This window comes from Zea mays, chromosome 3, assembly GCF_902167145.1.
Source record: "Zea mays cultivar B73 chromosome 3, Zm-B73-REFERENCE-NAM-5.0, whole genome shotgun sequence".
Classification (NCBI taxonomy): Eukaryota; Viridiplantae; Streptophyta; class Magnoliopsida; order Poales; family Poaceae; genus Zea; species Zea mays.
Window position 1 is genome coordinate 21756223 of NC_050098.1, and position 72089 is coordinate 21828311.

The following is a 72089-nucleotide window of genomic DNA, read 5'->3' on the forward strand; positions in this document are numbered from 1 at the left end:
AGCTTGTGGCGCCCTCGGGCGTCCTGTCGTAGGCGAAGCACCAAGTCTCCCACCTAGAAGCCTCGGGACCGAACGCTTCGAGCGTGGTAGCGCCGCAACGACTACTGGTACCATGCCGAATGTAGTAGGGCGACGTCCCGAGCCTCCTCGAGTTGGTCCAGCGAGTCTTCTCGGCTGGTCTGGTTGCTTCGGTCGTCGTACGCCTTAGTCCTCGGGGACCCGTATTCTAAGTCCGTGGGGAGGACGGCCTCGGCCCCATAGACTAGAAAGATCGGCGTAAAACCCGTGGCACGGCTCGGCGTCGTCCTCAGACTCTAGACTACCGAGGGTAGCTCTTTCATCCACCGCTTGCCGAACTTGTTGAGGTCGTTGTAGATCCTTGGTTTGAGCCCCTGCAGAATCATACTGTTAGCACGCTCCACCTGCCCATTCGTCATGGGATGAGCTACGGCGGCCTAGTCCACACGGATGTGGTGGTCGTCGCAGAAGTCCAGGAACTTTTTTCCGGTGAACTGCGTGCCATTGTCGGTGATGATTGAGTTTGGAACCCCGAACCGATGGATGATGTTGGTGAAGAATGCCACCGCCTGCTCGGACATGATGCTGTTTAGGGTCGGACCTCGATCCACTTGGAGAATTTGTCGATAGCGACCAGCAGGTGCGTGAAGCCCCAGAGTGCCTTCTGCAAGGGACCGACGAGGTCTAGACCCCACACAGCAAATGGCTAGGTGATGGGTATCGTCTGCAAGGCCTGAGCGGGTAGATGCGTCTGCTTTGCATAGAATTGACACCCCCGGTAGGAGCGCACAATCCTAGTGGCGTCGGCCACCGCGGTTGGCCAGTAGAAACCTTGTCGGAAGGCATTCCCCACGAGGGCTCGAGGTGCTGCATGGTGGCCGCAAGCCCCCGAGTGTATTTCTTGCAACAGCTCTTGTCCTTGGGAGATAGATATGCATCGTTGGAGGATGCCCGAGGGGCTGCGGTGATAGAGCTCTTTTTCATCACCCAGCAAGACGAATGACTTGGCGTGCCGAGCCAGCCGCCGAGCTTTGGTCTTGTCGATTGGAAGCTCTCCTCGGAGGAGATATTCCAGGTACGGGGTCTGCCAGTTCGGATCTGGCGTGACCCCATTCTGTTCCTCTTCGACGGGCAAGGCCTCTTCCTCGATGGCCGAGGGTGCCTCGGGTGCGGCCGAGGGTACCTCGGGCTCGGCCGAGGGTACCTCGGGCTGGGCCGAGGCTTCCTCAGGCTTGGGTGCGTCATCGATCTTGACGGATGGTTGATGTAGGTCTCTAGAGAAGACGTCCGGGGGAACCGTCGTTCGCCCCGAGGCTATTTTCGCCAGCTCGTCCGCAGTCTCGTTGTACCGTCGGGCGATGTGGTTGAGCTCCAGCCCGTGGAACTTGTTTTCTAGGCGCCAGACTTCGTCGCAGTAAGCTTCCATCCTCCGGTCACGGCAGTGGGAGTTCTTCATGACTTGGTCAATGACAAGCTGCGAGTCGCCTCGAGCGTCGAGGCGTCGGACCCCTAGCTCGACGGCGATGCGTAGCCTGTTAACCAGTGCTTCATACTTGGCCACGTTGTTTGATGCCGGAAAATGGAGGCGAATGACGTAGCGGAGATGCTTTCAGAGGGGTGAAACGAAGAGCAGTCCAGCGCCCGCTCCTGTTTTCATGAGTGACCCATCGAAGTACATGGTCCAGAGCTCAGGCTAGATTGGAGTTGTCGGTAACTGGGTGTCAGTCCACTTAGCCAGGAAGTCTACCAAGACCTGGGATTTTATGGCCTTCCGAGGAGCGAATGATAGCATTTCGCCCATAAGCTCCACCGCCCACTTTGCTATCCTACCCGAGGCCTCGCGGCACTGGATGATCTCCCCTAGGGGGAAGGATGACACCACAGTTACCGGATGAGACTCGAAGTAGTGTCGCAACTTTCGCCGTGTCAGGATCACTGCGTAGAGCAGCTTCTGGATCTGTGGGTAGCGAGCTTTGGTCTCGAAAAGCACTTCGCTGATGAAGTAGACTGGCCTCTGGACGGGCAGTGCATGCCCTTCTTCTTGTCTCTCGACTACGATCGCGGCGCTGACCACCTGAGTAGTCGCGACTACGTAGATCAAGAGGGCTTCTCCTGCAGCGGGGGGCACCAGGATGGGTGTGTTGGTAAGGAGCGCCTTAAGGTTTCCGAGGGCTTCCTCGGCCTCGGGGGTCCAAGTGAAGCACTCGGCCTTTCTTAAGAGGCGGTACAGAGGCAAGCCTTTCTCGCCAAGGCGTGAGATGAAGCGGCTCAGAGCCGCAAGGCATCCCATGACCCTCTGTACTCCCTTCAAATCTTTGATCGGTCCCATGTTGGTGATGTTAGAAATATGCCCTAGAGATAATCATAGAGATGAGCATATTTCTTTGTATCCATGATATATATATTGCTTAATTGAATATCCATGGAAGGCACCTTGTATTGATTAGCAATTATGTGAATTGTTTGTGAGATTCTTTACTTATATGGTTATTCTAAATGATGTCCCTAGTCAGAGTCGATGACTAGCACATGTATTAGTTGATGACTACATTTCACAAGTCATGAACATGGAGATGTTAAACTAATAATGTGGGCGCATGTATGACATGAGGCTGGACCGACCCAACGTGAGATATTGTAATATAGTTCTCTTCTTGCAACATGAATACTGTATCCTTAGACCTGAGATTGTCGCATGTTCTCAAGATGTGAATTGACTTACTTAGGGACTATCAAACGCTATCCCGTAACTGGGTAGTTATAAAGGTAGTTTTGGGTTTGTCAGGAAGCATGCTATGAGGCATGGTCAGTCAAGATGGAATTTGTCCCTCTCTTTGTGAGAGAGATATCTCTGGGCCCCTCGAGTGATTGGATCAAGAAATGCATGGCCGTGCTAGGGTTAAGAGTTAACCATTGAAAGGATCCCAATTCACAGTATCGAGAAAGAGAGGTCAGCTTAGAGCCAGACCAAATATCGTGAGACAAAGGGAACAGCATGTACGTAATGTCGCAATGGTTCGTCTAATATGATCTTTACGTACACATAGGAGTTGACATGTCTTGCTAGAGGCCGCTGTCAATTATTGGGCCAAGTAAGAGTACTCGGGCTATGTCTATTTGTACGTGAACCTATAGGGTCACACACTTAAGGGGAAGGAAGCCTAATTCGGATTAGATCCGAAATTAGACTGGGCTTTAGGGTTAATGATGGGCCTCGGCGTCAGAAGCCCACCATAACGCCTATATAATGAGGGGCGGGGGCGCGGTTAAGCATAACCTAATTCGCCTCCAGCGAACTAACAGCCGCCGCCCACCTCTCGCCCTCGCCAAGCCGCCGTCGCGAACCTAGCAGTTCGGTACGCGGCGCTTCCTCCCTGTACGTGTGGATACCTCGGAGGTGCTACATCTGGAGCACTTGGGCGAACCGTGCGAGGACGTGAAGGACGCCGGCGACTGCACGGCACTGCTCGACGCGTTCGTCTACATCGAGACGTCTTCCGCTGCTCTGCGCGTCTAGTGGTAATTCCATGACCTATAACCGCAGTAGTTCTTGGTTTTATGGGGATGAAAATTTTTGTTTTGCGCTAGCGTAGCCTCCCCGTAATCCTACAGTGGTATCAAAGCAGGTTCTGCGTAGTTTTAGGTCTGGATCTAGGTTCATGAGATGGATCTACTTGATGCACGGTTTGATTAGATCAATTGGTTATAAAGGGTTGAAGTCGATTACATCGGATATGACTGGAGAGATCAGTTCGTCCTTCTCTGTTATGTGCGCGACTTGCCCCTACCGGCTGGAATCACCATCGGGGCTAACTGCGTACACAACTAGCAGATTGATGTAACAGATCAATGTCATGAGTGTAATCTTCTTCGGGTCAAAAGTCTCGGATTTGGGTTGATTTGATCAACCGCATGAGATTTCCAGTGGAATTTCCATACATACGATGCATGGGACCGCCGTGGCTATCTGCTGTAGTGGCGAACATATAGAAACGTGTTTGTCTAACCTGTTTTTGCAGGACATGTGATCGGTATGGCTATTATGTGTATGTGATGCATGTTAATAAATTATTCATGACCTGCGTGTCGTGACCAGGGCAATACGGCTGGAGCCACATGTATTGTCCAAATTTAATGTAATGACCTGCGTGTCAACATGTGATGATCCAAAGCGTATATGTAATTTGTTTACCAGCATACGTTAGATAGGTCTTGAAGGACTCATCACCTGGAGGATGGCATATCTATATCATGGAGATGGAGATCATCGTGATGGACAGATTATTGGAGATGGGGATCACCATGTGACAGCAAGCCATACCGAATCACAACTGTTGTGTGAATGCCATTCTTATTGTTTTACTTGTTTATATTGCATATATGTCTTTGCGTGCGATGTTATAAGTAGGACGATCCCTCATAAATGTTTAAGCTTTAATGCCTCTCCAAACCTTGCACTATCATAAGTCTTGTACAATTGGTGGTGGGTCTATGAAATTAGGGTGCCACCAGTTTTCCTTGACTAGATAGGTTTGTATCGGATACGAACTGCAGAAAGGGTTGGTTAACTTAAACAAAGTCAGCTTAATGGTTAAGGACTTTGAGGCATAAGGTTGGGAGCCGAGACATAGAGATGTCACCCAACAACAGGAGTCATATATATGATATGATTAGCAAGGAGTTGCTTACCGATCTACCTTGTCTTCTAGCGGTGATGCTAAAGCTCACTAGTAGACTTGTTAGTTGTGGGTTCTGAATCACTAAGTATCAATCGAGGGATATTGATTTTAGTGGGAGTAGACTATTAAATGTTTAATATGATTTACTCTGTCATGGATATTTTTGTCTTAGTATTTTGCATTATTTTGTTGTAGATGGCACCTAGCACACCAACATTTACTTTGCGATCAATTCTTGAAAAGGATAAGTTAAATGGAACAAACTATACGGATTGGATCCGTAACCTGAGAATTGTTCTCAGGGCTGAAAAAAAGGAAGACGTTCTAGACACCCCACTGCCAGAGGATCCTGGTGAAAATGCAACTGCTGCAGCTAAAACCGCTTACAAGAAAGCAATGGATGCTAATCTTGAAGTGAGTTGCCTAATGCTTGCTTGCATGGAGCCTGAGCTCCAGATGCAGTTTGAGACAAACCATGAGGTGTACGATATGATCGTGGCGCTCAAGGATATGTTCCAGACTCAGGCTAGGACTGAAAGGTTCAATGTGTCCAAAGCCTTTCTGGAATGCAAGCTAGCAGAAGGCGCAGCAGTTGGGCCACACGTAATCAAAATGGTTGGTTACAGTCAGAGATTGGAGAAGCTAGGCTTCCCAATAAGCCAAGAGTTGGCCACTGACTTCATTTTGGCATCTCTTCCGCCCAGCTATGGAAACTTCATCACGAACTACCATATGCATGGGGCGGAGAGGGGCCTCAATGAACTATGTGGCATGCTGAAAACAGCAGAGGGGGACATAAAGAAAAGCGCTGGCAGCAGCGGCCATGTGATGGCGGTCCAAAACAAACCCAACTTTAAGAAGAAGGGTAAATCTCAAAAGAAGAAGGGCAAGGCAAAGGATACAGTATCCAAGCCAAATCAAAAGCCCAAGGCTGGACCAGCTGCAGATGCAGAGTGCTTTTATTGCAAAGAACTTGGTCACTGGAAAAGGAATTACAAGCAGTACTTGGCCTCTATTAAGGATCGCGGCGGTAAGGGTACAGCCGCAGCAGGTACACTTGCTATTCACATTACAGAAATTTTTCTTGCTGATTCTTATATTAATTCTTGGGTATTTGATACCGGATCGGTTGCCCATATTTGCAATTCGATGCAGGGAATGATAAGAAGTAGAAGCGTGAAAAGAGGAGAAGTTGATTTCCGGGTAGGCAATAATGCAAGAGTTGCTGCGTTGACCGTCGGGACGATGCAACTCCACCTCCCATCAGGATTTATTTTGGAGTTAAATAATTGTTATCTAGTTCCTAGTATGAGTCGAAACATTATGTCTCCTTCATGTTTGATGAAGGATGGTTATTCATTTGCGAGTGAAAACAATGGTTGTGTGATCTCTAAGAATGGTATGTTTGTGGCTTTTGCATCCATTATGAATGGGTTATTCATTTTAAATCTTGATGATGCACCTATCTGTAATATTAGTGCTAAAAGGCCTCGGCCTAATGATTTAAGTCCTACCTACATGTGGCACTGTCGTTTGGGTCATATAAGTGAGAATCGCATGAAGAAGCTTCATTCTGATGGGCTTTTAACTTCGTTTGATTTTGAATCATACGAGACATGTGAAGCTTGCTTACTTGGTAAGATGACCAAGGCGCCCTTCACGGGTTAGCGGAGAGGACGTTAGATTTATTGGAACTCATACATACTGATGTGTGCGGACCAATGAGTACGACAGCTAGGGGAGGATTCCAATACTTCATAACCTTCACTGATGATTTTAGTAGATATGGGTATGTCTACTTAATGAAACACAAGTCTGAATCCTTAGAAAAGTTCAAAGAGTTTCAGAATGAAGTAGAAAATCAGCGTGGCAAGAAAATTAAAGCACTGCGATCAGATCGTGGTGGTGAATATTTGAGTCATGAGTTTAGCAATCATCTAAAGAGTTGTGGAATTGTTCCACAGCTTACGCCGCCTGGAACGCCTCAGAGGAATGGCGTGTCTGAGCGACGTAATCGGACTTTATTGGATATGGTTCGATCAATGATGAGCCAGTCGGACCTACCTTTGTCGTTTTGGGGATACGCTCTAGAAACAGCAGCTTTCACACTAAATAGGGTACCGTCTAAGTCCGTAGTTAAGACACCATATGAGATGTGGACTGGGAAGACTCCCAGCTTGTCTTTTCTGAAGATTTGGGGTTGTGAGGTTTACGTCAAGCGACTACAGTCGGATAAACTCACTCCAAAATCGGACAAGTGCATGTTCGTGGGATATCCAAAGGAAACTTTGGGATATTACTTTTACCACCGGTCAGAGGGCAAAGTGTTTGTCGCCCGGAACGGTGTGTTCTTAGAGAAAGAGTTTCTCAAAAGAGAGAAAAGTAAACAAAAGGTGTATCTTGAAGAAGTTCAGGATGAGCCAGTGGGACAAGATTCAACAAGCGATGCTAATGTAGCAGAACAAGTTGAGACGTCTATGGCAAGAGAAACACCACCACAACCACGAAGGTCAGCAAGGCTTCGCGAGGCACGAGGAGAAGTGCTATTGTTGGGCAATGGGGAAGTGTTGTTGTTAGACAACGACGAACCTGCAACATATTCAGAAGCGATGATGGACCCAGATTCCGAGAAATGGCATGTCTCCATGAGATCCGAGATAGATTCCATGGGAGAAAATCAAGTTTGGAACTTGGTTGACCCGCCTGATGGTGTTAGACCTATAGAATGCAAATGGATCTATAAGAAGAAGAAAGACATGGATGGAAATGTTCACATCTATAAGGCTCGACTTGTTGCAAAGGGTTTTCGACAAGTTCAAGGAGTTGACTATGACGAGACATTCTCGCCAGTAGCGATGCTTAAATCTATTCGGATCATTCTAGCTATTGCCGCATATTTCGATTATGAGATTTGGCAGATGGATGTCAAAACAGCTTTCCTTAATGGAAACCTAGATGAGGACGTGTATATGATACAGCCCGAGGGTTTTGTCGATCCGATCAATGCTGGAAAGATATGCAAACTTCAGAAATCCATTTATGGGTTGAAGCAAGCATCTCGGAGTTGGAACATTCGTTTTGATGAAGTGATCAAAGGGCTTGGTTTTCATCAGAATGAAGAAGAAGCTTGTGTTTACAAGAAGGAAAGTGGGAGCGCTGTTGTATTTCTGATCTTGTATGTGGATGACATATTATTGATTGGGAATGACATTCCTATGCTGGAGTCCGTCAAGGCTTCACTGAAAAAGAGTTTTTCTATGAAGGACTTAGGGGAAGCAGCATATATTTTGGGCATAAGGATCTATAGAGATAGGTCAAAGAGGCTTATAGGATTAAGTCAAGATACGTACATTGACAAGGTTTTGAAACGGTTCAACATGGAACAGTCCAAGAAAGGTTTCATACCTATGTCACATGGTAAACACCTTAGCCAGATGCAATGTCCTGCGACGGCTAATGAGCGAGAGCGCATGAGTAAGGTACCATACGCCTCAGCGATTGGATCAATCATGTATGCCATGATAAGTACACGCCCAGATGTTTCATACGCTATAAGTGCTACGAGTAGATACCAGGCTGATCCAGGTGAGGATCACTGGACAGCAGTAAAAGGCATTCTTAAGTACTTAAGAAGGACTAAAGATATGTTCCTGGTATATGGGGGTAAGGAGGAGCTCGTTGTAACTGGTTACACCGATGCTAGCTTCCAAACTGACCCAGACGAGTTAAAATCGCAATCAGGTTTTGTGTTCACAATAAATGGTGGTGCTGTTAGTTGGAAGAGTTCCAAACAGGAGACTGTGACTGATTCTACAACAGAAGCCGAGTACATTGCAGCTTCTGAATCTGCGAAGGAAGGTGTTTGGATAAGAAAGTTCCTCATCGAGCTTGGTGTGTTTCCTAATGCATCTAGCCCATTGAACCTCTACTGTGACAACAATGGGGCTATTGCGCAAGCTAAGGAGCCAAGGAACCACCAGAAAAACAAACACGTACTGCGGAAGTTTCACCTCATACGGGAATTCATTAGGCGGGGTGAGATAAAGATATGCAAAATACATACGGACTTGAATGTTGCTGATCCTTTGACAAAACCTCTTCCACAACCTAAGCATGAGGCACACGTGAGATCTATGGGTATTAGATATCTTCTAGATTAACTCTAGTGCAAGTGGGAGACTGTTAGAAATATGCCCTAGAGATAATCATAGAGATGAGCATATTTCTTTGTATCCATGATATATATATTGCTTAATTGAATATCCATGGAAGGCACCTTGTATTGATTAGCAATTATGTGAATTGTTTGTGAGATTCTTTACTTATATGGTTATTCTAAATGATGTCCCTAGTCAGAGTCGATGACTAGCACATGTATTAGTTGATGACTACATTTCACAAGTCATGAACATGGAGATGTTAAACTAATAATGTGGGCGCATGTATGACATGAGGCTGGACCGACCCAACGTGAGATATTGTAATATAGTTCTCTTCTTGCAACATGAATACTGTATCCTTAGACCTGAGATTGTCGCATGTTCTCAAGATGTGAATTGACTTACTTAGGGACTATCAAACGCTATCCCGTAACTGGGTAGTTATAAAGGTAGTTTTGGGTTTGTCAGGAAGCATGCTATGAGGCATGGTCAGTCAAGATGGAATTTGTCCCTCTCTTTGTGAGAGAGATATCTCTGGGCCCCTCGAGTGATTGGATCAAGAAATGCATGGCCGTGCTAGGGTTAAGAGTTAACCATTGAAAGGATCCCAATTCACAGTATCGAGAAAGAGAGGTCAGCTTAGAGCCAGACCAAATATCGTGAGACAAAGGGAACAGCATGTACGTAATGTCGCAATGGTTCGTCTGATATGATCTTTACGTACACATAGGAGTTGACATGTCTTGCTAGAGGCCGCTGTCAATTATTGGGCCAAGTAAGAGTACTCGGGCTATGTCTATTTGTACGTGAACCTATAGGGTCACACACTTAAGGGGAAGGAAGCCTAATTCGGATTAGATCCGAAATTAGACTGGGCTTTAGGGTTAATGATGGGCCTCGGCGTCAGAAGCCCACCATAACGCCTATATAATGAGGGGCGGGGGCGCGGTTAAGCATAACCTAATTCGCCTCCAGCGAACTAACAGCCGCCGCCCACCTCTCGCCCTCGCCAAGCCGCCGTCGCGAACCTAGCAGTTCGGTACGCGGCGCTTCCTCCCTGTACGTGTGGATACCTCGGAGGTGCTACATCTGGAGCACTTGGGCGAACCGTGCGAGGACGTGAAGGACGCCGGCGACTGCACGGCACTGCTCGACGCGTTCATCTACATCGAGACGTCTTCCGCTGCTCTGCGCGTCTAGTGGTAATTCCATGACCTATAACCGCAATAGTTCTTGGTTTTATGGGGATGAAAATTTTTGTTTTGCGCTAGCGTAGCCTCCCCGTAATCCTACAGGTGATGGCCGCGATTTTCTCCGGGTTGGCCTCGATGCCCCGCTCGGAGACGATGAATCCAAGGAGCATGCCTCGGGGGACTCCGAAGACACACTTCTTGGGATTGAGTTTCACGCCTTTCGCTCTCAGACACTTGAATGTCGTTTCAAGGTCAGAGAGGAGGTCGGAGGCTCTCTTCATCTTGACAACGATGTCATCGACGTAAGCCTCGACCGTTCTGCCGATGTGTTCTCCGAACACGTGGTTCATGCACCTCTGGTAAGTGGCGCCTGCATTCCTCAACCCAAATGGCATTGTAGTGTAACAGTACATGCCAAAAAGTGTGATGAAAGAAGTCGCGAGCTGGTCGGACTTTTTCATCTTGATTTGGTGATAGCCTGAGTAGGCATCGAGGAATGACAGAGTTTCGCACCCAGCAGTGGAGTCCACGATTTGATCGATGCGAGGTAGAGGGTAGGGAACTTTCGGACATGCTTTGTTTAGACCAGTGTAGTCTACACACATCCTCCATTTCCCATCCTTCTTCCTTACAAGAATAACCAGCTAACCATTCGGGATGGAATACCTCTTTGATGAACCCTGCCGCGAGTAGCTTGTGGATCTCCTCGCCTATGGCCCTGCGCTTTTCTTCGTCGAAACAGCGCAGGGTTTGCTTCACGGGTCGGGATCCAGCTCTAATGTCCAGTGAGTGCTCGGCGACATCCCTCGGTATGCCGGGCATGTCCGAGGGACTCCACGCAAAGACTTCGGCGTTTGCGCGGAGAAAGTCGACGAGCACTGCTTCCTATTTGGGGTCAAGCTCGGAGCCGATCCAAACTTGCTTGCTGGCGTCATTGCTAGGGTCGAGAGAGACGGACTTGACCGCCTCGACTGGTTCGAAGTTGCTGGCGTGCCGCTTCGCATCGGGCGCCTCCTTGGAGAGGCGTTCCAGGTCGGCGATGAGGGCCTCGGACTCGGCGAGGGCCTCGGCGTACTCCACGCACTCCACGTCGCATTCGTACGCGTGGCGGTACATGGATCCGACGGTGATGATTCCATTCGGGCCCGGCATCTTGAGCTTGAGGTAGGTGTAGTTGGGGACGGCCATGAACTTGGCGTAGCATGGTCTTCCCAACACCGCATGATAGGTTCCTCGGAACCCGACGACCTCAAAGGTGAGAGCTTCCTTTCGGAAGTTAGAGGGAGTTCCGAAGCAGACGGGTAAGTCGATTCGTCTGAGGGGTAGGATTCGCTTCCCGGGCGCGATCCCGTGGAAGGGTGCCGCACCGGCCCGGACTTCGGACCAATCAACCCCTAAGAGTTCCAGGGTCTCGGCGTAGATGATGTTAAGGCTGCTGCCTCCGTCCATGAGGACCTTGGAGAGCCTAACATTGCCGATGATCGGATCGACGACGAGCGGGTACCTTCCTGGGCTTGGCACGAAGTCGGGGTGGTCGCCTTGGTCGAAGGTCATAGGCTTGTCGGACCAGTCTAGGTAGACTGGCGCCGCCACCTTCACCAAGCAGACTTCCCCGTGCTCCTGCTTGTGGTGCTGAGCCGAGGCGTTCGCCGCCTGCCCGCCGTAGATCATGAAGCAGTTATGGATTTCCGGGAATCCCTGTTCCTTGCTGCCCTCCTTCTTGTCGTTGTCATGGCCCTTGCCACCCTCCGCCGGGGGCCGGCCTTATGGAAGTAGCATCGAAGCATGACACATTCTTTGAGGGTGTGCTTGACGGGTCCCTGGTGATAGGGGCACGACTCTTTGAGCATCTTGTCGAATGCGCCGGCCCCTCCAGGAGGTTTCCGAGGGTTTCTGTGCTCGGCCGCAGCGACAAGATTCGCGTCTGCGGCGTCGCGCTTCGCTCGCGACTTGTTTTTAGCCTTCTTCTTCGTGCCCCGCTGGGCGGACGCCTCAGGGGCGTCTGTCTTCAGCTCCCCCTGAGGCTGCTTGTCCTTTCGGAAGATGGCTTCGACGGCCTCTTGACCCGAGGCGAACTTGGTGGCGACGTCCATCAGTTCGCTCGCACGGGTGGGAGTCTTGCGCCCTAGTTTGCTCACCAGGTCTCGGCAAGTGGTGCCGGCAAGGAAAGCCCCGATGACATCCGAGTCGGTAACGTTGGGTAGCTCGGTGCGCTGCTTCGAAAACCACCGGATGTACTCTCGGAGGGACTCCCCTGGCTGCTGGCGGCAGCTTCGGAGGTCCCACAAGTTCCCAGTGCGCACTTACGTGCCTTGGAAGTTCCCCGCAAAAGCTCTGACCAGATCGTCCCAGTCGAAGATCTGCGCAGGAGGCAGATGCTCGAGCCAAGTTCGGGCGGCGTCGGAGAGGAAAAGGGGTAGATTACGGATGATGAGGTTGTCATCATCTGCCCCTCCTAACTGGCATGCCAGTCGGTAGTCTGCGAGCCACAACTCCGGCCTTGTCTCCCCCGAGTACTTGGTGATAGTAGTCGGGGCTCGGAAACGGGCAGGGAACGGTGCTCGCCGTATGGCCCAGCTGAAGACTCGCAGACCAGGCGGTTCGGGCGAAGGACTGCGATCCTCCTCACTGTTGCAGCGTCCCCCGCGCCTAGGATGGTAGCCTCGGCGCACCTTCTCGTCGAGGCGGGCTCGATGGTCGAGATGGTGGTGCTCGTTGCCGAGGCGTTCCCGGGTGGCGGGCGCCTCGTCCCGTGTACGCTCGGGATGAACCGAGGCTTCCCGAATGCGCCGGGAGGACACCGCGTGATGCTCCGAGGGGTCAGCTCGCCTGCGGAAGGTGGAGCTCTCGGCTCGTCGAACCGCAGCGCCTTCTAGGAGATTCCTGAGTTCGCCCTGGATACGCCGTCCCTCGGTGGTGGATGGCTCTGGCATGGCTTGAAGCAGCATCGCCGCTGCAGCTAGGTCCTGGCCGGACCCGCTGACTGCCGGGGGCAGCGCTGCCTTGGCATTGTCGACGATGCGGCGCCGGATGTCTTGGGCCCGATGACAGGCTTCTCTGGCGAGTGATCAGCCTGCCCACTCCTATTCGATGTTCTGTCGAAGATGTACAAGCCGGCCTGCTTCCCCATCGACCCGGGCCTGCATCTCACGGATTTGCTTGAGCTGTATGTCCTGACCCCCCGCAGGGACTGGGACGACAGCTAGCTCCCACGGGATGTCAACGCGAGACGAGGGCCCAGGGGGATCGTCAACCTCTGGCATACCGAGGTGGTTGCCTTCGTTGTGATCTCTCCCAGATCGACATGGAAACATTCACGACTTGGGCTGTAACCCTCATCGTCAAGGTCATGGCCATCATCAGAACAACCAGAGAGGCAGTAGTCACATGCGGACATGAAGCCTCGCATGGCATCAGGGTCATTGAGGGCAGAGAAATCCCAACCGGAGTCGGGGTCGTCCTCTTCCTCAGAACCCGCCGGTCCGAAGGTTGAGACGGCTGTCAGTCGGTCCCAGGTCGACCACATGTGGTACCCCGGAAGGTTTGGATACGCCTTTACGAAGGCGCTCACCATAGCGAGGTCGCTAGGTGGATCGAAACTGAACCGAAAAGGTACGGGGTGGAAAACGGACGGTACCTCTTGGTCGATGGACGGTGGTGAAGTCGTGTCGGGGGCGGAGCACACCGTCATCTCAGGTACGAGGGTAACGCCCAGCAGATCCTTTGTGAGGGTGCCGGCGTCATCAGTCCGCTTGGGGCTGACACGTCGCGGGGAAGTGACACCCGCCGTCGCCTCAGGTGCGAGGGCAATGTCTGACATGTCCCCTAGGGGAGTGCCGGCATCGTCAGCTCGCTCTGGTGCGACAGCCGACAAGGTGCCGCCTCCTGCGTGGCCATGGTTGCCTCGTCTCCGCCTCCTCCGTCGAGGAGGGTGGCGGGAACGACCGGAGTGCTCCTCTTCTGCCGCGGGGAGATGCTGTCGTAGAGCTCGCCGCCGCCGGGCGAGTCGGAGACCGTCGTTGTCGTCACGCCGCGGGGGGAGGAGTACCATGTCGTAGCTACCGTCGAGGGACATGAACTCGAGACTCCCGAAGCGGAGCACCGTCCCGGGCTAGAGAGGTTGCTGAAGACTCCCCATCTGAAACTCAACGGGAAGGTGTTCGTTAACACGCAGCAGGCCCCTACCTGGCGCGCCAACTGTCGGTGTTTCGACCCCGGGGGGTCCCTGGACCGACGAGTGAATTGTCGCTGTGTGTCCCTGCCCAGATGGGTTGGCGCGGGATGGAACACAAGATGTGGGACAAGCCTTGTATTATCCTGCACCAGGGGTGCCGCTCGCAGTAGGGGTTACAAGCGTGTCGCGTGAGAGAGAGGGACACAGAGCTCGTCCGCCGCCTCCCTCGCGTGAACCTCCCTCAGGGTGGCCCTGGACTTCCCTTTTATAGAGGCAAGGAGAGAGTCTAGGTGTACAATGGGGGGCATAGCTATGCGCTAACGTATCCGGCACTGGAGTGCCTAAGCCCTGTGTACATGCCAACGTGGCCGTTGGGGGAGAGCTTGGGCGCTGTACATGTGATGGTGTGGCCGCCGGAGGAGCGCCTGAGTCCTGTAGGAGCACAGCTGGCAGCGCGGCGAGGACCCTGCTGACGTCTCCTTGCTGTCGTAAGGGGCTGAGAGCCACCGGCGTCATGGCGCACGCGGGGCACCATCATTACCCGTCGCCGGGGTAAGCCAGATGGGACGCTGGTCTTATTCCTTGTAGCCTGAGCAAGCTAGGAATAGGGAAATGATGCATCCCCTATTAGCGCGGTCAGTCCAAGCCCAGGGTCGGTCGAGGGGGAGACTTCTCTTGAGGCCGAGGCCGGGGTCGGGCGAGGACGCGATTCCTCCCGAGACCGGGGTCGAGGCCGAGTCCGGGGGTCGGACGAGGCGGAGACCTCCTCCCGAGGCCGGAGCTTGAGGTCGGACGAGGCGGAGACCTCCTCCTGAGGCCAGAGCGTGAGGTCGGGCGAGGCGGAGGTTCCTGTTGCGCCCGAGGCTTGAACTCAGTGGTTGATCGTGACTTGTTGTCAGTCGTTGCCGGGGTGGCTGACACGGCAGTCGGAGCGGAGCGAGCGGCGCTGTTTTCCTGTCATATCGGACAGTAAAGAAGAGGGGCGAAGTGACTGCGGTCACTTCGGCCTGGTCGATTGAGGCACGTGTGTCAGGATACGGCGTCAGGCATCCCCTGCATTTAATGCGCCTGCGAAGCGGTCGGTTGGTGAGGCGGTATGGCCAAGGTTGCTTCACAACGAAGCCTGCCCGAGCCAGGCCTCGAGAGAGCCGAGGGGGCGCCTGCCGTCTGAGGAGGTCCTCGGGCGAGGCGTGAATTCGTCTGGGACCACTGTTCCGACCTGAGGCTGGGCTCGGGTGAGATCGCGTCCTTCGGGTAGACGGAGTCTTGGTTTGAACCGTACCCGTCAGTTGGTCTGAGGGTATTTACCAGCCATGATTAGGAACGTTGGGGGTACCCCTAATTATGGTACCCGACAGTTTGGTTTCTAGGAACTAATATTTAGTCACTCCACTAAATTATTAAAAATGAAAATTAAAATAAAGTTTTAGTTTCTATATTTAACAATTTAGATACTAAAATAGAATAAAATAGAGAAACTAAAAATTAATTCATGGAAACCAAACACTACTTTAGTCAATCCACTTTCCATGTTCGTTTGATCCCAAAATCATAGGGATTGAGGGGGATTGGAAGGAATTGGAGAGGATTTTGACTATTTTGACTTGTAGAGGATTTAATCCCCTCAATCCATATGTATTGGCACAAAACGAACAGGGCCTTAGTCACACTGTTTGCTTCTTTAGGAACTAAATGTGACTAAAGTTTAGTATCCGAAACCAAACGGAGCCTAATATTATTCTACTGCCTGCCCTGAACGGGATGGAACTAAAATACACGCTCTCCCACATCTCCGCTTTGCTTGCACTGCAAAATTAACATGTGGCTTCTCCCTGCAAAAGTTAATTAGTTGCGTCCAATAACCTTTTTGTCCACTATCAGTAGGACTGTAAAAGCTATGTTGGCAGCAATTTATGGGTCGCACGTTGACCCTAAGCGTGAGGGACAACAGGCATAGCTTGTCATGCTTGTTGTAGTGTGCTTGTCGGGCCAACATATTCGCTATAGCGAAACGTTATGAGCCAGGAGATGCTCACTTTCGAGTTTGTTTTTGGCTCTTCTGTCCAATGCTAAGATTGACTACCTGATTGTGCCGTAAAAAATATGCAGAGGCTAACAGATTTGACCTCGTAGGCCCCGTAGTTTCACCTTGCATGCCCCTGTTTTTTATGAGGCAATTGCTTTCAGTGATTTTAGGACTCGGTTGCATTCGATTCTCATGCTCCTAGTCTAGATACTTCTCTTGTATATAGATGTGGCAATCACGGACAATAATAGTAGAATAAGAGTTCTGGCAATTCACCGTTCGACTCAACATACTGGTAGCAGAATCTTGTGAATAATATAATGTGCATCTAGCTGGAAAATTATCGACCGAGAGAACCTATGATTGCTTGCAGTAGTTCCTTCTGAGAGCACAAGCAATTGCAAGACCACCAGCAAGGGCACTTGCCGCAAGGATAGCTGGGGAGCTCCTTGAATGCACATATGCCACCGCCCAACGCAACATGAAATGCACTCCACAGCTTTCCTTAAAGTTCTCCAATGAGAAGTCCTGCATATATTCGAGTTGTTAAATCTTACAAATTTTCGGAAGTGTGAATGGTAGCCTTGGTGTCCAGTCTACATATTTATCGGTTATTACAAGACTTCGTTCCCCATCATTGAATTGTTCAGTGTCATGCACATAATAAAACAACAAATGGTGAACGGGCCAGCTTAAATGAAATCACAACGCAGTGAATTAGAAGATCCTTTTCTCGTACTTGCCATCAAACTCTAGAGATAAAATCATCACAACTTCGACTGAACATTTCCAAAGAGAAATCCTGCATGATGACCCCCCAAATATTTGATTAAACTAAATAATGCTGCACGATAATCCCCAAATATTTGATTAAACTAAGTAATTGGCAGTACAATTGAATAATCAGTTTTAGCAACAAGGCATAGGCCAAATAAGGAAAAAGAAAACTCGCCCTTGGAAAGACCTCTGAGACATTACAGTTAGGGCTAGACGGCTAGTTTGAAAAACTTAAATTCTCTTAAGATAGAATTTTCTCAAATCGTAGGGTCGAGAAAAGGCTCCAAAAATTAGCTGCATACGAGGCAACTTTAGCACGTGTATCTCTGCATACAGTTACAGAGGGGCCCTTTTCTGTGCAAACCAGGGCTTGAAAACCTCGCCAGCAGCCTCCCAACCAAAGGTCATAAGGCTATCTCCAACGGTCTTCATATATAAAAAAAACTTGGCCGGTGTTAGCAGCGCGAGCAACAGCTCCATAGAGAAGACTCCAGCAGAGCCAAGAACCAGTCGGCGTCCGCACAAGCCCAATCCCAAGTTCGTGGGCCGCGACTGGGTCGCCTGATGGGCCGACCTTGTAATAGGAGTATTAGAGTGAGAGAGGGTAACAGAGGAGACCAGGGAGGAATCTACGCTGTCACTATTGTTCTTCTTCCTCTCCAAGCTATCTGCTCCTCCCCCAAACTCTGTCTCTCGGATTGTTCGCTGCTTGTCCACTGCTATTGCTAACAATTGGTATCGGAGACACCGGTCTCGGGTCTGGCGTCTGCTCATTACACGCGCCGCGCCAAACAGTCTGGGGTCATGGAGCCAAATCTGAAGCTCACGATCGACGAACAATCGAAGCTCCTTCGCGACATCAGCGACCGCCTCACTGCGCAGGATGCGCGTTGGCGTGCCTTGGAGACCTCGGTTGCTCGCAATTCCTCTTCTATCCAACATCTCGAGACGACGATGGCGGCTGCGTCTTCGTCCAGTCTGCGCTCCGAGGTGGACGCTCGCGTCGCGGCGACTGTCGAGCGCCTGGATGCGGTGGAAGCGGCGGCGGCGACTCGTGTGGGAGCGCTCGAGTCCGCGACCGCAGCCTTCGAGTCCTGGAAACCGCACATGGAGGCTTCAATCGACGACATCAAGTATTCCGTGGATCTGCTCCGCGGCGACCTCGCCAAGCTGCAGCCCCGTTCTCCTGCGCCGCCGCCGCCTCGGCCGTTCGTCCATCCAGCGGGTGTTCTCGGCCCTCTACCACCGGTTGGAGGTCGCCCACCTACCACCAATGGCAAGACCGACAGCCCAATTGGGCACCGCGTTGATAACAACCGTCGGGAGTCTGGCTTTGGGCGTGTCTACGCTCAAACCCACCTCCCGCCCAATGGTACGCCTGAGTTTCTCTTCCATCCTCCATTTCACCATCTCGATCATAGTGGCCAGCGACCATATGGCATGCACCCAACTTCTGAACTAGGTCAATTACCTCGTGTTAATTTTCCTAGTTTCGATGGCGAAAACCCTAAATTGTGGCAGTCTCGTTGTGAGGATTATTTCTCTATGTATGAAGTTCACCCTAGAGTTTGGATTAAGGTCGCTACCATGCAATTCTCGGGTGCAGCCGCTCGGTGGTTACAGTCCATAGAGCCTAAACTATCTCACATTTCCTGGCCTGAATTTGGGTTCATGTTACGTGAGCGATTTGGGAAGGACCAACATGCATTTCTTATCCGTCAGTTGTTTCGTATTAAACAACAGACCACTGTCATTGAGTATGTAGACCAATTTGCTCAGTTAGTTGATCAGCTCAATAGTTATCAGGAAATGTCTGACCCATTGTATTATACTATGCGATTCATTGATGGTTTACGCCATGATATTAAAGCAACTGTTATGATTCAACGGCCCAAGGATTTGGATACTGCCTATGTTCTTGCTCAATTGCAGGACGAAATGGTCCAAGCCTCTCGGACAACGGACTACAAGAAAGTTGACTCTGGAACATACAACAAGCCTTATAGCAGTGGGCCTTTACCTTTGCCTCCTCCTCCCAAGTCGGTACCAGGGCGTCCATCCGAGTTTAAAGCCCAAAGTGCAGGACAATCTTCAGTTCCGGGGGATCGTTTGTCATCAGTCTATGCATACCGCAAGGCCAAGGGTCTCTGCTACAAATGTGGTTCTCCGTATGCCCGAGGCCACCAATGTCCTGAGTCTGTGCAGTTGCATCTTGTGGAAGAGCTCTGGCATCAGTTTCCAGTTCCAGCGGATGATACTCAATCAGTTTCTTCTAAGTCTGAGTCCCTTCATTGTCTACATTTGTATGGCTCTACAGTTGATAAAGTGGCACATCCCAAGTCCATCAGATTTGTGGGCGAACTTGGTGGTCATTCAGTGCTTATTCTGTTGGATTCTGGCAGTTCTATTTCATTTGTGAGCTCTGCTATAGCTTATCAGTTACCAACACCACCGGTACCTTGCCCTTCGTTTTGCGTCCAAGTGGCCAATGGTTCTAAACTTTCATGTTCCTCCCAGATTGTGGATGCTGTATGGTCCGTTCAAGGGTGTCAATTTGTCACAACTCTCAAAGTATTGGACCTCCAACCCTATGACATGGTAATTGGCATGGATTGGCTATCCCTTCATAGTCCAATGATGGTTCATTGGGCCGATCGTTGGCTCTCAATTACAGTGGGCTCTTCCTTGGTCAAACTTTATGGCGTGCAAGCTTCAGGTAGCCACGGTGCACTGGTTCAGCTATGCAGTCTCTCGGATCTGCCAGATAAAGAACAGTCCCTGATTCAGTCTCTACCTCCAGAGTTACAAGCGCTGCTGGACAAATATTCTTCTGTGTTTGCATCTCCTTCTGGGCTGCCACCTGTTCAGGACTGCGATCATCAGATTCCATTGCTTCCTGGTGCACGTCCGATCCAAATGCGACCTTACCGGTACGCGCCTGCTCTCAAGTCGGAAATTGAGCAACAAGTCGATGATATGCTTAAAAATGGTCTTATTCAGCACAGTAAAAGTCCTTTTGCCTCTTCAGTGATTTTGGTTAAGAAAAAGGATAGTACATATCGCTTTTGCGTCGATTATCGCTATCTCAATGCACTGACCGTTAAGTCCAAGTACCCAGTTCCCGTAGTGGATGAACTTCTAGATGAATTGGCGGGCGCTGCTTGGTTTTCAACATTAGACCTTCGGGCCGGCTTTCATCAGATACGAATGGATCCCCAGGACCAACATAAAACAGCCTTTCAAACACATCACGGCCATTTTGAATTTTGTGTGATGGCCTTCGGACTCACGGGTGCTCCAGCAACCTTTCAAGGTGCTATGAACAGTACTCTCAAGCCCTTGCTGCGCAAATGTGTTTTGGTCTTTTTTGATGATATACTAGTTTACAGTGATACGTGGGACAATCATCTTCTTCACGTGGAGTCGGTCCTGCAGTTGCTCACACAGGATCAGTGGCAAGTGAAACTGACCAAGTGCTCCTTTGCCAAACAAGAGATTTCTTATTTGGGCCATGTTATTAGCCAGGCAGGTGTCTCAACTGATCCCAGGAAGATTGATGCTGTAACTTCATGGCCACAGCCCACCAGTTGCAAAGAGCTGCGGGGATTTCTCGGGTTGGCAGGTTATTATCGCAAGTTTGTGAGAAACTTCGGCGTTATTGCTAAACCTCTTACCAATCTGTTGAAAAAGCATGCTGTTTTTGTCTGGACAGAGGAACATTCCATTGCTTTTTCCCTGTTGAAGACAGCTCTGTCCTCAGCTCCAGTCCTGGCGCTGCCTGATTTTGCTCGCCAATTTGCTATTGAAACTGATGCTTCTGGAGCAGGAGTGGGTGCAGTGCTGCTCCAAGACAACCATCCATTGGCTTTTGTCAGTAAGTCTTTAGGCATCAAGAATAGAGGGCTTTCAGCTTACGAGAAGGAATATCTTGCCATTCTCTTGGCTGTTGATCATTGGAGATCTTATTTGCAGCATGGAACCTTTTTAATTTTCACGGACCATAAGAGTTTGGTTCATCTTAATGAGCAACAATTGAAGACACCTTGGCAGCAGCGAGTGTTCACCAAGCTATTGGGCTTGCAATATCAAGTTGTCTATAAGCAAGGTTCAGCTAATCGCGCAGCTGATGCACTGTCGCGCCGTCCTCATCCAGATCAAGGCCTTCATGCTATTTCTGTCAGCACTCCTCAATGGTTATCAGACATTGCAGAGAGTTATATGCAGACTCCTCAAGATAAACAATTGCTTACTGAGCTGTCTGTCAATACTCCTTCTGGACATTATCAGTTGACGGATGGTTTAATCAAATATAAGGGCCGCATATGGTTGGGACACAATATTGATCTTCATAACAAAGTAATGGCGTCATTACACAACAGTGCCATCGGTGGACATTCTGGGTTTCCTGTGACATATCGCCGGATTAAGCAGTTGTTCGCTTGGCCAACTATGAAAACTGCTATCCGTCAGTTTGTGGCTGCGTGTGATATCTGTGCCCGTGCCAAGCCAGATCGCTCAAGATACCCAGGCCTTCTACAACCCCTCGCCGTCCCTGCTCATGCCTGGCAAGTGCTGTCTCTGGATTTTATTGAAGGTCTGCCCAAATCTGGAAAATACAACTGTATCTTGGTGGTGGTGGATAAATTTTCCAAGTTTGCTCATTTTCTCGCCTTAGCTCATCCATTCACAGCCCTGAAAATTGCCCAGTTATTCATGGATTCGATCTATCGCTTGCATGGCCTGCCAGAAGCTATTATTTCAGATCGCGACAGAATTTTCACGAGTGCCTTGTGGCAGGAATTATTCAGATTGTCGGGCACGACATTACGGATGAGTACTTCTTATCATCCGCAAACGGATGGGCAGACCGAACGAGTAAATCAGTGCTTGGAAACCTTTCTCCGATGCTTTGTCAGTTCTACTCCCCAACAATGGAAAAAGTGGTTGCCGCTTGCGGAATTCTGGTACAATTCTTCTTTCCACTCCTCGCTGGGTACTTCTCCTTTTGAGGTCTTGTATGGGCGACCACCTCGCAGCCTGGGACTGTCTGCAGTTGATGCTATTCCAGTTGGTGATCTTCAGTCTTGGCTGGCCAATCGCCAATTAATGACTCAAACTATCAAGCAACACTTGCTGCGTGCCCAACAACGCATGAAACACCAAGCTGACAGAAATCGGTCCGACCGTGTGTTCGCTGTGGGTGATATGGTGTACCTTAAATTGCAACCATACATCCAAAGCTCTGTAGCGGTGCGCGCTAATCACAAATTATCCTACAAGTATTTTGGACCTTTCCAAATTCTTCAGCGCATTGGAGTTGTGGCCTACAAGTTGGAGCTGCCAACCTCTTCCTCCATTCATCCAGTGTTTCATGTGTCGCAACTTAAGCCTAGCGTCAAACCTTCTATTTTGGTGAGCCCGTCCTTACCTCCTGATAATGTGGATGTCCAGTTTCCTATTCAGGTGATGGCTCGGCGGTCCATTTCGCGCGGCGGACACGATGTTCGTCAAGCGCTGGTGCGCTGGTCTGGCGCCGAACCGGCTTTGGATACCTGGGAAGATGAAGTTGCCTTACGCCAACGTTTTCCAACTGCTGCTGCTTGGGGACAAGCATCCTCGCATGGAGGGGGGAATGTTAGCAGCGCGAGCAACAGCTCCATAGAGAAGACTCCAGCAGAGCCAAGAACCAGTCGGCGTCCGCACAAGCCCAATCCCAAGTTCGTGGGCCGCGACTGGGTCGCCTGATGGGCCGACCTTGTAATAGGAGTATTAGAGTGAGAGAGGGTAACAGAGGAGACCAGGGAGGAATCTACGCTGTCACTATTGTTCTTCTTCCTCTCCAAGCTATCTGCTCCTCCCCCAAACTCTGTCTCTCGGATTGTTCGCTGCTTGTCCACTGCTATTGCTAACAGCCGGTAAACCCGCTACCACGATATTATATTAAGGAGAAGTTCAAACGGAGCCCCGACCAAGAAAGGTCATGGAAGCTGCCACCATTGCAACATGAGGGTCCGTCCTCTATTGGCCAGATCTTTACTCGTGCTTTGAGCCCTCTCAGACTCTACACGAGGATCCGCCTCCATAGGTCAGTCCATCTCGTGTGCACACAACCAGGGGAACCAATGTGTGATCTTTTTTAACCTTATTATGAAATTTGCTCCCACTAAGATTCAAACTTAGGACCTGGGGAGTACTACTTAGAGGGTGTTCGAATGCACTAGAGCTAATAATTAGCGGCTAAAATTAGATGAGGCATCCAAACACCCTATCTAATAGTTCAGCCATTAGCTATTTTTAGTAAATTAGTTAATAGTTAGGTAGCTATTTTTTAGCTAGCTAATTCCGCTAACAATTTTTAGCCAACTAATTATTAGTTCTAGTGCATTCAAACACCCCCTTAGACCACCTAACCAACTCAGCTAGAGGTCCTTTCACCCATCCTTTCTATCTCACTCTCTATTTCAAATTTTACTCTGTAAATAGTGCAGTATATAGTACAAAACAATGTTTTGCACGACCATATATACGCTCTGCTGAGCACAAACTAAGGCTGTCTCCAGCAGATCGTGCATATGGTCGTGCAAAACACTGTTTTACATTGTAGCCCGCACCATTTACAAAGTAAAGTTTGAAATAAAAGATGAGATATAAGATATGATGGGTAAGTTATTGGAGACAGCCTAACACCATGCTATCACTGCGTTTGTCAGGTAAAATGACGAGAAAAATGTAACTCGACGAATCATCTAATGGAAGCTAGCACAAACTTGGGCAGCCACATCCTTACAGGGGTTTTCAACTATACCCCTAATGGCAATTTAGATGGAAATCCTCTCCCACCCTAGTTACATTCAAAAAACAAAAACTCGTTAAAAATTGATTATGTCAAAATGCAAACTAACTCGTCTCATCCACAATGAGAAGCTCTAGCCCGATCATGTGGATCTAATCATCTAAATCAGCAATGTTTGTGAGTAGGGATGTGTATACGAACAAATATTACTCATTTCATGTTTGTTTTCATATTTTCTCTCCAGATTCGAATCATATACGTATATTATCGAGTTGTGTCAGATTAAAATGTGAATATATATTGACATCTTAAATATCCAACTTTGACTCTTCCAGTATACAAATACGGATCAAATACTAAATACTCGGACTCAAATACGGATTGATCTCAACCCTTTTAGGCCCTATTCGTTTACGATTAGATTGGAGAGGATTCAGGTGGATTAAATCCTTTTATATTCAAAATTGAATAAGGAGGGATTTGATTCTCTTCAATCCCCCTCAATCCACCTTTAACCGAACAGACCCTTAGATGGATTGAATTCGAATACAGACAGATAATATCCGTACCATTTACATCCCAATGTGAGAGTAAAGTTATCTATCTATTAGACTAAATGATCATTCCGCAGTACTTTCCCTACACTCTATCGATCATTTACAATTTTACAATATCAAATACTCTCTCCGTCCCAAAATATAGTTATTTCTAGCACATTTTTTTCTGTCCACGTCATTCAAAATGATAGTGACTATAGACATACATGCAAACTACATTCATATGTTACATAATGAATGTGTAATTAGTCTAAAATAAATTATATTTTTGGGACGGAGGGAGTTGAAAGATTATTCATAAATTTGGAATGTCTTTATCTTTTTTTTAATGCGAAAGGCCCTCTAGCCGAGTTGGTTAGGTGGACTGAGTAGCACTCCTCAGGTCCTGGGTTCGACTCCCCGTGGGAGCGAATTTCAGGCCGTGGTTAAAAAATCTCCTCGTTTGTGCCACGCCAAAGCACAGGTCTAAGGCTCAGCCCCGGTCGCGGTCGTTCTCACATGGGGCTTCGATGCCGCTGTGTATGGGTGAGGCAGGGATTCGAGGTTTCCTTGACCTGTGTGAGAAGGTCTTCTTTTTAATACAATACTCGGGGGTTGTCTTACCCCCGTAGGTCGATTTTTTTTTATCTTTTTAAATAAAGCATACAGGGGAAAGGTGTACCTCATGATGATAATATTTCTAGTAGTACTCACCTTGGGCAATTTATGTAGGGAGTTCAGATGATCAACATGAAGGCGAACATTGAAAGAAGCAGGAATCCACAACTTCCTGTCAACATCACTGTAAGTCTTCGAAACTATATCAAAAAGAGTTTGGGCCCCATTCTCTATAGAGTGCAGAATGGACGCTTCTCTAGCCCTTCGATTCCTGGGTAAACACAGACTGGATCAGAATGCGTACAGAGTCTTGAAACAGGCATGTTGTTTTTTAAATGAAAATCCCTTCATATAGGGTAAGAAGCAAGCAGACTACATTTGAATTGGATATGGACATAAAATTCAAAAACAACTGTGAATAGAAGAACTTGTAACATGTACGTATAGCCTGTAGAACACGAGCCAGAGAAGGGAAGCAGTGATAAAGTTTCTTTTTTCTTAAAAAAATCGTATAAAGAAACGATTAGTTCTCCATACCTGAGGTATCCACAAAGCATATACTTGGGCCATAGATTAATCCTTCCATGCATTGGAATTAATACATGTGGTGACAACTCCAAGAATTTGTATGTAGTTTCAAAGTAATCCTGCACATTTCAAATTAAACCATTCTGTTATAAAACACTATTCTATCTATTCTGGAGGGAAGAGTGGACGTGAAGAAAGAATGGGGGCACATATTCCGTTCAGTTGCACAGAGTGCAGTGATGCCACATTGCTATTTTAATCTTCCAGGTTCCAAAAAAAAGTTATCATTACCTTCATGTTGCCACCATTTCTACTGTCCAAGGTTGCACTTCCATGCCTGCAAATGGGTAAAAACATCTTTTAACAACTTCGCATACATGATGCATTTAGGTTTAGAGTACATAGCATACTAATGTTGACTCTACCACTTTGTTTTAAAGATATGTTCCTTTTGGCCATGTTTTAATCTATAAAAATTTAATGATGGTGCTTCAGGAAACAAAACCGAAACGAAATATTGCTTGCAATAGCAGAGGACAATAAATCAAGTCAACCTGCATCTTAAAACACAGCTATTTAGGTTCCAAATAGACAAAAAAAGAAAAACAGGCATATTTCATTCCTACAAAATTCAGGCACTTCCAAATGTCAACAAAGGTTTGGTTCATTAATTCATTTCTCCTTTTAATAAACTTTAGTTCAGGATGAAAAAAGTCATGAAATGTGTAAATGTACTGCAGGGTAGTGTGCAACTGTGCATGAGAATTGCCAGTGCGGTCTTGAAATAGGAGAAGCTGAGACATGAGTATCTGGGCAACAAGTTAACATTTTGAAGGTGATGCCATAATTATAGTTCACACTTAAAAATCATATATCATCTCGCTATGCTACCAATTATAATCTGAACAATGCTTACCCTACACAATGATCTCCAACAACCAATGTATTGGTATTTACATGGAGAAGCCCCATATGACCATCTGTATGACCCTAGAATTCCAATATGGTGAGAAATTAAGAACAAAAAATACACAGAAATGTAATAAACAAGCAATGCATCACTTTAGTATTGATCAAATAAAAATAAACTAGAGTTGTATGCATTGGTCTAATTAACAAAAGGGAAAAAGAATATCCAGAAAATGTAAGTTGAGTAAAATTTACGTCATTTTTTTTAAAAAAAATATGAAAAATAAGGCAATTAAGAATCAGTAATAACTGAAGTTAAGATCAAATCAGGAAATAGCTTAGTTCTCAGAATCTGATATAAAACAAATTATGTTTCTCCTATGGCTTCTCATAGTAGGGGATTCAGACATCCCTTTTTTTTTTGCTAATATATTTGCCTCTGAACAACTGCAATACAAAATGTTTAGTAGCAACCAAGCATTACACATGTAGTACTATCAAGTATCAACTTCTACAGAGTAGTTTTATAGGCTGATGTTCTTGCTTGGCTCTAAATAGACCTAGCTAGTGTCATGTACGGCCGCCCCTACGTCAGGCAACGGCGTACCCGTGACATACGGCGTGCGCGTGAGCACGCTGAACACGCCCAAGAGGCAACAGCCGCAGGTTCCAGTGGATAAGATCGGGAAATTGATAAGTTAGTGGAAGGTTTGCTGCATGCCTAGAATTAAGGAGCAATCAGCCCATGTTAGTTGAAAGGTTAGTTTACATGCCTAGGAATAAGGAGCGGTCAGCTCCATGCGTGTGCCTAGAATTAAGGAGCGATTAGCTCCATGCATGTGTGGCCGAAAGGCTTTATAAACCTGTAACCGGACCTGAAAGGGGTAAGCAGGAATTATATCCCAAATCTCTCCCTCTCTGTTAAGCCTACGGTTGAGGGGAATAACCTCACCGGAGAAGACGGCCGACGGCTACGAGCTGCGTAGCCGCGGTCCGGCCACCCAGGGGCTCGACGCCCTTGACAACCTGGTATCGCGATCCCGGCGATCCTCTCCCACTCGCTCCAATCCTTCATCCACAGCCGCTGCAACCCACACCAGCCCTCCACCTTCACCCCAATCTTCCACCGACTCGGCCCTGCAACCAGCCACCATGGCCGAGCCGTCCATGCAGGACGTGATGGAGATGCTTAGGGCCATCACCACCAAGATGTCCACCATGGAGGCTGACATGGCCGCCATGAAGGAGAAGTCGGCGTCGACGTCGGATTACGGCGCCGGGGGACGCGCAGAGGTGTCGCGCGATCTGGATCGCCCACCTAAATTCCAGAAGCTGGACTTCCCACGCTACGACGGCAAGTCCGATCCTATGCTCTTCCTCAACAAGTGTGAGTCGTATTTCCGCCAGCAGCGCACCATGGCGGAGGAGCGCGTGTGGATGGCCTCATACAACCTGGAGGACGTCGCGCAGCTGTGGTACATCCAACTCCAGGAGGACGAGGGCACGCCGACCTGGGGACGGTTCAAGGACCTCCTCAACTTGCGGTTTGGGCCTCCCCTCCGATCGGCTCCGCTGTTCGAGCTCGCAGAATGCAGGCGCACAGGGACCGTGGAAGAGTATGCAAATCGATTCCAGGCCCTTCTCCCTCGCGCCGGTCGTCTCGACGAGCACCAGCGCGTCCAGCTCTTCACCGGCGGCCTGCTGCCACCACTCAGTCATGCCGTTCGCATCCACAACCCGGAGTCGCTCGCGTCAGCCATGAGCCTGGCGCGCCAAGTGGAACTGATGGAGGCTGACCGGCTGGTGCAGCCTGCACCTCGGGCGCCCCCGCGCGGTCTGCTGGCCGCACCGGCGCCACGTCCAGCGCTTCCAGCGCCCCAGCAGCCGCTGGCGCTCCCTGCACCACCGAGGGCCACCCAGCAGGGCCGTGGCGAGGACAACCAACGGCGCCTCACCCCCGACGAGATGGCAGAGCGGCGCCGCATGGGCCTCTGTTTTAACTGCAATGAAAAGTACACGCGTGGCCACAACCGGTTTTGCAGGCGTATTTTTTTCGTGGAGGGCGTGGAGATTGAAGACACTAACGACGCGCCTCCGGACGCTGACGGTGAGGCCCCCTGTTTCTCCCTGCAGGCCCTGGCCGGGGTGCCTGTGGCTGACACCATGCAGATCGCCGTCGCGCTTGGTGCCGCCTTGCTGGTCGCCCTCCTCGATTCCGGCAGCACCCATAACTTCATCTCCGAGGCGGCGGCGCGGCGCACGGGTCTGCCCCTTCACCAGCGGCCACGTCTCATCGCCATGGTCGCCAACGGCGAGCGCGTCACCTGCGCCGGGGTCCTCCGTGACGCCCCCCTCACCATCGATGGTACCCCGTTCCCGGCCGATCTCTACGTCATGCCGCTCGCTGGGTACGACGTCGTCCTCGGCACACGGTGGCTGGGCGCGCTGGGTCCTATTGTGTGGGACCTGGGCAGCCGGCGCATGAAGTTCCACTTCCAGGGGCGCCCGATATGCTGGACCGGCGTCTCGGCTGCCAGTCCCACAGCAATCAGTGCCACGGTGGCGAGCGAGCAATTCCTCGACGCACTCCTGGACTCCTTCAGCTCCGTCTTCGCCGAGCCGACCGGTCTGCCACCGCAGCGCGCCCACGACCACTGCATCACCCTGACGCCGGGCGCGCAGCCTGTGGCAGTCCGGCCATACCGGTACCCGGCTGCCCACAAAGATGAGCTGGAACGCCAGTGCGCCGCCATGATGGAGCAAGGGATCGTACGCCGCAGCGACTCGCCCTTCTCGTCGCCGGTCCTCCTCGTCAAGAAGCCCGACGGGTCCTGGCGCTTTTGCGTTGATTACCGCGCCCTCAACGCGCTCACGGTGAAGGACGCCTTCCCATTCCCGTGGTCGACGAGCTGCTGGACGAGCTCCATGGGGGCACGGTACTTCTCCAAGCTAGACCTGCGTTCTGGGTACCACCAAGTGCGCATGCGTCCGGAAGATATTCACAAGACGGCGTTCCGCACTCACGATGGGCTGTACGAGTTCCTGGTGATGGCGTTCGGCCTCTGCAACGCGCCAGCAACGTTCTAGTCGCTCATGAACGACGTGCTCCGCCCGTTTCTCCGCCGGTTCGTCCTTGTCTTTTTTGACGATATTCTCATATACAGCAAGACATGGGCAGACCATCTTCGACACCTCCGCGCCGTGCTCGACGAGCTGCACCGCCACCACCTCTTCGTCAAGCGTACAAAGTGTGCGTTCGCTGCCCCGTCCGTCGCCTACCTGGGCCACGTAATCTCGGCGGCGGGTGTGGCCATGGACCCGGCCAAGGTGCAGGCCATCGTCGACTGGCCAGCTCCACGTTCGGTACGAGCGGTGCGTGGCTTCCTCGGGTTGGCGGGCTACTACCGCAAATTCGTGCACAACTACGGGCCGGTGGCGGCCCCGCTGACCGCGCTCCTCAAGAAGGATGGCTTCGCCTGGAATGACGGGGCGGCTGCGGCATTCGCGGCCCTCAAGGCTGCGGTCACCTCGGCTCCGGTGCTGGCCATGCCGGACTTCGCGAAGATATTCATCGTCGAGTGTGACGCATCGTCACATGGGTTCGGCGTCGTGCTGGTACAGGAGGGCCATCCAGTATTCCAGTGGCATTCTTTAGCAGACCCATCGCCCCCCGGCATCGCGCTCTCGCGGCCTACGAGCGTGAGCTCATCGGCCTCGTCCAGGCAGTGCGGCACTGGCGGCCGTATCTCTGGGGTCGGCAGTTCGTTGTCAAGACCGATCACTATAGCTTGAAATACTTGCTCGACCAGCGCCTGGCCACGATCCCACAACATCATTGGGTCGGGAAGCTGTTGGGCTTTGACTTCTCTGTTGAGTACAGGTCGGGTGCGACTAACGTCGTGGCGGACGCGCTCTCTCGCCGAAACACCGAGGAGGGTGAGCTGTTGGCTGTCTCGGCGCCCCGTTTCGACTTCATCAGCCGCTTGCGCCACGCCCAGGCCATGGATCCCGCCTTGGTGGCTGTCCACGATGAGGTACGCGCCGGCACACGCGCTGCCCCGTGGGCCGTGACGGACGGCATGGTCACATTCGACGGGCGCCTCTACATCCCCGCCGCCTCCCCTCTACTGCCGGAGATCGTTACCGCTGTCCACGCAGACGGTCACGAGGGCGTTCACCGCACACTCCACCGGCTGCGCCGCGACTTTCACTTCCCCAACATGAGGCGCATGGTGCAGGACTTTGTGCGGGCGTGCGCAACTTGCCATCAGTACAAGTCGGAGCACCTTCATCCCGCCGGCCTGCTGCACCCCCTTCCGATCCCCTCCGTCGTCTGGGCGGACATTGGCCTCGACTTCGTGGAGGCGCTACCCCGCGTGCACGGCAAGACGGTGATCCTGTCCGTTGTAAGTAGAGGGACTCTAACTCTCATCAAGAGGATGACACTATGAGTTGGGGCAATTTTCTGTTTATTTCCTCAAACACTACACAATGCCATACCCTTAGAGGGGTTGGGGACACATATTTATAGCCCTAGGGGCTGCACTACACTGCACTACACACTACACTACACGCTGCAGCACACAGGTGCTGTCCTTTAGATACTAAAGTGCAGTCAAAACTGCTGTGCTGCTACTGCTGTCCTGCGCAGTCAAAAGACTGCAGCTGCATGCTGTCCTGCAGCAGTCAAAAGGTTGCTGCTGCTGCGCAGTCAAAAGACTGCTGCTACTGCTGTCCTGCGCAGTCAAAAGACTGCTGCATGTTGTCGCTGCAACTGCTGCTGTCCTGCAGCAGTCAAAACTGCAACTGCTGCTGACCACATGACTTATTCCATCATTCTCCCCCTAAATCTTGTGCGTCGTCTTGTGGGAAAGTTGGGTCATCCCGGACCTGGAGCAAAGCTCAACAAACTTGATCTTCCCAAGGGGCTTGGTGAGCAGGTCTGCAAGCTGATCCTTGGTGTTGATGTAGCGCGCCTTGATGCTCCCTTCTGCCAAGCAGTCTCGGATGAAGTGGTATCTTAGCCGGATGTGCTTGCTCTGTTCATGGAACACGGGGTTCTTGGCCAATGCCAGAGCGGACTGGCTGTCCACCCTGAGTTCCACCGCTCTAGTGTCTCTCCCGAGGAGATCACCGAGCAGTCGAGCCAGCCAGAGCGCCTGAGTCGAAGCAGTGGACGCCGCTATGTACTCGGCCTCGCAGCTGGACATGGCCACCACCTGCTGCTTGACCGACTGCCAGCTAATGAGGCACTTGCCGAGGAAGAAGAGGATCCCGCTTGTGCTCTTGCTAGTGTCGATGTCACCGGCGTGGTCGCTGTTGCTGTACCCGACAAGGTGTGCCTCCCCAGGGCACCTCGGGTAGTAGAGACCGTGGTCGAGAGTCCCCGCAACATAGCGGATGATCCTCTTCACAGCCTGCTCATGCTCCGTCGTCGGTCGCTGCAAGAACCGACTAACGTAGCCGACGGAGTATGCCAAGTCAGGCCGTGTGTGGACGAGGTAGCGAAGGCTCCCCACAAGACGCCGGTACTGTGTAGCATCCACCTCCTCCGTCGTGTTGTCGCGACTCAGCTTCAGCCTCTCCTCCATCGGAGTGAGAGCTGGGTTGCAGTCGGTGAGCCCAGCCAGCTCAACAATGCGCTTGGCATAGGCGGTCTGGCGAAGTGTGATCCCGGAGTCTCCCTGGTGCACCTCAATCCCCAGGTAGAAGGAGAGATGCCCCAGGTCACTCATTTGGAAGGTGACCTTCATCTCTTCCTTGAACGCTGCCACCTCTGCATCCTTGGCGTCGGTGATCACCAAGTCGTCGACGTAGACACCCACCAGCAGGGCACTTCCTCCATTGCCCCGCCGATAGATGGCCGCCTCGTGCGGGCTTGGCGTGAAACCCATTCCTTTGAGCGTGGAATCCAGCTTGGCATTCCACGCCCTCGGTGCCTGTCGCAGGCCATAGAGAGCCTTGCGCAGGCGCAACACCTTGCCCTCCTTGCCAGGGATCGCAAAACCTGGCGGCTGGTGTACGTAGACCTCCTCCTTTAAGTCGCCGTTAAGAAACGCCGACTTGACATCCATGTGATGAACATGCCAGCCCTCCAGGGCTGCCAGCGCGAGGAGTCGCACGGATTCCATCCGTGCTACAGGGGCGAAGGCATCGTCGAAGTAGATCCCCTCCTGCTGCAAGAAACCGCGTGCCACCAAGCGAGCCTTATGCTTGACGATGGCGCCGGCTTCATCCCTCTTCAGTTTGAACACCCACTTAAGGGTGATCGCGCGATGACCATGAGGGAGATCAGCGAGCTCCCAAGTGCGGTTCGTCTCAACCGTGTCCATCTCCGACTGCATCGCGGCACGCCAAGCCGCATGTTTCTCGGCCTCCGCGAAAGACCGAGGCTCACCGTCGTCGCATGCAAGATGCAACTCTCCTGCCAGAATGCGAGACGCAGGGCCCGGCACCGACGGGTCGATGAGAAGGCCCTCCACCCTTCGGTACCGCAACGGCTCGCCGTCGTAGCACGTGTCGACGCGCTCCTCGTCGCGGGAGAGCGGGGTCACGAGCTCCACTGGGTCGTGCTCGACACGAGCTGGTGTCGGAGAGGACGTTCCCGGAGAGGGTACCGTCGGTGCTGGAGTACGTGGTGGCGAAGAGCTCGGTGTAGCCGGAGTCGTGGCTGGAGTGCGTGGTGGTGAAGAGCTCGTTGTAGCCGGAGCCGGAGAGCGTGGCGCTGGAGTCGGTGGAGACTTGGGGGCTGGGGTAGACCTGCTCGGAGAAGAATTGCCTACTCCCCCAGCTCCCTCAAAGTGGGCGTACTCGATGGTGAAGTCGTCGTACGTCGGAGTCGTGCCGTCGTCCACCGCCTTGTCCCACGCCCATCCTCGCCCTTCGTCGAACACTACGTCGCGTGCCGTGCGCACACGCTGTGTTCCTAGGTCAAGGATGCGGTAGGCCTTCGAGCCCTCCGCGTAGCCAATGAACACCCCCGGGGTGCTCCTGTCGTCGAGCTTGCCGATGTGGCCAAGCTCCTTGGTGAACGCGAGGCAGCCGAAGACCCGTAGGTGAGAGACCGCCGGCTTGCGCCCATGCCAAGCCTCGTACGGTGTCATCCCGTTGAGTGCCTTGGTGGGCGAGCGGTTGAGGATGTAGACCGCTGTCACCACCGCCTCTCCCCAGAAGACAGCTGGCATTCCTCTCTGCTTGAGGAGAGCCCGAGCCATCCCCACAACCGTCTGGTTGCGCCGCTCGACGACGTCGTTCTGCTGTGGGCTGTACGGCGCGGAGTAGTGGCGCTGAACGCCCTCATCCACGCAGTACGACGCGAACTCAGCCGCCGTGAATTCGCCGCCGTTGTCGGTGCGTAGCACGCGCAGCTTGCGGCCGCACTCCGCCTCCGCAGCGACCTGCACACGCCTGATGGCGTTCGCAGCCTCTCCCTTGCTGCCAAGGATCATCACCCACATGTAGCGGGAGAGATCGTCGACGAGCAGCAAGAAGTAGTGTCGTCCTCCTGGTGTGGCTGGTGTCACCGGGCCACACAAGTCCCCATGCACGAGCTCGAGCCTCTCCTTGGCTCGGAAGCTCGACTGCTGGGGAAAGGGGAGTCGTCTCTGCTTTGTCAACACGCAGACATCGCAGAATTGCTCCACATGGTCAAAGCACGGCAGGCCTCGTACCATCTCCTTGGCACTGAGCCGCTTCAGGGCCTCGAAGTTAAGGTGCCCGAAGCGCTCGTACCACTGCCATGCCCCGTCGTCTCGACGAGCAGCAAGGCAGCAAGGTTGTGCCACCTTCACATTGAGGATGTATAGCCGATTTGGACTCCTGCGTACCTTGGCAAGAAGGCGACGAGAGGGGTCCCAGATCCTCATGACTCCGTGCTCGACCTCCACGCGCGAACCATTCTCATCCAGCTGTCCCAAGCTGATGATAGAGTTCCTCAACGCGGGGATGTAGTAGACTCCGGTGAGCAGCCTGTGCTCACCAGATGCGGCGGTGAAGACGACTGAGCCGACGCCCTTGATCTCTACACCGGAGGCGTCCCCAAACTTGACGGAGCCTCGGACGCTAGAGTCAAGCTCGGTGAAGAACTCCCGTCGGCCGGTCATGTGATGAGTGGCGCCGGTGTCGAGGCACCACCCTTCGATCATGTCCTTGTTGGAGCCGTCGCCGAGGAAAGCGCGTGCTTTCGACTCATCAAGGTGGAGGAGTGCCGCTGCGGCCGGTGCCGCTGGAGATATCTCGATGCTTGCATGTGCCAGGAGCAGGGCCTCCTCCTCCGCCTCCGCCTGTGCGACGTTGGCCTGACCACGTCGTGGCTGCCGACAGTCCCTGGCCCAGTGGCCAAGCTTGCCGCAGTTGTGACAGCTGTTGTCTCGTGCCGGCTTCTTGTTGCCGACGGCGCCGCCTTGGGCACCTCCACGGGCACCGCCCTCAGCATGTCCTCGCGCCCCGGCCTGGGCGCCTCCACGCGCCTTGCGCGGCTTGCCGCGTTTGCGGCCTCGTGTCGAGGAGGACTCCCCCTTCTTCTGGTCACCCTGGCAGGCCTCCCACTGCTCCCGAGTGAGATGTAGCTTCCCGCCAATAGTGATAGGGCCAGAGGGAGCCTGTGGTTCGTCGCCGTCGACCACCTTGAGACGACCTATCGCCTCTTCGATCGTCATCGTGGAGAGGTCTAGCAGAGACTCGATCGAGTGAGCGATCTGCTTGTACTTCTCGGGGATGCAACGGAAGAGCTTCTCAACAGCTCTCTCCTCATCGTAGGTGTCGTCGCCGAACTGCACCATCTTCTGCAACAGAGTGTTGAGGCGGAGAGCAAAGTCATCAACATCCTCACCTGGCTTGAAGGCCAGGTTCTCCCACTCCTTGCGAAGTGCCTGCAGTGTGGTCTTGCGGGCACGGTCGCTGCCGATGCGGGTCGCAGCGATGGCGTCCCAGGCCTCCTTGGCAGTCCGCTTCTGGGAAAGCGAAAACTGCATCTCGGACGGGACTGCAGCAATGAGGGCATCCAACGCCCGCCGATCCTCGTGGTAGTCGACGTCGCCGTACCGAACTGCTTCCCACATTTGGCGAACCTGGAGCCGTACCCTCATCACCGCGGCCCACTCGACATAGTTGGTCTTGGTGAGGGTAGGCCACCCACCGCCGGGACCGATGTCCCTGACAATGGCCTGGGCCATGCGGCGACCATGGTACCGATCAGGGGAGGGAGAGTCGCGCCGCCTGTAGAGGCCGCGATCTCCGTCGACCCGGTCGCCACCGCCGGGAGCACCGCCGGCGCGTCTACGCCCGTCTGGGCTGCCGCCGCGTGCGCCCTCGCCCAGAGCGCCGTCAGCGCGTCGGCGCCTATCTGGGCTGCCGCCACGCGCGCCCCCATGGGGGTGCGCGGCTGCCCACTGTGCAGCCTGCTCTCGCGCTGCTTCCCTCGCCAGCCTGAGCTCTTCATCGGTGTTGTCGTCGACAGAAGCAGAGCTGTCAGCTCTACTGCCGCGCAGAACCTCGAGCTCTGCTGCCGCCGCACGTGCAGCATCCGCCGCCTCCGCTGCTTCTACTTCCGCTCTCGCTGCTGCCAGTTCCGCTGCCGCCAGCCGTGCTGCCCTCGCCGCTGTCGCTGCAGCCGCTGCTGCTGCTCGCTCTCGTTCTTGTGCCGCGGCGACCTCGGCTTCCTGCTGGCGCCGCGCACTCGAAGTGACCGAGCGTAGGGACATGGTGGGCTAGTGAGGGGTCGCTGCGTGTGGAAGAGGCTGTCTCAGACGAAAAGTTGCTCGTCTGAACAGGAGAGGAAGGAACAGTTGGAGCTCTTGCTGCCGACTGAGTGTGGGTAGAGGCGCGGAAAGGAGATGAGCAAGAGATGTTTAGGCTACAGGATAGTTTGGCTCTGATACCAATTGTAAGTAGAGGGACTCTAACTCTCATCAAGAGGATGACACTATGAGTTGGGGCAATTTTCTGTTTATTTCCTCAAACACTACACAATGCCATACCCTTAGAGGGGTTGGGGATACATATTTATAGCCCTAGGGGCTGCACTACACTGCACTACACACTACACTACACGCTGCAGCACACAGGTGCTGTCCTTTAGATACTAAAGTGCAGTCAAAACTGTTGTGCTGCTACTGCTGTCCTCTGCTGTGCTGCTACTGCTGTCCTGCGCAGTCAAAAGACTGCAGCTGCATGCTGTCCTGCAGCAGTCAAAAGGTTGCTGCTGCTGCGCAGTCAAAAGACTGCTGCTACTGCTGTCCTGCGCAGTCAAAAGACTGCTGCATGTTGTCGCTGCAACTGCTGCTGTCCTGCAGCAGTCAAAACTGCAACTGCCACTTCATCCCGTTGGCGCACCCGTACACCGCTGAGTCCGTGGCACAGGCATTCTTCACCGACATCGTCAGGCTGCACGGGGTACCGCAGTCCATTGTCTCCGACCGAGACCCGGTGTTCACGTCCTCTTTCTGGAGTGAGCTCATGAGGCTCATGGGAACAAAGCTACTCATGTCCTCGGCGTTCCACCCACAGTCCGACGGCCAGACGGAGGCGGCAAATCGCGTCATTGTGATGTACCTGCGCTGCTTCACGGGAGATCGCCCCCGGCAATGGCTGCGCTGGCTGCCATGGGCTGAGTACATCTACAACACCGCGTACCAGACTTCCCTCCGTGACACGCCATTCCGGGTGGTCTACGGCCGTGACCCACCCTCAATCCGTTCTTACGAGCCGGGCGAGACGAGGGTCGAGGCGGTGGCTCAAGAGATGGAGGCACGGGAGGCCTTCCTCGCGGACGTACGCTACCGCCTCTAGCAGGCGCAGTCCGCACAGAAGCACCACTACGACAAGTCGCACCGGCTGGTAACCTACCAGGTTGGCGATTGGGCTCTTCTACGGCTACGCCAGCGCGCAGCTGCCTCACTGCCGCGCACGGTAGCAGGGAAGCTCAAGCCCCGTTACGTCGGGCCGTACCGCGTCTCGGAGTTGATCAACGACGTGGCTGTACGCTTGGAGCTTCCCGCCGGCGCTCGTCTTCATGATGTGTTCCACATTGGCGTGCTAAAAAAGTTTGTGGGAGCGCCACCATCGTCGCCACCCGCCCTGCCTCCGACCATCGACGGTGCGGTGGTGCCGGAACCAGCCCGGGTGGTGCGGGCTCGCCTGGCACGAGGTGTCCGCCAGGTGCTTGTTCAGTGGCACGGCGAGCCGGCCGAGTCCGCGACTTGGGAGGACGTCGACGACTTCCGCACCCGGCATCCAGCGTTCCAGCTCGAGGACGAGCTGGTCTTCGAGGAGGGGAGAGATGTCATGTACGGCCGCCCCTACGTCAGGCAACGGCGTACCCGTGACATACGGCGTGCGCGTGAGCACGCTGAACACGCCCAAGAGGCAACAGCCGCAGGTTCCAGTGGATAAGATCGGGAAATTGATAAGTTAGTGGAAGGTTTGCTGCATGCCTAGAATTAAGGAGCAATCAGCCCATGTTAGTTGAAAGGTTAGTTTACATGCCTAGGAATAAGGAGTGGTCAGCTCCATGCGTGTGCCTAGAATTAAGGAGCGATTAGCTCCATGCATGTGTGGCCGAAAGGCTTTATAAACCTGTAACCGGACCTGAAAGGGGTAAGCAGGAATTATATCCCAAATCTCTCCCTCTCTGTTAAGCCTACGGTTGAGGGGAATAACCTCACCGGAGAAGACGGACGACGGCTACGAGCTGCGTAGCGGCGGTCCGGCCACCCAGGGGCTCGACGCCCTTGACAGCTAGGGAAATAAGTTAAATACTTCAGAAACTTCATAGTTTGAACCATTTGAATGCATTATCACGCGTTAAGAGCTCAACAGAAGAAAGTTCTTACCAGCAAATATGTAGGTATAAAAATTGTAAGCAAAAAACACAAATGGGAGAAAAAATATACAAGAGCATTGTACTTACAGGTGCAAAAACAACTTGTAGTTCTTGGTCACCTATGCATATCTTTTCACCACCAGTTACTGAAGTGTAGTCAATCTGCCAAGTTCCTATACAACATGGCATCATGCACGTTGATATGAACAAACATGGGCATCAGGACATGTATAACATAAACAAACAGAGAAAAAGGACATCCTAGGAGCTAAATCACACACATGCGGTACAGCGCAGATTAAGTTAAGGAAATGGCAATAATAGTCTAATAAAATGGTTGTGTAATACACTAAATTATTATATTGATTGTGTGATATTAGATCATTAAGAGTCTGATCATTTAGGAAAACCCTGGAATGCAGGATATTTGCATATAAAAAAAGTGGTAAGAACCTTACAAACAGAAACAACAAAAAACCACGAACACACCTAATAGATTAGGAAGAAAATGGTCTCGACCTTAACTAAAACATGAAAAAAACCCCGACCCAATAGCTGCTACCCATCATCCACCTTCTGGAGCAAGGGCAAGAAGGTATGTAGTTCCTTGAGCCCCTGCCTAAGCCCAAAGGTGGAGCTCCTCAACAGCAAGCGTTAGAGCTCCAGCTATGCTAGGAGCAGCACCATCAAACACACACCACTTATGGTGATTCTAAATCGTCTAAGCACCCAAGATGATAAGAGAGTTAGGGCCCTTCCTAGCTTGCTCATTGACCAAGTTCTCATCTCTAGCCCGCCATTTACCAAAGGAAACCTCATCTGGCTGAGGACAAAGGATCTCTAATCCAACCTTAATCAGATGTAGCAAAAACTATTCAGATGATTTCCCAATTTCACAGTATAATAATCTGAGGATATGTGGAAAGTATAAAGAGTGAAGTGCCAGATTGGTAGTTGGGTTAAGAGTAATAAAACTTGCCAGATACCTCCTCGTTTATTCAAGTATCATGCTTAACAGATTTCAGAACCTTATAAATAAGGAGATGAACACATTTCTGCATGAAGATGACAAGTTTTACAATACTGGCAAAAGAAATCGAATATGTGTAGGTTATCACCTTTCCCAATGCGATCCATTGTACTTTGGTGTGTCAGAAGAACAGCATTAGGATTGCATCTCTGAACGACTGAAAGACCTACAGTTTTGAACCAAATGGATTCGATTTGTTTATGGTGCATAGCATAGATAGACCTGACAGTAATTGACTATAGCAGGTACTATAGCATGATTGCATTTCACCATCTTGATTTGACACTCCTGAATATGGTCTTAACTAGAACAAAATTGGAATATTAAAGAGAAAACAAAATGTTAAATAAATATTTTTCATCGTACCCTCAATGTGATCCTGATGATGATGTGTAACAAGAACTAATAACCTTTTTGGAAGGGAATCAATGAGATCTGCAAGCTGAATATGATAAGAATGTAATTAGTCAGTATAATGGAAGAACTAGTACATGCAAAAGGACAGCTTCTACTCAGAGTAAGCATTCTAATAAACACTCCATGGTGTCTGCAGGTGTCCATACAGTGTTATTCTACAGAAACAGTTGGAACATTTTGGTTTGCATTTTTTTGCTGCTTCTACTGTGCTCTGATATACAGAAATAATCAGGCATCAATCCTTTCCTCATAAAGATACGGGCAAATCTTGAGGCCTCAAGGAAATAAGGGCACATGAAGAAGACTGTCAGTACTCAGTAATATAGGTCTAGCATGAAGGAACTGCAGCAAATAAATAAGGGGAAGACACTTCTGAAATTCTACAATCCAATTAAAACAAGCAAATCTAAGGTGGGAAATGCACTTCATAATACAGTGATGTTAAAGATACTTACATGTATCATGTATGCACATTATTTTTTTTCTAAAGAACACAATCTAATGAAATTTTCTCTTACCTCTGCATGAACCTGAGAGCTGCATCCGGGATCTATAAGCAGAGCTTCCCCCGAAGCAAAAAAATCAGAACATGTAGATCCACCAGCACCATTGGTTGATCTTACTACCACAAGATTAGTTGTACGGAATGGCGCTAGTGTCCTACTCTTCATAGGTACAAGTGTTATTCCAGGTGGGTATTCCTATTGAGCAATGCATTTCAGGACTGGGAAACTATCACTATATGGCATGAACTGAAGAGGGGGGGAGGGGAGGTGATACCTGGAAGGGCAATGCAGGAGAAGCTGTGCAGTTTGATGACAGCTCCGAATTCAGAAGTCCAATATATGCATACTGTCCTATGCGATCATTACCTGGTTTCGCTTCCGAAAGCAACCTCAATGCACACTCCTTGGACATCCATTTACATGACTCTGCCATGGGCAACGCATGATGGTCAAGCAATTCCCGGTTGAGAAACATTCAAACATTAAGCATCTGACCTGGCAGATCATCCAATCTCAACTCAAGAGATCCGACAATGTACACCGTGTTAATGCCAGCATCCGGGCCAAATTCTGCTTCCTCCACATACTTCAGGAGCCTCCACTCCCCACTCATCCCAGCCGGCAAGCCAAATTGGTGAAAAATCTACGAGAGCCATCGTTTAGAACAAAGTTTGCAAAATTGAGCTGCGAGCCTGCGACAGACCACAGATACCCTACCAAAAATTACAGGTCGAAATCGAGGCGCCACTGTGAGAACTAGTTTGCTGTTGCTAACCAACTGTAGCCACGGGTACCAACTGCAACAGAGCGCGAAAATTAACTCGGTAACTCGGCTAATGGGTAGATCACCTGATCAAGGGCGGCGGACACGTCGAGGCGCGAGAGGTCGAGGCGGCTGGCGACAGAGTCCGCGCCGCCGATGGCCACCTCCGACCGGGGTGCCCCCTCGAGTGGCCCGAGGGGCGCGGACGGGAGGTCGTAGAGATCGCTGTCGACGAAGCGCCGGTAATCCTCTTCCTCCTCGGGTGGGGATGGCGGGCGCGGCTGCCGGACGACGAGGAACTCGCCGGTCGAGGGGGCCGTGATCGCCGCCGCAAGCCTGTACGAGGGGGAAGCCATCTTCTCGGCGCCGCGCTGCTGTGAAGTAATTGGAGGTGGTTGGCGGTTGGCACTAGCGGGCGGGTGTTTACAGGAGACTAGGCGAGGTGCCTACTGCCTACGCCTAGCTTCATCCGCGCAGGCAGACGGGGCAAGCTATGGCAGCAGACAGCGACCTGCACACGCTTGGCTGGCGCGGTCCCAGTCCGTGCTTGCGAGTAAACGTTGCGCATCCGGAGACCAGAGGACAAGGATCTAGAGCGCGCCACTGCACCCGCATTTCCATCAACAGGAAACACAGATGAAGAGCGAGCAGGACTTTGTACAATTTTTTCTCGAGGAGAAGAAGGTATGTTTGGTTCGCTCTAATTTGTCACATTTTGTCACACTTTTGTGTCTAAGATTAGTTATATGCTTAGATAGGTTGTAGCCAAGTGCCTTTCGTCCATGGTTGTTTTTAGGGACTTATTGTTGGCTTCAACTTTTGTTGATACATCATCGTTGGTGAACGCCTTCTTGATAATGTACCTAGCTTGACCTTGAGTGCACATAGCTTATCAAGGTTAGTCACATAAGCATTCATATCATATCTTAACTAATGAGAACAAGTTATGCATGGAATTTACGACTTAGTGATCTAATCCAGTGTGAAGTATAGGTGGCCAAACGGGCCGGGCTATATGGGCTAACACGAAACACGACTATTTTGGCACGACACGAGCACGGCACGGCACGATATTATAGTGCCCGGGCCGGCACGAGGCTCATCATGGGTCGTGCTTGGGCTTAGAGACAAGCCCGTTGGGCAGCATGAGCACGACACGATTAGCGACGACCCATTTAGCCTACTGGTTGGCCCGTTCGGCCCAAAAAGCCCAGCACGACCCGGCCCGGTCCATTTATGGCCCGATTACCACTAGTCCAGACTCTAGAGACGGTCCAGTAGTGTACTGGTGTCCAGTGTCCACTGTCCACTACCAGGCAGCCCAGCCACTCGCCAGCGCCCAGCGCCCAAACGGCCCAGACGACAGACGCCGCAGCGCAGACGACCCACGGGCCCATACAACGGCTAACCCTAAATCCCTTACCCTATTGTTCCCTTACATATTACCGCGGTACCACCGCACAGCGTAGGCAGCCAGGCAGTAGTGCGCGCGCCAGCTGCCAGCCGCCAGCGGACGACGGCCGAAAACTTAACCCTAGATTCGCCAGTCGCCACTTCGTCGGTCGCCACTTCGCCAGCCGCCCACGCGCCAGCAACTCGCCAGCCGCACCGAGTGGCATACCCGAGTTCGCCAGCCGCAACTCCGCAACTCGCCAGCCGCCAAGCGCCACCCGAGTTCGCCACTAACTCGCCAAGCGCAAGCCGCTGCACCGAGTTCGCCGCCAACTCGCCAAGCACCCAACAACCCTCTAATGGAAACTCGCGAGCAGGTGGCCGGGTCTCTTCCACCGCAGGTTCGGTGCTCCCTCGTCTCTCCCGCGGCACTACGTCCTACTCCTGCTCCCGCCTCCATCCGTGCAGCAACACCGTCGTTGTCGCCATCGACTACTTCCCCTGTGGATGGTACTGTTTCTTGTATTTTTCTCAAAATTAGTTTCATGACCATCAGCTGCACATGACCATCAGCTGTCGGATCTCTTGTATTTTTCCCCTGCACATGACCATCAGCTGTCGGATCTCTTGTATTTTCCCCTGCTTATTAGTGTAACCGAAACAATACGGTTTGTCTAGTTTCATGATTTGTCCAGGTTTGTAATAACAGTGAGGCTATTTGGTTGGCTAATATTGGAATGCTATTTTCTCCAGGTTTGTCTAGTGATGATGTTGACGCAGTGTTGGGTTCAAATCCCTCATGTCCTAATAGTTTGGATGGCGAAGGAGCAAGTCTTGAGAGCACTGCGGGTGGTGACAACAAGAGAATGAGGACCAGAGCATCGACATCTGAGGTTTGGAAAGATCTAAAGCCTCTATTCAAAATCTTAAATGGTAAGCAAGTCAGGTATGATGTCGTATGTAAGATTTGCAATGTAGAACTGTCTGCTAAATCTACTGGTGGTACTGGTCATTTATTGAGGCATGTTGTTGCTTGTACTAGAAAGGCTGAGGTTGCTGGTTCATTATCTCAAACTCATTTACATTATACTGCTGATGGTCATGTGCATCATTTTGAGTATGATCCTATAAATGCTAGGACTCAGTTATGTCAGTTGATTGCTAGACTTGATCTTCCATTGAACATTGGTGCTACCGATGCTTTTGAGGAATATATTAGGTTTGCGCATAACCCTCGTTTTCAACGTGTTTCTAGACAGAGCACTACTAGGGATCTTGAAACTTATTTTCATGCTAAGGTTTCTGAGGTAAAAAATATGTTAGCTAAGGCTACATGTGTTTGTTTGACATCGGACATACGGAGTGGTAATGCTAAGGAAGACTACCTTAGTGTGGTAGTGCACTTCGTTAATGATGGGTGGGAGTTAGAAAAAAAGAATTATTGGTATGCGATTAATTGATGTGTCTCATTGTAGTTCTAACATTGCTGAGCGCATTATGAATGCACTAGTTGATTACCAATTGACTACTAAAGTTTTATCTGTTACCCTTGACAACGCTTCTTCTAATACTAGTGCTATTGAAAAGTTGACACCATTACTATCATCATATGTTGGTTCTACTTTAATGCATCAACGTTGTGCATGTCATATCATAAACTTAATTGTCAAATCTGGTCTAAAAAGATTAAAAACTTTGCTTGAGGATTTTAGAACTGCTATATCATTTCTCAATTCTTCTAATCAACGAATTGCCCAGTATAAGACATATTGTATTGCTATGGGTGTGTGGCCCCATAAGTTTGGATTGGATATGGATGTTAGGAGGAATTCTACGTACCTTATGCTCAAGCATCTCATGCCACACAAAGGCACTTTTTCTGTGTTCATTGACACTCATTACAAGTTAAAAAAGAACTTGCTCACTTCTGATCATTGGTATATTGTTGAACATGTATTGGAATTCTTAGAGTTATTCTATTTATCAACTGTTTCACTGTCAGGTGTATATTATCCTACATCTCCATTAATGATGCATGCTGTTATTGAAATTGCTGCTCACCTAAATCGTTTTGAAAATGATAGTAAACTTAGACAAGTTATCGTGCCTATGAAATCCAAGTTTCTAAAATATTGGGAGAAGATACCATTGTTGTATTCTTTTGCATTCATTTTGGATCCTAGAGCTAAACTCACTAATTTTAACAATGCATTGCATGTTCTTTCTGATTCACTTCATCTTGATTACTCTAGTTATTCCATTGAAATTAAAACTCAATTGTCAATTCTATATGCCAAATATGAGTCTAAATTTGGTTCTATACGTTTGCAAAGACCCCAACCTGCAACTATTGGTCCTGGTAATGTATTGTCTTCATGGAATAGGTTTGTAGGACTAATCCATCATCATCACCATCTGTTTCTACTGGAACTGTTTTTAACACACCTATTTCTAGCACAATTTCTGAGTTATCATCTTATCTAGATAGTGATCCTCTTACTGAGTTTGATGATTCATTTAGTGTACTTAGTTGGTGGCGTGATCATAAAAGAACCTATCCAATTTTATCAATTCTAGCTAAAGATGTCTTAACTGTCCCTGTATCCACTATTTCTTCTGAGTCGGCTTTTAGTTTATGTGGCAGGTTGATCGAGGAACGACGACGAAGTCTAACACCAGAACATGTGGAGATGTTGTCCCTAGCCAAGAATTGGGAGCAAGCAGTTGTTCGGCAGCAACACTGCATTGAGAACAAAGATCTTGAAGAGCTAATGGAAAATATGTATCTTGATGCACAAGAAGGATCGACTTGTGTTGGTGGTGGAGATGGACATGATCACTAAAAGAGCTAGGTTGTACTCTTTTTTCCTTTAGGGTTTTGTCCCCATGTAGTTGAAATGGGGTTTTACCTAAAGGTTTTTAACGAGGCAACCAATCTAAATAGCTCTTTATAAAGCATGGTGATCTATTTTTTGATGTCTCATGTATGGCTGATGCCTGATGATTGTATACTTGTATGGCAATGGCACTATGGTTGATTGCCTGATTGTATGGCTGGTGGTGTAATGATGTATTAGTGTATTGTATGGTTGTATACTGTATTCTTGATTGTCGAACAAATGTATTACATACATATTTGCTATTTGCATGGATGTTTGTGATGTGGGTATAGGGCCAGCACGACACGAAAGCCCAGCACGGCACTACGGCCTGGCACGGCCCGATTAAAGTCAATAGTGCTGGGCTTGGGCTGCGGCGCAGGCCCAAGTGCCGGCACGGCACGGCCCGACAATTAATAGTGACGTGCCTCGGCCCAGCTAATTTGGCCCGGCCCATGATGGGTTCGGGCCGTGCTAGCCCGGCACGGCCCATTGGCCACGTATAGTGTGAAGCATATAGATATCGATTGAAGTAGATTTCTAAGATATCAATTTATAGGTTTCCAAATTTTAGAAAGTTTGGATCACTAATTTCACATTTTACAGTTTAAAAAACATATTCATGTTAGTGCATACGTGAAAGGGAAATAGGGTCAAACCTTTTCCTAAATGATTTTGGTGGTTGAAATGCCCAACATAAATAATTGGACTAACTAGTTTGATCTAGATTATATGTTCTACAGGTGCTAAAGGTTCAACACAAACCAATAAAAAAGATCAAACTTAGGGTTCAAAAGAAAGGAGCAAAAGAAACCGAAGAGATCCTTGGTCTGGCGCACCGGACTGTCCGTGTGCCACTGGACAGTGTCCGGTGCACCACCGGGCAGTGTCCGGTGCCCCAGGGACCGTACAGGTTGAACTCTTCACCTTCGGGTTTCTAGAGAGCCGCTCCGCTATAATTCACTGAACTGTCCGGTGGGTCACCGGACTGTCCGGTGTGCCAGCGGAGCAACGGCTCAGAAGCGCAACGGTCGCCTGCAACGTGAACAGTGCACGGACAGTTCGGGCAGAGTCAGAGCAGCGCCAGAAGGCGCACCGGACAGTAAACAGTGACTGTCCGGTGCGACACCGGACCGTCCGGTGGCCCAGGCTGTCAGAGCTCCAATGGTCGAAACCGTCAGAACCCTATCGGTTGGGTGACGTGGCTGGCGCACCGGACTGTCCGGTGCGCCCATCGACAACAGCCCTCCCCAACGGCTGTTTTGGTGGTTGGGGCTATAAATACCCCCCAACCACCACCATTCAAGGCATCCAAGTTTTTCAGACTTCACATTCAATACAAGAGCTAGTGCAATCAATACAAGACACAATCCAATAGAATCAAAGCCTCTCCAAGTCCCAAATCCACTCCAAACAAATAGTGACTAGAGAGAGTTTTTGCTCGTGCTCTTTGAGCTCTTGTTCTTGGATTGCTTTTTCTTCTTCCCCATTCTTGTTCTTCGAAGCACTTGTAATCAAAGCAAGAGGCACCAATTGTGTGGTGGTCCTTGTAGGGGTCTAAGTGACCCATTTGATTAAGAAGAAAGCTCACTCGGTCTAAGTGACCATTTGAGAGAGGGAAAGGGTTGAAAGAGACCTGGCCTTTGTGACCACCTCAACGGGGACTAGGTTTGCAAGAACCGAACCTCGGTAAAACAAATCACCATGTCATCCGCTTCATTTGCTTGTGATTTGTTTTTCGCCCTCTCTTTCAAACTCGGTTTTATTTCTAACGCTAACCCCGGCTTGTAGTTGTGTTTAAAGTTGTAAATTTCAGTTTCTGCCTATCCACCCCCCTCTTGGCGACTTTCAATTGGTATCATAACCCGGTGCTTCATTAGAGTCTAACCGCTCGAAGTGATGTCGGGAGATCACGCCAAGAGGGAGATCGTGACCGGCGGCGACAAGTCCGCAAGCTCGGGGAGAACCCATTCGAGGGAGTCCGGCCACAAGCACAAGGTGTAATCCTCTTCCTCCATCAATTCACAATGGAGAGGTGACAAGAAGAAGAAGATGAAGAAAGTGGTCTACTACGAGACTGACTCTTCGTCACCCTCCACCTCCGGCTCCGAATCGGCGTCCGTCACTTCTAAGCGCCATGAGCGCAAGAAGTATAGTAAGATGCCCCTCGGCTATCCTCGCATTCCCAAACGCACTCCACTACTTTCCGTTCCCCTAGGCAAACCACCGGTTTTTGATGGTGAAGATTATTGTATGTGGAGTGATAAAATGAGGCATCACCTAACCTCACTCCACAAAAGCATATGGGATATTCTTGAGTATGGAGCGCAAGTACCGAAGGTAGGGGACAAGGACTACGATTCGGACAAGACCGACCAAATTCGGCACTTTAACTCCCAAGCCACAACTATACTCCTCGCCTCCTTGTGTCAAGAGGAGTATAATAAGGTACAAGGGTTAAAGACGGCCAAAGAAATTTGGGACGTCCTCAAAACGGCGCACGAAGGGGACAAGGTGACCAAGATCACCAAACGGGAGACGATCAAGGGGGAGCTCGGTCAATTCATCCTCAACCAAGGAGAGGAGTCACAAGCCATGTACAACCGGCTCAAGACCTTGGTAAACCAAGTGCACAACCTCGGGAGCACCAAATGGGATGACCATGAAATGGTCAAGGTTATTCTTAGATCACTCGTATTTCGTAATCCTACTCAAGTTCAATTAATACGTGGTGATCCTAGATATAAGCTAATGTCTCTCGAGGAAGTGATAGGAAAGTTTGTGAGCTTTGAGTTGATGATCAAAGGCTCCAAACAAATCGTCGAGCAAGGTGGCACCTCCATACCCGAGGTGCAACTCGTCGCATTTAAGGTGACGGAAGAAAAGAAAGAAGAGTCTACATCAAGTAGGCTCCCCATCGACGCCTCCAAGCTCGACAACGAGGAAATGGCGCTCATCATCAAGAGCTTCCGCCAAATCCTCAAGCAAAGGAGGGGGAAGGATTACAAACCCCGCTCCAAGAAAGTGTGCTACAAATGTGGTAAGCCCGATCATTTTATTGCTAAATGTCCATTATCTAGTGATAGTGACAGGGGCGACGACAAGAAGGGAAGGAGGAAGGAAAAGAAGAAGTACTACAAGAAGGGCGGCGATGCCCACGTGTGTCGGGAATGGGACTCCGACATGAGCTCCACCGGCTCCTCCTCCGACGAGGACGCCGCCAACATCGCCGTCACCAAAGGCCTCCTCTTCCCCAAGGTCGGCCACAAGTGCCTCATGGCAAAAGACAGCAAAAAGAAGAAGGTAAAATCTAGAGCCTCCACTAAATATACGACATCTAGTGATGAGGGTAGCTCTAGTGATGATGAAGATGATTTGCTTGCTCTTTTTGCCAACTTAAACATACAACAAAAAGAAAAATTGAATGAATTGATAGGTGCCATTCATGAGAAGGATGAACTCTTGGATAGCCAAGAGGAATTTCTCATTAAGGAAAACAAAAGGCATGTTAAAGTGAAAAATGCTTATGCTCAGGGAATAGAGAAATGTGAAAAGTTAACTAGTGAGCTTAGCATTTGCCATGACACTATCTCCAACCTTAGAATTGAAAATGATAATTTGATCGCTAAGGTTGAAAAGAGAAATGTTTGTGATGATTCAATTGCCAATCTTAAAAATGATAATGCTAGTTTAATTGCTAAGATTGACAAATTGAATGAATCAATTTCTAGCCTTAAGATTGAGAATGATAAATTAATTTATAAGGCTAAGGATTTAAATGTTTGCAATGTTTCTATTTCCTGTCTTAGAGATGAAAAATGCCATGCTAAAATCTAAGATAGATGAATTAAAATCTTGCAAACCCTCTACATCCACTGTTGATCATGTTTCTATTTGCATGAGATGTAGAGATATTAATGTTGATGCTATTCATGATCACCTAGCTTTAATTAAAGAACAAAATGATCACATAGCTCAACTAACTGCTAAAATAAATGAGCATTAGATAGAGAATGAAAAATTTAAATTTGCTAGAAGCATGCTCTATAATGGGAGACGCCCTGGCATTAAGGATGGCATTGGCTTCCAACAAGGAGACAATGTCAAGCTTAATGCCCCTAAGAGATTGTCCAATTTTGTTAAGGGCAAGGCTCCCATGGCACATGATAACAAGGGTTACATTTTATATCCTATTGGTTATCCTGAGCATAAAATTAGGAGAATTCATTCTAGGAAGTCTTATTCTGGATCTCATCATGCTTTTATGTATAAGAATGAGACATCTAGTTCTAGGCATTCTACCCATGTTAAAATGCCTAAAATCTCCTGTTGCATCAAATGATCATAACATTTCATTTAATACTTTTGATGCTGCTTATGTTTTAACTAACAAATCAGGCAAAGTAGTTGCCAAATATGTTGGGGCCAAACACAAGGGCTCAAAGACTTGTGTTTGGGTACCCAAGGTGCTTGTTTCTAATGTGAAAGGACCCAAGACCATTTGGGTACCTAAGAACAAGGCCTAAATTGTTTTGTAGGTTTATGCATCCGGAGGCTCAAGTTGGATCATTGATAGCAGATGCACAAACCACATGACAGGGGAGAAAAGGATGTTCTCCTCCTACGAGAAAAACGATGATCCCCAAAGAGCTATCACATTCGGGGATGGAAATCAATGTTTAGTCAAAGGACTTGGTAAAATTGCTATATCACCTGACCATTCTATTTCCAATGTTTTTCTTGTAGATTCTTTAGATTACAATTTGCTTTCTGTTTCTCAATTATGCAAAATGGGTTACAATTGTCTTTTTATGGATATAGGTGTTACTGTCTTTAGAAGAAGTGATGGTTCAGTAGCATTTAAGGGAGTATTAGAGGGTCAGCTATACTTAGTTGATTTCAATAGAGCTGAACTCGATACTTGCTTAATTGCTAAGACTAATATGGGTTGGCTCTGGCATCGCCGACTAGCTCATGTTGGGATGAAGAATCTTCATAAGCTTCTAAAGGGAGAACACATTTTAGGACTAACAAATGTTCATTTTGAAAAAAACAGGGTTTGTAGCGCATGTCAAGCAGGAAAGCAAGTTGGTGCCCACCATCCACACAAGAACATCATGACGACCGACAGGTCGCTTGAGCTACTCCACATGGATCTATTTGGCCCGATAGCTTACATAAGCATCGGGGGAGTAAGTATTGTCTTGTAATTGTGGATGATTATTCTCGCTTCACTTGGGTGTTCTTTTTGCAGGAAAAATCTCAAACCCAAGAGACCTTAAAGGGATTTTTGAGACGAGCTCAAAATGAGTTCGGATTAAGGATCAAGAAGATAAGAAGCGACAACGGGACGGAGTTCAAGAACTCTCAAATAGAAGGCTTTCTTGAGGAAGAGGGCATCAAGCATGAGTTCTCTTCTCCCTACACTCCTCAACAAAATGGTGTAGTGGAGAGGAAGAATAGAACTATATTGGACATGGCGAGGACCATGCTTGATGAGTACAAGACTTTGGACCGGTTTTGGGCTGAGGCAATTAACATCGCCTGCTACTCCATCAACCGGCTCTACCTTCACTGAATTCTCAAGAAGACATCTTATGAACTCCTCACCGGTAAAAAGCCCAATGTTTCATATTTTAGAGTCTTTGGTAGCAAATGTTTTATTCTAGTTAAAAGAGGTAGAAAATCTAAATTTGCTCCTACGGTTGTAGAAGGCTTTTTACTTGGTTATGATTCAAACACAAGGGCATATAGAGTCTTCAACAAATCCACTGGATTAGTTGAGGTTTCTTGTGATATTGTGTTTGATGAGACTAATGGCTCTCAAGTAGAGCAAGTTGATCCTGATGAGCTAGATGATGAAGAGGCTCCATGCGTCGCGCTAAGGAATATGTCCATTGGGATGTACGTCCTAAGGAATTCGAAGAGCCTCCACAAGCACAAGATCAACCATCATCTTCAAATCAAGCATCTCCACCAACTCAAGATGAGGATCCGGCTCAAGACAATGAAGGAGAAGATCAAGAAGATGAGCCACCTCAAGAGGAGGGAAATGATCAAGGGGGAGATGACCATGATCAAGACAAGGAAGATGATCAAGAAAAACAGGGTCAAAGACCGCCTCACCCAAGAGTCCACCAAGCGATTCAAAGAGATCACCCCGTGAACTCCATCCTCGGCGATATTCATAAGGGGGTAACAACTCGATCTCGTGTCGCTCATTTTTGTGAACATTACTCTTTTGTGTCTTCTATTGAGCCATACAGGGTAGAGGATGCACTAAGAGACTCGGACTGGGTGTTGACAATGCAAGAGGAGCTCAACAACTTCACGAGGAATGAGGTATGGCATCTTGTTCCACGTCCTAACCAAAATGTTGTAGGAACCAAGTGGGTATTCCGCAACAAGCAAGATGAGCATGGTGTGGTGACAAGGAACAAAGCCCGACTTGTAACCAAAGGATATTCACACGTCGAAGGTTTGGATTTCGGTGAAACCTATGCACCCGTAGCTAGGCTTGAGTCAATTCGCATATTACTTGCCTATGCTACTTACCATGGCTTTAAGCTCTATCAAATGGATGTGAAAAGTGCCTTCCTCAATGGACCAATCAAGGAAGAGGTCTATGTTGAGCAACCTCCCGGCTTTGAAGATAGTGAGTACCCTAACCATGTGTATAAACTCTCAAATGCGCTTTATGGGCTCAAGCAAGCCCCAAGAGCATGGTATGAATGCCTAAGAGATTTCCTTATCACTAGTGGCTTCAAAGTCGGAAAAGCCGATCCTACACTCTTTACTAAAACCATTGCAAATGATTTGTTTGTATGCCAAATTTATGTTGATGATATCATATTTGGGTCTACTAACAAATCTACTTGTGAAGAGTTTAGTAGGATTATGATTCAAAAATTTGAGATGTCTATGATGGGGGAGTTGAAGTATTTTCTAGGATTTCAAGTGAAGCAACTCCAAGAGGGCACCTTCATCAGCCAAACTAAGTACATTCAAGATATACTCACCAAGTTTGGAATGAAGGATGCCAAACCCATCAAGACACCCATGGGAACCAATGGGCATCTCGACCTCGACACAGGAGGTAAATCCGTAGATCAAAAGGTATATCGGTCGATGATAGGATCTTTACTCTATTTATGTGCATCTCGATAGGATATTATGCTTTCCGTATGCATGTGTGCAAGGTTCCAAGCCGATCCTAAGGAAGTTCACCTTAGGGCTGTGAAAAGAATCTTGAGATATTTAGTTCACACACCTAAGTTTGGTCTTTGGTACCCCAAGGGATCCACTTTTGATTTAATAGGTTATTCATATGCTGATTGGGCAGGGTGTAAAATTGATAGAAAGAGCACATCAGGGACTTGTCAGTTCTTGGGAAGATCCCTGTTGTCTTGGGCTTCAAAGAAATAAAACTTAGTAGCTCTTTCTACTGCCGAAACTGAGTATATTGTCGCAGGCCATTGTTGCGCGCAATTGCTTTGGATGAGGCAAACCCTTAGGGACTATGGCTACAAATTGAGCAAAGTCCCTCTCCTATGTGATAATGAGAGTGCAATCTGCATGGCGGATAATCCCGTTGAACACAGCCGCACTAAGCACATAGCCATTCGGTATCACTTTTTGAGGGATCACCAACAAAGGGGGATATCGAGATTGCATATGTTAGCACTAAAGAACAATTAGTCGATATCTTTACCAAACCATTAGATGAGAAAACTTTTACCAAACTTAGGAATGAGCTAAACATTCTTGATTCTCGGAACTTTGATTGATACTTTGCACACATAGCTCATTTATTTATCTTTGATCATATCTCTTTTATGTCTACGACTAATGTGTTTTCAAGTGTATTCCTATGCTAAGTCGTAGATTGAAAGGGAAATAGAGTCTTCGGCGAAGACAAGGCTTCCACTCCACTCTATCAGTATTATTTACCCTTTGCTGTCACTTCGCACCGCTCTCCACTTTGGTATAATCTTCACTCTTACTACTAGTACCATTGGGGAGAAAGTAAAAAGGGCTCTCAAAAGACTCCGTTTTTGGCGGTTAATGCCGAAGGGGGAGAAATATAGCCCAAAGCAAAAGGACCGCACCACCACCAATTTCAAAGTTTAAAAAGAAGTTTCCAATTGGTATCTTATGATGAAATATCTAAAATAGGATTTTTCAAATTGGTATCTAAAAATATTTGATCTTCCTTCAATTGGTAAAACCCTCTTGAACACTAAGAGAAGAATTTCAATTCAGGGGAGCTTTGTTTTAAGTCAAAGGAAAAGCATTTGAAACAGGGAGAGAAAATTTCAAATCTTGAAAATGCTTCTTGCAATCTTATTCATATACCTTTGACTATTTGCAAAAGACTTTGAAAAGATTTTCCAAAAGAATTTGCAAAAACAAAACAAGTGGTGCAAATGTGGTTCAAAATGTTAAAAGAAAGAAAGCAATCCATGCATATCTAGTATAAGTAAAAATTGGTTTAATTCCAAGCAACCTTTGCACTTGCCTTATGCAAACTAGTTCAATTCTGCACTTATATATTTCCTTTGGTTTGTGTTGGCATCAATCACCAAAAAGGGGGAGATTGAAAGGGAAATAGGGTCAAACCTTTTCCTAAATGATTTTGGTGGTTGAAATGCCCAACATAAATAATTGGACTAACTAGTTTGATCTAGATTATATGTTCTACAGGTGCTAAAGGTTCAACACAAACGAATAAAAAAGATCAAAGTTAGGGTTCAAAAGAAAGGAGAAAAAAAACCGAAGAGAACCCTGATCTGGCGCACCGGACTGTCCGGTGTGCCACCGGACAGTGTCCGGTGCCCCAGGGACCGTATAGGTTGAACTCTTCACCTTCGGGTTTCTGGAGAGCCGCTCCGCTATAATTAACCGGACTGACCGGTGTGCCAGCGGAGCAACGGCTCAGAAGCGCAGCGGTCGACTCCAACGGTCGCCTGCAACGTGAACAGTGCGCAGACAGTTCACGTAGAGTCAGAGCAGCGCCAGAAGGCGCACCGAACAGTGAACAGTGACTGTCCGGTGCGGCACCGGACCGTCTGGTGGCCCAGGCTGTCAGAGCTCCAACGGTCGAAACCGTTAGAACCCTAACGGTTGGGTGACGTGGCTGGCGCACCGGACTGTCCGATGCGCCCATCGACAGCAGCCCTCCCAATGGCTGTTTTGGTGGTTGGGGCTAAAAATACCCCCAACCACCACCATTCAAGGCATCCAAGTTTTTTAGACTTCACATTCAATACAAGAGCTAGTGCAATCAATACAAGACACAATCCAATAGAATCAAAGCCTCTCCAAGTCCCAAATCCACTCCAAACAAATAGTGACTAGAGAGAGTTTTTGCTCATGCTCTTTGAGCTCTTGTTCTTGGATCGCTTTTTCTTCTTCCCCATTCTTGTTCTTCAAAGCACTTGTAATCAAAGCAAGAGACACCAATTGTGTGGTGGTCCTTGTAGGGGTCTAAGTGACCCGTTTGATTAAGGAGAAAGCTCACTCAGTCTAATTGACCGTTTGAGAGAGGGAAAGGGTTGAAAGAGACCCAGTCTTTGTGACCACCTCAACGGGAACTAGGTTTGCAAGAACCGAACCTCGGTAAAACAAATCACCGTGTCATCCGCTTCATTTGCTTGTGATTTGTTTTTCGCCCTCTCTTTCGAACTCGATTTTATTTCTAACGCTAACCCCGGCTTGTAGTTGTGTTTAAAGTTATAAATTTCAGTTTCCGCCTATCCACCCCCCTCTAGGCGACTTTCAATACGCATATGATGAATATCAACTGAAATAAAGGATTTATATGCACTTTTAGTTTTAACGGTAAGAGAATTTGAAACTGTATCAAGAGTAGCTATTTAGAAAACGAAGATTACAATCCATAAGAATGAGATACAATTCTACCATTATGGATTGAGTTAGTATAGCTTACTTAGAGATGGCAATGGGTACCCGCGACCCGATACCCGATGGGTATTTACTCCATTAGGGTATGTATGTTGGCTAAATATTCTACCAATGGGTCTATTATTGGGCAAAACTCTTCACCCAATGGGTAAACGGGTATTTAGAACGTTCCGCCTTCACCCATACCCGTTAACCCCGTGGGTATAAAATATCCAATATATACTTAGCCGAAGCATGAACTTGGACTTTAGTCGTCCATCTTTCTTACTTTTTAATTAACAACCTTTTAGATCATAATGTTATAGAAGGCTTAACGACAATTTAATGACCATGTAATGGAACATGTAATGTGCTATGTAGTACTATCCTAGTGTTACTATTTTATCCAATTATCTTTGATGTGTTGAATGGATGGTTAAATGATACTAGAAATTTTGTAATGGTATTTAGAATGATATACTCGACATTTGTATAATATAATATTTTGATAGATGTTTAATTTTTGTGGGTACGGGTGACCCTACCCACATGGGTATGGGTATGGGGGTAAATCCATACCCACCAGTGTATATGGGTGACCCGATGGAGTTATTTTTGTGTCGTGGGTATGGGTATGGGGTAGTAATACCCGGTGGGTATTTACCCATTGCCATCTCTAAGCTTACTCAAGAGAAACTTATTCACTAAGACACAAGATATATAATGGGCTCCCAGTAGATATGTGCATCAAGTATTTTAATGACTTGTCAAATGCACTTTCAATTCAGTGAAGATTCTCAAGAGGAGTACATTGCATATATTGGTCAAGGCATGACAAATTTGCAAGGAATCAACTTATGCCTATGAATACTTACCACCATATAGAACGTACCATTTGTTATATTCTTCTTTTCTTCATTTGTGGAGACTTCCTTCTTTAGCTTGTTATCTCTTTTCCTTTTAAAACTAGTCGAAAAAGCACTATGAAAAGAGGTATTAGTGGTATAAGGAAGTATTTAATGAATGATGATATTTATATATGAATGGCAAATAAATTATTATTTATGAGGCATAAAGCATAAATTAAATTCCTTTTAAGTTAATGCACATGGAGGAGTGACTTAACAATATGCACCAATTTACAAATTTAAGACAAAAGGAATTTAACCTTCATATTGACATTTCTTTCCATAGAATAGAACCAATTGAAAGAATGCCACTTGAAAGGAACTATTATTGATCAACTACCAATTGAAGCAATTAGTTCCATACCTTTGCCTTGAGCATTCCTAATCTTTCTTTTAGGTGAAGATTAACCTTTAATGCTTGTGATTTTACCAAATGAAAGAGCACAATCTCTACTTATGAATTTCCATGAAATATCTTAAAAGAGATTGCATTTGAAACACAAGCAATAGTTTCATATTTAGCAACCTCTTGTATATAAATGATAAAAAGGTTACTAAAATAAGGAAACCTCATGATATGAACTGAATTACCCTTACAAGCATCATGCATAACACTAATTTAAACATGGTGAAAATAGCATGATTATTTAATTAAGTTTAGTTTCATTATAGCATGCTGAGTGATTACTTTAGAATACTCAAAACCAATTTAAACAAGAAGGAATACATCACATAGTATTGGATTGATCTTCTTTGAAAGTTGAATGACACATTCCATTTGAGAAACACATTCTCATGTTGTGAGACTACATAAACACTTAGATAGAAACATTAGTCTCACAACTTGTAACACCGTAAAAAATCATCAAATAAAAGTAATAAATTTAGTTATTAAAGGTAATTATGGTAATAAATTTTATTTTAAGTGGTTGCCATTTATTTGCCTTTGGAATGATTTTTGATTGCCCATAATTGATTTTTGGTTATTCAATAACATTTCTTCTTAAATAAAAACCCTAGTAAATAAATAATATAATCAGTCCAAAAATAACTATATTATTTATAAATACTTTTGGTTTAATTATTATAATTTTTTTTGAGTTACTTAAATATGTATTTTGAATTAGAAAAGAGAAATTCAAAAGAAAAAAAAAACCTAAGCTAAATCGGCCCATTTGGCCCATCTACCAGCCGACCGCACCCTGCTGCCCCTTGACCTAGCCGTCGCCCACCCTGCTCCTTGCAAGCCGCCGCCGCCAGGGGAGGGATTTCCTCCCTGTCCAGCCGAGCGGGCCCCACCAGCGGCCGCCCCCTGGCCTTCTTCCTCTGCATGCCACCCGCGCCCTCCTCTCGATTCTCTCTCTCCTCCCCTCGCTTCCCTCTCCCCTGCCGCGACGCCCGCGCTACGTCTGCGCCCGTGGAGCCGCCCAACGACGCGCCAGGAGCCCATGGACGCCGGAGCCGCGCCCTGCCCGTGCCAGCCCCGACGCACAGCCGCCAGGCAACCGGCCCGACCCCGTGCAGCACCGCGACCCTGCGCGAGCCGAGCAGCCGACCGTGTCGAGCCCGTCCGTTTCTTCTTCGCGAGTAATGAAGTTAAATGCGTCCGTTCTCCCTCTCCCATTACTCTCATCCATGAACGCCATCAATGGTGCCTTAAACCCGTCGGCCGCCCTTTACTCTCCCTACCCCGGCGACCTCTCCCCTCCCCTCACTTTCTCTATAAAAGCGCAGCCGAGTCCTTGTCCCTCTCCATCCCCAAGCTCGCCCTCTCTCTCCCTCGCTCTCCTCGTGTTCACGCCACGCTCGCAGCCGCGTCACACGCCCGCCGTCGAACCACCGTTCGTCGCCGTGGTCCTGTCCGCCGTCCGTGGAGCCTCGCCGGAGCAGTCGTGCCCGTCGCCGTTGAATGCCCTCGCCGGAGCCCCACACGACATCAAGAATCCCTGCCCGCCATTGCCGCGTACCTCTGCTGCTTGCCACCGTGCTGCGCAACCCCTCGCCGAACACCTTCCCCGCACGCGATTAACCCAAGGTTGAAGACAACTCACTCATTTATTTTTTTTAAAATCATATTTTGTATCTGGTGAATTGTTGTTGTAATATTGATGCGATTTTGCGACCTACGTGTATGACTTTAGAGATTTTCGATGTATACGTGTAGTCAAAATCGAACCCGCGACAATACTTTGAAAATGCGTATGATTTTATAATTCCAAAAATGAGCACGGTCACTATTCACTACTTCAGTGATTTTCATACTAGAAATGTTTATTTCGCTTTAGTATGTGGAGCGATAACCGGATAGTATTGATATAAGTATAATAGGAAGTATGCCACGTATTCCTAGTCAAATAAAAATATAGATTTTTCTAGTCATGATAAATATAAGCATAACACTTAATTACTTAGAATTAGTAAAATACTTGTTTATGTCATAATAATCTTGAATATGTTATTAAAAGTCTAATTAGTAATTTACAATTAATTCTTAGAATATAAATGTTAAAAGAATTATAAATAAACAATTTTTAGTATAAGTATAAATTCTATTTAGAAAAGAAAGGAGAAAAATCGGAATAGTAGAATTTATAATAAGGTTAAAATTGACTTAACTATGCGCTTATATTTTTAAGAAATTGATAGTATGTTGTTAAATATAGGTTTAATGGGATAGATAATTTGTTCTAATTTAAAAATGACCTTTTTAATAGATATCATATTTAACAAGATTCATTATAGATGTTTAAGTATAGCCGTATTAAATAGAAACTTAAAAGTAATAGGTCATATAACTTTTCTAATTATTATATAATGGCTTAATTAAGTGCTCACGTCGTTATAACTAAAACAATAGTTAACAACATACCAATGAATATAATATTCATTTTAAATATCTAGGTCATATGTTTCTAAACTAAATGTAAAGACAAATAATAGAGTAACTATATCCTCTCATAACCTAGTTAATCATTTAATCAAAATTAGTTCATATTATTTATGTGTCACTTAGTTTTTCCTAAAGAATAACTAAGGAAATTATTGTTCATGTTCTTTAATAATAATGTTAGTTTGTATATTGTTTTGTATATAGCTTTCTTAATAAAATATAGGACATGTACTTTCTAATAAAAATAAAATATAGTTGTTTGTTCATTGTCTCCTACATAAAAGCTCATTTAAGGCATATACCATAACTTTACATAAATAAGTGTTTAATAATAATAATGACCTTTTCACATAAAACCTATTTAGACTTATATCTTAATTTATCATAAGTGATAGGTTTAACAATGAATTATATGCTCCATAATGCTTCTAAAATTAATAACGTAATTAGTAGCCCATTAACCTTAGATATAACTTATATGTGTTCTGAAAGGTTAAAAAAAATGTTTAATATCGTTATAACGTGTTTTATCGTTTTATAAATCCTTTATCTTAGACGTATCATATATGACGTTTTATAAAAGATTAAATTGGTGAATCTAATATTTGTATATTTTACTTAAGATATTTATAAGCTCATGTCTTGTTTTATAAAGTATAAGTCACACATTTTTGAAAAGAATACCTTTTTATTATAACCCTTGCGTGTAATGTTTTGAAACGCGAACGCTCTTTTCGTTAGGCTTTCTTTTAGTATTACGTATGGTGAATGTTGTATGTTATTGAATGGTGTTTGTTCTTCTTGTTTGTTTGTGTGATATTCAGTGGTTGATCTAGTAGTTAAGAATCAAGATCTATTCCGATCCGTGGAAGAACCTCAAGTTTTCAACAAGCAAGGCAAGTGGACTTCTCCCTCTGCATACTCTGTTTGATCCCAAACAATACATTTAATAAAGTTTATTTTTCGATGAATATATGCATAATTTGACGGGTTACCTATTTAGATAACCTTTCCAACCTTATTCCTTGATGAAACCTGGGAATTATACTTTACCTTAATAGCTATGCTATTGCTACAACTTTAAATTTATGCAGTCACTCCTATTTATGATACTGATGTTCCAAATGGTAAGTTTACTTTATTGTTGTTAACCCGATGGTTAAACAAGATTATTGCATATTAATTGGAACATGGAGTGACCACCCGGGAAAACAGTGCTACCATGAGAACTATCATGGCTCTGGTCTTGGCTAAATAACTAGGGAAGTCTTATGTTGGGTGCTGGTCGTGGTCGACAGGAACGGGGGCATCTGGCAAGCTCTTATAGTTCCGGCTCAGGCAGATTGGATACGAGCATAGTTCCCAAAGCTTTACCCTGTAGTCTGGACTATAAGTTGGTTACGGTAGGTGTGCCTTATGCAGTTTGATCATTTCCAGCATTTGCGTAATGAGGACTCTAGGGAGAAGCCTCGTAGTGAGACCCTGGCCATTCACCTCGGAAGTGAATACGGGTCTAGCTAACCCGGGCTAGAAGGGAATCGCGACTCATGGGTAAAGATGCGCCACCTCTGCAGAGTGTAAAACTGATATATCAGCCGTGCTCACGGTTATGAGCAGCCTGGACTCCTCACATGATAATTGAACTTGAAGATGGAAATAAATCAAGATCCGATGATCTGCCAATGGTTTTGCTTAAGTGGTTTCACTTAAGTGTTTTTGATATACTCTTGTACCTTTGTTTAAAGGGAATACTTGGGATTCACACTTATTAGTAAGACAGGTGTTGTTAATAAAATGTTGACCAACTAAAATGCTTTCTGCTCAACCTCAGCCTCACCTTGTTACCTTGCATTAGTTTTTCCCCCACTTGCTGAGCCCCGACCATAAGTGAGCTCACCCTTGCTTAATTTTGATCAGAAGTTTGCAGATGAAGATATGATGCTGAACTCCATGGATGCTAGTCTAGTGATACCCCCGGTCATCTTCCTGTGGATGGATGTCCTTGTTTCGCTGTACTTTGATGAATAAAGGTTAAGACATTATGTCTGTTCGAAGTGTAATATGTTAATATAATCGTTATTTACGCTCTTATGCATTGTTCTTTTGATATATTACACTTGTGACGTCAACATATGTGTGGAAATAGATCCTGGCACACATATGCTATGCACCCGGTTCTGCCCCTCGGAGACGGGTGTGACAGAAATGGTATCAGAGGCAATGTGACCGTAGGTCGCTAGATTAGTTAGAAATGGAAAGCCCAGTTAGTCGTTCAAAACTTGACTTAATTGTCTCCATAAAAACTTACTTTATATCAAAACTCGTCTCTTTTATCTTCAACCTTTCTTGTCTGATTCTTCGTCTATCAGAAGGTTCTAATGAGAAGCATTGCAAGATGATCAAGCTAGGATTGCGGAACTTGAAGCGAAGATTGCCAGAAGAAACTCTTTCGAGGCTATCGACGATGCCTTATTCTCTGTCTTATCTCCACTCCGCAAGAAGTTTTGTTATGGATCCTCTGGATCTATTATTTGACTTCTTGGCTAGGTTTATAGGATTGTTCTTTAGTATTAAGATTTCGACTAGATCGGTAATAGCGATATTATATTATATTATATTATAAGTGGTTTTCTAATCCCTAATATTGCTATATAACCCTTGACTCCTTATACTTTTGTTTTCTTGCCATTGTATTGTCATCCTTGCGCAATATCTACCTTGATATACTGAATTCTTTGTCTCCTTACTCCTACTTGATAATGCTCTATTATTTTGTCTCCTTGATAATACTTTCTCCCTAACTCACTACATATCCTTGGTTATATCATTTATCCTCACTTTAATAGTTCATGGTTATCTTTTTTCACTCTTGGCCACCAACAAATATGTCTTGTCTAACCCCTTGATAACTCTTACCCAACTCCTTGATGTTATAATATCTTTCTTATTCCAAACCTTGTCTCACCTTTTGTTTTGGTTGAATGAGTAGAATTGGATTGTGTTGTGATGGTATGCTTGAGTTCATTGTCCTTTGTGTTCATGTTTGATTTGCTTCTTTGAAATGATTGTTGGTGTATTGTGACTTTTGTTCACAATGACATCAGTTAGCTAGGTAAAACCTTAGATATATGGGTTTTCTCTGCTCTCTATAATCTGTCTTTGCTCAACCCTTTCGTCCCTTCCATTCTTCCATACCCATACAGATGTCAGACCTTGGAATGTCAACGACAAGTGATGTCACTAAATGCAAAGAATGCGGTGTGTTGGCAAATCAAAACAACACTATAAATGAAACAGCTGATGAACATACCTTCAAGACACTAAAGGATGAACAACCAAACCAACAGACAAGTGACCTTGGAAAATGTTGTTGTTGCGAGTATTATGGAATTCCTTGTCGCCAGATCAGTACAAACGAAAGTGAAACTGCAAAACAGAAGAACCGGATTTTATTTTCTGGCATAAACAGACAGATGTCTCCCCAAGAACAACTAATAGCAGATTCTCTCATACCTAATGCACTGTCAGTTGATGAATTGCAAAGTATTCCAGAAAGGAAACATCACAAGGATGCCCAGCCCCAAGAAGAAACACATGAGTGTTACATTGATGGATGGACTATTACTTGCACACAATTTCAGCCTTGTCGTCGCATCAGGTCCAAGAAACGAAAAGGGAAACATGGAAAAAGTCCAGAAATAACTTCAAGAAAAGCTTGCTATTAATGTGGACGTGAAGGTCATTACTTCTGTAACTGTCCTGAGAAGAGTTCACTTCATATTACCTCCGAGATGAAGGTATCTCAGTCTTCAGACATGGAATATGAACAGAAATGCACAGAAACCTCTACCAACAACGTAAAGACAACTCCACCGCGTAACTTATCAAGTCATGCTTGCTTTGGTTGTGGTGATACCGGCCATCTTGTTAATGGTTGCCCTAAGAAAGATGTGGAGATCAATAAGGTCCAAAAGAAAAGACAACACCCTCAAACCCATGCATCAACAAAGAATAAACAAAGGAAAGAGACCAATGGAAAGATAAGTTATGCAGTGATAGGAACCATTCAAAGTGATAATGCAGTAATTTTTGGAACACTGGTCATTCACACAACCATCGCCACTGTCTTGTATGATCCTCGTACAACACATTCTTTTATCAGTGCCCAGTTTGCAACAAAGTATGGTATCTTTAAGTGTCCCTTGAGATCGAGCAAGACCATCAGTGCACCCGAAGGAAAAATGTTAGTAAACTACATATGTCCAAAAGTAAGTGTTAAAATCAACGGGATAGATTTTCCAGCTGATCTCCTAGTGATAGAATCAATGAGAAAGGATGTGATTCTTGGAAAGAATTGGTTACAAAGAACTAAGGCAGTAATCCAACATACTGAGAGAACCATGTGTTTGGAAATCCCATCCGGAGAAAGAATAGTAGTTGAAGACAATCGACCTCTAGCCCTGAAGATTGGTACATCTGACATGGAAGAATAATGTATCATTTAGCTAGAAGGAGTATGTCTCACGAAAAAAATGTCAAAGTGTTGCCTCTTTCAAGATTTGTAATTGTGCTAAGTGATATATGAATAAATTTGGAGAATCTTTTGCACCTATTATGTTTCGCCTCTTTATAAAGAAAATAAAGTGTGGTGTCATCTGCTATATGCAAACAATGTGATGCTCTACTCTAGTTGCCCTAAAGTCCCGCTCAAGTCTTTCTCTCAATTTATACTCAAAGAATGCTCTTGGATTAGAAAGATGATTTGGATATCATGCTCTGAAATCTATAAGGTCCAAAAGATCTTTGTTAAGGAATATAACACCTGTAAACTCTCAAAGTATGATGAAGCTAGTAGAAATCTGAAACCATCCTTGTTCCTTGACGAATCTTATTTTGGAAATCAAAAAGTTGTGTTCGCCCTTTATCTTCATATCGTACAAGCCTCTTATGTAATCTTGTCTCACTATCTCTTTTGCTCTCTAACCAGATGATGAACCCCAATGGAAATGAAGTAAATGATACCAACGACAATACTCCTACCTTAACAACCATGAACGAGAAAAATGAGTCACCGAGATATTCGATGAATGGAATGAAGAACAACAAAAGGAATAGAAAAATGTTTGGATACATGATTAGTTCATCTCAACCACAAGCAAAAGCCATGAAACATATGGATACCCAAACAGAAGAATCAAGTCAGGCTCAGCTACATGAGATACAGACACCCAATGAACCCTCACCCCCTGTTGGTCAAGCAAAGTTGACTCGCAAAGAACTCAAAGCAAGAGGTGCTTGCTACTACTGCAAAAATGAAGGACATCTTATTCGCGAGTGCCCCAAGAAGCGTCTGGACCGACTAGAGAAGAAAGCTGCCAAGCATGACCTAAGCAATAATTCAGAAGATCCACCATTTTATAAGTATGATGATGAAGGACGCTTGATTAGTATACATTTTGGAGCAGAGAAGTAAGGAAGTTCCTTAAGTTTGGAGGAGTTCAATGAGAACTAAGAACCTACAAATAAACCATGTATCTCCCTTTCTTTCGTGCTAGCATTTTCTTAATCTCGAGGACGAGATTCTTTTTAAGAGGGGTAGATTTGTAACACCATAAAAAATCATCAAATAAAAGTAATAAATTTAGTTATTAAAGGTAATTATGGTAATAAATTTTATTTTAAGTGGTTGCCATTTATTTGCCTTTGGAATGATTTTTGATTGCCCATAATTGATTTTTGGTTATTCAATAACATTTCTTCTTAAATAAAAACCCTAGTAAATAAATAATATAATCAGTCCAAAAATAACTATATTATTTATAAATACTTTTGGTTTAATTATTATAATTTTTTTTGAGTTACTTAAATATGTATTTTGAATTAGAAAAGAGAAATTCAAAAGAAAAAAAAAACCTAAGCTAAATCGGCCCATTTGGCCCATCTACCAGCCGACCGCACCCTGCTGCCCCTTGACCTAGCCGTCGCCCACCCTGCTCCTTGCAAGCCGCCGCCGCCAGGGGAGGGATTTCCTCCCTGTCCAGCCGAGCGGGCCCCACCAGCGGCCGCCCCCTGGCCTTCTTCCTCTGCATGCCACCCGCGCCCTCCTCTCGATTCTCTCTCTCCTCCCCTCGCTTCCCTCTCCCCTGCCGCGACGCCCGCGCTACGTCTGCGCCCGTGGAGCCGCCCAACGACGCGCCAGGAGCCCATGGACGCCGGAGCCGCGCCCTGCCCGTGCCAGCCCCGACGCACAGCCGCCAGGCAACCGGCCCGACCCCGTGCAGCACCGCGACCCTGCGCGAGCCGAGCAGCCGACCGTGTCGAGCCCGTCCGTTTCTTCTTCGCGAGTAATGAAGTTAAATGCGTCCGTTCTCCCTCTCCCATTACTCTCATCCATGAACGCCATGAACGCCATCAATGGTGCCTTAAACCCGTCGGCCGCCCTTTACTCTCCCTACCCCGGCGACCTCTCCCCTCCCCTCACTTTCTCTATAAAAGCGCAGCCGAGTCCTTGTCCCTCTCCATCCCCAAGCTCGCCCTCTCTCTCCCTCGCTCTCCTCGTGTTCACGCCATGCTCGCAGCCGCGTCACACGCCCGCCGTCGAACCACCGTTCGTCGCCGTGGTCCTGTCCGCCGTCCGTGGAGCCTCGCCGGAGCAGTCGTGCCCGTCGCCGTTGAATGCCCTCGCCGGAGCCCCACACGACATCAAGAATCCCTGCCCGCCATTGCCGCGTACCTCTGCTGCTTGCCACCGTGCTGCGCAACCCCTCGCCGAACACCTTCCCCGCACGCGATTAACCCAAGGTTGAAGACAACTCACTCATTTATTTTTTTTTAAAATCATATTTTGTATCTGGTGAATTGTTGTTGTAATATTGATGCGATTTTGCGATCTACGTGTATGACTTTAGAGATTTTCGATGTATACGTGTAGTCAAAATCGAACCCGCGACAATACTTTGAAAATGCGTATGATTTTATAATTCCAAAAATGAGCACGGTCACTATTCACTACTTCAGTGATTTTCATACTAGAAATGTTTATTTCGCTTTAGTATGTGGAGCGATAACCGGATAGTATTGATATAAGTATAATAGGAAGTATGCCACGTATTCCTAGTCAAATAAAAATATAGATTTTTCTAGTCATGATAAATATAAGCATAACACTTAATTACTTAGAATTAGTAAAATACTTGTTTATGTCATAATAATCTTGAATATGTTATTAAAAGTCTAATTAGTAATTTACAATTAATTCTTAGAATATAAATGTTAAAAGAATTATAAATAAACAATTTTTAGTATAAGTATAAATTCTATTTAGAAAAGAAAGGAGAAAAACCGGAATAGTAGAATTTATAATAAGGTTAAAATTGACTTAACTATGCGCTTATATTTTTAAGAAATTGATAGTATGTTGTTAAATATAGGTTTAATGGGATAGATAATTTGTTCTAATTTAAAAATGACCTTTTTAATAGATATCATATTTAACAAGATTCATTATAGATGTTTAAGTATAGCCGTATTAAATAGAAACTTAAAAGTAATAGGTCATATAACTTTTCTAATTATTATATAATGGCTTAATTAAGTGCTCACGTCGTTATAACTAAAACAATAGTTAACAACATACCAATGAATATAATATTCATTTTAAATATCTAGGTCATATGTTTCTAAACTAAATGTAAAGACAAATAATAGAGTAACTATATCCTCTCATAACCTAGTTAATCATTTAATCAAAATTAGTTCATATTATTTATGTGTCACTTAGTTTTTCCTAAAGAATAACTAAGGAAATTATTGTTCATGTTCTTTAATAATAATGTTAGTTTGTATATTGTTTTGTATATAGCTTTCTTAATAAAATATAGGACATGTACTTTCTAATAAAAATAAAATATAGTTGTTTGTTCATTGTCTCCTACATAAAAGCTCATTTAAGGCATATACCATAACTTTACATAAATAAGTGTTTAATAATAATAATGACCTTTTCACATAAAACCTATTTAGACTTATATCTTAATTTATCATAAGTGATAGGTTTAACAATGAATTATATGCTCCATAATGCTTCTAAAATTAATAACGTAATTAGTAGCCCATTAACCTTAGATATAACTTATATGTGTTCTGAAAGGTTAAAAAAAATGTTTAATATCGTTATAACGTGTTTTATCGTTTTATAAATCCTTTATCTTAGACGTATCATATATGACGTTTTATAAAAGATTAAATTGGTGAATCTAATATTTGTATATTTTACTTAAGATATTTATAAGCTCATGTCTTGTTTTATAAAGTATAAGTCACACATTTTTGAAAAGAATACCTTTTTATTATAACCCTTGCGTGTAATGTTTTGAAACGCGAACGCTCTTTTCGTTAGGCTTTCTTTTAGTATTACGTATGGTGAATGTTGTATGTTATTGAATGGTGTTTGTTCTTCTTGTTTGTTTGTGTGATATTCAGTGGTTGATCTAGTAGTTAAGAATCAAGATCTATTCCGATCCGTGGAAGAACCTCAAGTTTTCAACAAGCAAGGCAAGTGGACTTCTCCCTCTGCATACTCTGTTTGATCCCAAACAATACATTTAATAAAGTTTATTTTTCGATGAATATATGCATAATTTGACGGGTTACCTATTTAGATAACCTTTCCAACCTTATTCCTTGATGAAACCTGGGAATTATACTTTACCTTAATAGCTATGCTATTGCTACAACTTTAAATTTATGCAGTCACTCCTATTTATGATACTGATGTTCCAAATGGTAAGTTTACTTTATTGTTGTTAACCCGATGGTTAAACAAGATTATTGCATATTAATTGGAACATGGAGTGACCACCCGGGAAAACAGTGCTACCATGAGAACTATCATGGCTCTGGTCTTGGCTAAATAACTAGGGAAGTCTTATGTTGGGTGCTGGTCGTGGTCGACAGGAACGGGGGCATCTGGCAAGCTCTTATAGTTCCGGCTCAGGCAGATTGGATACGGGCATAGTTCCCAAAGCTTTACCCTGTAGTCTGGACTATAAGTTGGTCACGGTAGGTGTGCCTTATGCAGTTTGATCATTTCCAGCATTTGCGTAATGAGGACTCTAGGGAGAAGCCTCGTAGTGAGACCCTGGCCATTCACCTCGGAAGTGAATACGGGTCTAGCTAACCCGGGCTAGAAGGGAATCGCGACTCATGGGTAAAGATGCGCCACCTCTGCAGAGTGTAAAACTGATATATCAGCCGTGCTCACGGTTATGAGCAGCCTGGACTCCTCACATGATAATTGAACTTGAAGATGGAAATAAATCGAGATCCGATGATCTGCCAATGGTTTTGCTTAAGTGGTTTCACTTAAGTGTTTTTGATATACTCTTGTACCTTTGTTTAAAGGGAATACTTGGGATTCACACTTATTAGTAAGACAGGTGTTGTTAATAAAATGTTGACCAACTAAAATGCTTACTGCTCAACCTCAGCCTCACCTTGTTACCTTGCATTAGTTTTTCCCCCACTTGCTGAGCCCCGACCATAAGTGAGCTCACCCTTGCTTAATTTTGATCAGAAGTTTGCAGATGAAGATATGATGCTGAACTCCATGGATGCTAGTCTAGTGATACCCCCGGTCATCTTCCTGTGGATGGATGTCCTTGTTTCGCTGTACTTTGATGAATAAAGGTTAAGACATTATGTCTGTTCGAAGTGTAATATGTTAATATAATCGTTATTTACGCTCTTATGCATTGTTCTTTTGATATATTACACTTGTGACGTCAACATATGTGTGGAAATAGATCCTGGCACACATATGCTATGCACCCGGTTCTGCCCCTCGGAGACGGGTGTGACACAACTCTAGTCATATAGAGAATTCCCCTTTTGGTAAGTGCTTTAAGAATTTGAATTTCTTACTTAGCACTCTATTCATTTAAAAACATGGGATAATCCTCTTTATGTCTAGGTCATGGCAATAATACGATAATAAATTTGAAATATGCCACAAGATACATACAACCAATTTAAAGCATGTAGATTGTCACAATATAAAAATATAAACTTGGAATCTACCATATGATTGGAACTTTTTCAAGACAAGGTAAAATATTTTAAGTTCATTCTCAAGTGCTTCATTTTTACTATGTGGCTACAAAAGACATAAAGGAATATACTAATTAAAAGAAATGTGCACTCAAGATTTAATTATTACCATTCTTTGGATATGTAATACCCAGACTTGTAAACCATATTATAGGAGATAGATTTCTTATGTGTCTTGCCTCCGTTTATTTGAACATGTGAATAGCCACATTTAAAAGTGAATAATTAAACAAAGGACACATAAATAACATGTGCATCATGCTGGAGTTTAATTGTTTGTGCATTCACTCACAGTGATAATGATAATAGAAGTATGCTAAAGATGAAATAGGTATTAAAACTAATTTGGGAATTAGGATTTGGATAAAAGAGAAGGAGAATACTATACAAAGTCAAGAAAATAAATAGATAAATAGATAAAATCCGTCCATACTAGTATGATCAATTTGTACAATTAATATGAGTGCAATATCACAGTCAAATTTGAATTTAAATTCGAAATCTAAAAAAAGAAAAGAAAACATAAAAGCAAAAAGAAAAGAAAAACAAAAGGGAAACTACACTTGGGCCCATTCCTCGGTCATCGGCCCAAATCTAATCCAACCGTGCTCGGCCAAATAACCAGGAAAGCGCACGGGGACGCTGACGATTGGGCCCCTGAAAGTTGCCTAGAGGGGGGTGAATAGGTGAAACCTGAAATTTATAACTTAATACACACACTACAAGCCGAGGTTAGCGTTATAACTAAAATCAAGTCCGGGAGAGAGGGGAAAACAAATCAAATGAGCAACAAGCGGATGAACACTGTGATTTGTTTTACCGAGGTTTGGTTCCAAAGAACCTAGTCCCCGTTGAGGTGGTCACAAAGACCGGGTCTCTTTCAACCATTTTCCTCTCTCAAACGGTCACTTAGACCGAGTGAGCTCTCTCCTTAATCAAACGGGTCACTTAGACCCTGCAAGGACCACCACACACTTAGGTATCTCTTGCTTTGATTACAAGTCACTTTGGAACAAGAATGAGGAAGGAAGGAAGCGATCCAAGAAACAAGAGCGCAAATGAACATGAACACACTCTCCCTCAAGTCACTAGGTGGTTGGAATGAATTCTAGACTTGGAGAGGATTTGATCTTTGGAAATGTGTCTTGGATTGAATGCACTAGCTCTTGTATTGAATGAGAACTTTAGAAAACTTGGATGCTTGGAGTTGTGGTGGTTGAGGGGTATTTATAGCCCTCAACCACCAAGGAAGCCATTGGGGAGGCTGCTGGCGATGGGCGCACCGGACAGTCTGGTGCGCCACCGGACAGGTACTGTGCACTGTCCGGTGCGCCGCCACGTCACCCAATCGTTGGGGTTCGGAGCTCGATATACTGTTGGAGCTTTGTCTTCTTGCGGCATCGGACAGTTCGATGCCACACCGGACAGTCTGGTGCCCCTCTGACTTTCTGCTTTGACTTCTGTCGCGCATTGTTCACGCACTGTAGCACTTTGCAGAGTCGACCGTTGCGCGAGTTAGCCGTTGCTCCGCGGGCACACCGGACAGTCTGGTGAATTATAGCGGAGCGCGGCTTAGTTTTCCCGAGAGTGGCTGGTTCGAACCTGTACGGTCCTGGTGCACGGGACACTGTCTAGTGGCACACCGGACAGTCCGGTGCGCCAGACCACAGCACACTCAAGTCCTTTTTGCTCCTTTTGAATTGGGTCCCTAACTTGAATATTTATTGGTTTGTGTTGAACCTTATGCACCTGTAGTACATGAGTTCTAGAGCAAACTAGTTAGTCCATATATTTGTGTTGGACATTCAACCACCAAAATCAATTGTAGGAAAAGGTTAACCCTATTTCCTTTTCAGCCCCGCACGTCGGTCTCACCACTGCACGCTCGCGTCGCTGTGGGTTGGGACCCACTCGTCATCCCGGTCGTCACGACGGTAACTGACTGAGCGAGTCGCGTGGTAGACCTCGCCCTTCTTCTGCGCTAGGTGGGTGCTCCACGACTCCGCGTCTCTAGGTGATAAAAATGGACCCACCTTTCACGACCCCTCCCCTCGTGCTCACCACTCGCCACGCGATTGCTTGTTTGCAAGGTCGATTATCGACTCTGAGTGTGTGCGAGTAGTGCGGGAAGAGGTCGGTAGCTCGTCGAAGAAGTCGCGGGCGTGGGGGAGCCGGTGACGATAGGAGTTTCTCACCAGAAATTTGCGCCGCGGTGGATCCGTTTGGGCAGACCGACGACCATTTCACCACCTTAGTCCCGGTAAGGTCCCATTCCTACGCATGTGTGATTCTTGAGAGCACCTAGAGGGGGTGCATAGGTGATCATGTAAAAAACAACATTAAATGGCACAAACTTGGTTTATGAAATGTTAGTGGAATCAAAACCAAAGTGCAATGTCTAGAGAGAAAGAGATGACTTCTTCACTTAATTGATCTTCACAAGGTGAGTATTAAACTTAGAGCAATTATCAAGTGAGTAGAAGCAGAGAGAAACGGACAAGAATAACAATCAGTGAAACAACGATTTTTATCCCATGGTTCGGCCAAGTAGAACACTTGCCTACTTCCACGTTGTGGCGTCCCAATAGACGAGGGTTGCACTCAACCCCTTTCAAGCGATCTAATGATCCACTTGAATACCACGGTTTTCTTCCTTAGTAGATGTTTCCCTTTGTGAGGAATCTCCACATGTTGGAGCCTCTCACCCTTACAATATTGATCACAATAAAAACCACAAGAGCAAGGGAGGGAAAGAAACACACGCAAGAACTAGAGTCGCAGCAATGACACGCACACAAGTCAAGAATCGAGCACACAACCACAGCGCAGCGAGTTCACAACTCAATAAGTGCTCAAATCTCAAAGGCAATGGTCCGGATGCGTGCTTGTGGAGTCTAGGCGTCTTAGAGTGTTCAATGTGGGCTTGGTATCCTGCTCCATGTGCCTAGGGGTCCCTTTTATAGCCCCAAGGCAGCTATGAGCCGTTGGATCTCCATTTGGTAGGCAATTCTTGCCTTCTGTCCATTGGCGCACCGGACAGTCCGGTGCACCACTGGACATGA

At 47.1% G+C, this 72089-nt stretch overlaps 1 protein-coding gene across 4 annotated transcripts; it reads right to left on the reverse strand.

The window, feature by feature from the left end:
- Nucleotides 1-16443: 16443 nt before the first annotated feature.
- On the reverse strand, nucleotides 16444-41592 carry LOC100191605 (uncharacterized). Of its 4 annotated transcripts, none has more exons than XM_008673807.4 (12): nucleotides 40903-41341; nucleotides 40681-40828; nucleotides 40460-40611; nucleotides 40198-40380; nucleotides 39629-39704; nucleotides 39351-39428; nucleotides 38320-38405; nucleotides 26419-26492; nucleotides 25794-25839; nucleotides 25512-25621; nucleotides 25071-25245; nucleotides 16444-16778 (listed from the first exon to the last, which is right to left on the reverse strand). In XM_008673807.4, the coding sequence occupies exons 2-12, from the start codon at nucleotides 40796-40798 to the stop codon at nucleotides 16608-16610; spliced, it is 1269 nt and encodes a 422-aa protein (XP_008672029.1). In that variant the 5' UTR covers nucleotides 40799-40828; nucleotides 40903-41341; the 3' UTR covers nucleotides 16444-16607. The 4 variants fall into 4 exon arrangements, with proteins under 4 accessions (XP_008672029.1, XP_008672028.1, NP_001130506.1 ...); NM_001137034.1 differs by having other exon boundaries at nucleotides 16475-16778; nucleotides 41035-41357; XM_008673805.2 differs by having other exon boundaries at nucleotides 16480-17052; nucleotides 41035-41592.
- Nucleotides 41593-72089: the final 30497 nt, after the last annotated feature.

Coding starts and splice junctions, on each gene's coding strand:
- LOC100191605 (NM_001137034.1), bottom strand. CDS start 41,304: ATGGCTTCCCCCTCGTACAGGCTTGCGGCGGCGATCACGGCCCCCTCG. Junction 40,381..40,459: donor CTCCTGCATTGCCCTTCCAG/GTATCACCTCCC, acceptor ATTGCTCAATAG/GAATACCCACCTGGAATAAC. Junction 25,840..26,418: donor GTTGGAGATCATTGTGTAGG/GTAAGCATTGTT, acceptor ACCCATTTGCAG/GCATGGAAGTGCAACCTTGG.